This window comes from Syngnathus floridae, chromosome 20, assembly GCF_059516105.1.
Source record: "Syngnathus floridae isolate MCC-2025c chromosome 20, RoL_Sflo_1.0, whole genome shotgun sequence".
NCBI classification, from domain to species: domain Eukaryota; kingdom Metazoa; phylum Chordata; class Actinopteri; order Syngnathiformes; family Syngnathidae; genus Syngnathus; species Syngnathus floridae.
In genome coordinates this window covers 8,524,945-8,585,892 of record NC_142432.1, presented here as the reverse complement: position 1 = coordinate 8,585,892, position 60,948 = coordinate 8,524,945, and the positions used below count along the sequence as shown (strand labels likewise).

At 43.2% G+C, this 60,948-nt stretch overlaps 2 protein-coding genes across 4 annotated transcripts; both read left to right on the top strand.

The window, feature by feature from the left end:
- Positions 1 to 12,757: 12,757 nt before the first annotated feature.
- pi15a (peptidase inhibitor 15a) lies at positions 12,758 to 16,518 on the top strand. The gene is made up of 6 exons (XM_088364113.1): positions 12,758 to 12,906; positions 12,998 to 13,290; positions 13,847 to 13,965; positions 14,276 to 14,408; positions 14,472 to 14,587; positions 15,299 to 16,518. Exons 2-6 carry the CDS (start codon positions 13,039 to 13,041, stop codon positions 15,432 to 15,434), a joined length of 756 nt encoding a protein of 251 aa, XP_088220239.1. The 5' UTR covers positions 12,758 to 12,906; positions 12,998 to 13,038; the 3' UTR covers positions 15,435 to 16,518.
- Positions 16,519 to 23,555: 7,037 nt separating this feature from the next.
- crispld1a (cysteine-rich secretory protein LCCL domain containing 1a) lies at positions 23,556 to 38,079 on the top strand. 3 transcript variants are annotated; one of them, XM_088364016.1, is made up of 16 exons: positions 23,583 to 23,661; positions 24,700 to 24,737; positions 25,078 to 25,466; positions 30,209 to 30,327; positions 30,638 to 30,770; positions 30,846 to 30,961; positions 31,024 to 31,124; positions 31,202 to 31,381; positions 35,991 to 36,051; positions 36,118 to 36,184; positions 36,260 to 36,390; positions 36,489 to 36,532; positions 36,603 to 36,675; positions 36,736 to 36,811; positions 36,880 to 37,013; positions 37,533 to 38,079. In XM_088364016.1, exons 3-16 carry the CDS (start codon positions 25,182 to 25,184, stop codon positions 37,582 to 37,584), a joined length of 1,572 nt encoding a protein of 523 aa, XP_088220142.1. In that variant the 5' UTR covers positions 23,583 to 23,661; positions 24,700 to 24,737; positions 25,078 to 25,181; the 3' UTR covers positions 37,585 to 38,079. The 3 variants fall into 3 exon arrangements, with proteins under 3 accessions (XP_088220143.1, XP_088220142.1, XP_088220141.1); XM_088364017.1 differs by lacking the exon at positions 24,700 to 24,737 and having other exon boundaries at positions 23,556 to 23,661; XM_088364015.1 differs by lacking the exon at positions 23,583 to 23,661 and having other exon boundaries at positions 24,514 to 24,737.
- The last annotated feature ends 22,869 nt before the right edge of the window (positions 38,080 to 60,948 follow it).

The following is a 60,948-nucleotide window of genomic DNA, read 5'->3' as shown; positions in this document are numbered from 1 at the left end:
GTGATGAAATCCTGTGCCACCATACATCCCCACATGTGCTCCTCAAATATTTAACCTGGCCCTAACATAAACAGCGCGCCGACTCAACCTGCTGCGTTACAAATCACGTCGCGGACAAGTCACACAAGGTCGGATTAATTCATTGTTCTAATCAATTTTCCCCATCTTCTCATGGCTGTGATTGGTTCTTATCGATATGCTTGCAGCCCCCCCCCCCCCCCCCCTTTTATTTAGCTCCCAGGGTACAACTCAAAAACAGAGACCGTGACTGGATTATGTGAGCAGGCTAACAGGTGAAACTATATATGGTAGTCCAAGCAGGCACTGGGAAGCAGATTTTGACATAGGCAAGATTGTGCCGCCTCATTGCCAAGTATAATAGTCAGCATAATAAGAAACACTTGTTCCTCAGAGTGAACCATCCGGTCGGCCGCCGAGCAAGGGGGTTAGGGTTAGGTGTTGTATTGTGCAGTCAAAAACAAAACAAAAGTGTGAATATTTATTTTTTTGAGAGAGGCGGGAAATGAATTGAGGCCAAACATCTACACCTTGCGGTTAGTTGCACACAACTGGCATCCATGTACTGTCACGGAACAGGCGACCAAGTGCAGCACGATCCTTTATTGAAAAAAGGGGGAAGGGGAAGTGGAACGTTGGACTTGCGGTCTGGCTGGCGTGGCTGAGCAGCAGAGCACAGCGCGAAGTCGTAGTCAGAGGCAGGCAGGTGGTTGAGGCAGGCAGCTATCAGAAGCGTGGTCAAAGGACGAGCAAGTAGTCGGGGCATGCAGCGATCAAGGCGTGGTCGGTCAGTTTACAGAAGCAGTTGGCAACAGAGATCATTCAGGGGACAAAAAGGCAGTGGTGTCACAGGCAGGGTAAGTAGACGAACTGACAACCACTGGCAGAATACACAGAGGTTAAGTAGGGGACCTAACGAGCTGTAGCAGGTGCTGGCAATTCCTTGATTGGGGCTTGGCTGGAAGTCAGGTGACGCAAGAACGTGACATGTACAGTATTTGACAGTTCATCATCACTTTACCAGAAAAGCAACATAGCAAAGTGGCGGAGAGAAGATGAATTTGCTCTCATTCATTCGTCATCATTGAGTTATCACTAAGTGACAACTTGGCAGTATTAGCGGTGAGTCGATAAGGAATCAAAGTATTTTTTCTTCAGGCTATAGCGGCAGTCAGTCAAATGAACTCGGCGTGTTTTCCCACCTTGCATTACCATGGTATTGAAGGTGAGAAGGCCACATTGGGAGCTTTATGCTTTTGGAGGTTTGGTGTGAGGGCTCCATTTTTGGATGGCAGCACTGTACTAACAAACACTTGCACCGATATGGAACAACTCCCAAAGCCCAAAACTGTACCCGTTGTGTTTGGGTCCCTCATGAGTCAGACTTCTCCGAACATGTTGCACGGCAGCAAAGCTAAATATTTTCTCTGTGGATACAAACGCCTGTGGAGAAATCCAGTGAGATCTTTACGCTTAACAACGTGAATGGAGCTGTGTGAGAAAAGTGTGTCATCCTTGAGGGGCTGAACTTGCCCAGTCCTTAAAAGAAACAGGATTAGGTCAGATGTGAACAAAGACAAATAGTCGACCCATCCATCATTTTTCTTTCTGTCCCTTCATTTACGCCGCCCAGTTTCAGGTAGCAACTCACCAAAGCCAACTAAATCCAATCATTAACTCACGTAAGCAAAATAAAAGTCCGATAGCACTGGAAAAGTATATTATTTTTGTCTCCTCTTATTGAGAGAAGCAAAAGTGAATAACCAACAGGTCAAATGAGGTAAGAGGAAGGATTGTGTGTCAAGCAATTAAATTTGTTTGGCTTTATTTGGCCTCACTTGTGGGTGAGCAGTATTTGGATTTTGGGGCGGTTGATGTATTATGATGGATAATTTTATTACCATTGCACATAATCAAAATGGAGCATTACTGTGCAAATACAAGCGAGGTTTGAATTTCTGTCACGCTCGACCTGCGTATGATGCCTCAAATGTCACTATAGGAAAAATTTAAGAGCAAGAACTCATTTTGGCTGGTGTGAAATATTTTACAATCTTTAACTATGAAAAAAAAAAAAAATCATCAGCTTCTGATGCATCTGTTCCGCATCAAACAATCCTCTGGGGGAAAAAGTGTCCCAAAGCTGTCCCGATGATGCGAAACTAGAACAGTAATGTGACGCAGTAAAATGAAAAAGAACACCGAAGCGAGACGCTCTTTCACGTGCTTTCACGTGCTTCCACGCGCTTCCACGCGCTTCCACGCGCTTCCACGTACAAGCGGTTTCTCCGAAGCGAACGTAAAGCGCTAGTACATCTTGTGCTAATCAAACAAAAACAAATGAAAAGCTCTCAAATCATCACGGCTTCGAATGACTAAAGGCTGATAATGTACAAAGCCTGTAAGGAGAGCGAAGGCAGAAAAGAAGGGAATGTTGTTCCGAGGGCCTTGCTCGTCTGTTCTTTTACGTCACTTTAACGCCACCCACTGCTTTTCCCTCTACGTATGGTTTCCTCGCAGGAATGTGTTTCCTTAGCCTGTTCTTGATGACACGGGTCATCATATTGACACCGCACATGCTGGGAAGAACTGGAGCGACAACCCTGAGGTGGATTGGCTTTAAGTGCTGTTAAGTGAGAATTTAGGATTTCTGCTCAATTTCATGCTTATGTTTTCGATTTATGAACCATAAATTCACAGGTTAGCGAATACTGAATATATGGTGTGAAACAACGACAATATTTCAAGTTACCTGTTTGAGATAATCACATCCAGATTTACCTGGACACATGAATTATTTGGAGAATCTACTCATCGTGAACAGTTGGAATGGAAATGAAGTGAATCGGCGGCTAAAGCAGAACATGCTAGCTCTTGGATTGTCACATAGATGCAACTTAAATGCGTCTGAATGCCAAGTTGAGATATTTATGTCCACTGGAGTTGTGTCTATACACTTTGGTGTCTATCCAAACTTTGCAGCGTGTTTTAGAGATCAACGTTAATGCGTGTAGCACTTGGCCCTGGGAAATAAGTGCTGAATTATTTATTTATACACACACACACACACACACACACACGCACGCACACACGCACACACACGCACACAACTGCTGCCGTGAAATGCTAGCTAACCATTGGCTATCTATCGTGCCAACTGCAAACACAAGGAGCACCTATCTGATAGTCTCATCATCACTAATAATGCTTGATATCAAATCCACATAGACCACACAAGTCAATGTAAAAATAAATGATTAAAAAAACTGAGTTTAAGAGAACAGGGCCTCTTGTAGTGAGACTGACTCGCAGAAATTTTGGTGATGATGCTGCATCAGCACAGACTGACTCCATCTGGAATCACTCTTTTGACTCTGTGGGTCAGAGGTGAAAGAGAGGATGCTGAACCGTGGTCCATCCCATAATAAGAACAGACAGATAGCATGAGGGAATTTGAGTTGACTGGTTTCAAAATCTGCCCTGCGAATGGCTGGCAGTGTGTACGCAATAGTGAGCAATGTCCTAAAAGAAAGAAATACACATGCACCTGTCATTAAACATGCTTGCGTTTGCCTTGTTGCTTCTGGAATCAGTAAGAAAAGAGATTGCGTCATCTTGGCTTGCTGGAGGGGTTACAATGGGAAAGTAACGTAGAACAAAAGACCAAAGCATCAGAGCAGGCTAACTGAAACACCACATTGAAGAAAGCTACATTTTGTGCTGCTACAGATGCCCCATGCACACACAATCACTTTTTAAAACAGCTCAAATATGAGGATATAAAGTGGAGGGATCACAATCGGGAAATGTTCACAGATTCCTTTTGTGGCCCCAGTTTAACATTTCCCTGGCTCATTTGCTCCAAGCTAACAAAAACAGACAGTAAGACGAGAAAATGCCCGGTGCTAATTCCAACCATGTGCCGCCATCTTTCTGCAGCACTTTTTCATATGCGTTTACAAGGACAGGAAATGCGCATGGGCTTAAAGAATGATGCGATACGTGTGCGCTGAGCAGCTGCTACCATTTGTTTTGGCCCCCCCCAGTTTAGTAAGACAGACAAATTTCCTGGTTGATAACAAGCGAGTTCTGTCAGTTTTGGGAAAAGAGATCAGAACAACTTTTTGTAGCTACAATTTGGCTTTTAGGAGCTTTAAAACAGCTGTCGTTTTGCCGATGCAGGATATGACAGAGACTACTTTCAACGCACAATATTTTTTTCTCTCTCAGATTTTTGGGTTTTCAATTTCACAATCATCTGTCTGTCCATTATACAAAGTTCATTTGTTTGCGGACGAGGGTTGCAGACGTGTCTACAGCTGAAATCTCCATTCTCAGGGAAACAAGGATGGGCCTTAAGATCAAATACAGAAGCATGTCACTTCAAAAGTAGCACACGGCAGCGACATACTGAGGAATTAGACATTAATAACGCGCCGTGAATGTCATTGCCATGGAATTTTTACCGATGCGGGCTGCTCCATGTCATTTTATTTATTAAATTAGATGGCAACAACTTTGTCTTCCAAATTGGTGACGCAGCATGTGGCTCATTGCCCAAGGTTATTTTAAATGCTCTGTTTCATCTCTAAACAATTGTGTACGTTAACGATTAAGAGACATTTTATGTTTAGTGGACGTGAGATTAAAATATATATATATATACGTATATTAAATCAAATCTCGGTTTTTGACCACAATCCGTTCCAGAAGGCGGTTCGAGAAGTGAATCAGTTGAATTCCGAATCTATTTTTCCCATTAGAAATAATGGAAATTTTTCTAATCCGTTCCAAGGCAAAAAAAACCCCGCCTTTTTAAAGCATTTTTTAATTTGCGCATTTTTGTCCGATCGCGCAACTGCAGCGCACCGCCGAACGCGCAACCGTAGCGCGCGACCGCGCTACTGCACCGCGCTGGTCGCATTATTGTGACAGAGCCGTCGCTGAAATTTAGAAAATATTTTTAAAGTCCTGATGTACTTTCCAAAATTTAAGTGGACCGCAGTGCGCAGGGAGCTTGATTTGGTCCAATCGCGCAACCGCAGCACGCCGGGCGCTCGCTGTCGCATTGCTTTTAGAACGTCTTTGTGTTTTAGGATGGCTTTACTGCTCCTACTTGCTTTTTTTTGAAGAGGCATGATTAGGTGTTAATACAATCCTCAAAGTAAGGAAAATACAATAACGAACAGAGTCAGTCGGCAACCGGGCCGCGCGTTCGGGTTTTCTCTGGTCCTTTCGGCTCACCTCGCGAGGTTCGACCTCGATGTGATAGACGTTTTTTGCATGATTTGAATGAGGCAAAATAACATGCTTTTTCTCTCGAATTATAATCATTTGTTTCAGATGTACAGTAATTATTTTCTGTTTAAAAATTAAAATTGGTGTTCAAAAAGTCGTTTTTCAAACTTGAGTCTTGAAAAAGAGGGGGTCGACTTATAATCAGGGTCGTCTTATATTCGGGCCAATGCGGTATATATACTAAATACATATTTATATATACACATATGTGTATAATTTATTTATTTATTCATTTATTCATATTATTTATATTTTTTATATATATACATATATATATTTTAAAAAACTGTTGAAACCCGTGGCCAAGAAAAAGTAAGAAATAGACAAAACAAAAAAATATCAACCACTCTACTCAATGGGATGAGCACTTATTTAGGCCACGGGGTAAACGTTTTACTGATACAAGTAGAAGGTTTACTATGGGGAAAGATTTGGCAGGGTGGGATTACAAAACATTCCTGGAGTGATGTCATGTTTTGAATGGTGCTCATTATTGGCCTGGTTCAACTTGATGCTGATGTTTTGCTTTCAGTCGTTTACATTTAAGAAAGATAAACACAATCGCATGAATATGAGGAATAAATTGCATTGGAGTAAATCAGTAACAAAAATATATTTTTTCTTGCATAAATATCCTCTTGCAATAATTTCATTAGAAAACGACTATTTCCTCCCTTGCGTGATCGGGGAATTAAACCTCAGGATGGAACATGGCCTCTTTCTTATTTGCGCCATAAAACTTGGTATGTTTGCATTGAACCAGAAGAGCCTTGCTTGTAAATTCTTACAGGCGATGCCACCTGCTGCAGCGGGTTCCAGACCCACGAAGAAAAAGGGGGCGCATGGCTAAACACGCCAGCTCACCTCCTTTCCAGAACATAAACAAGCGAGCTTTACTCATAAAAGCAAAATTTGTTGATGGTAACAATGTGCTTCGGGTCGTCCCTGTAAAAACCAAGTCGGTTGAGGCCCACTAATTGATTGTTATTGAACAAAATATGAATCTTTGGCCGGTCATGTGTGACGCACTTTGGAGGAGCTGGGAAACGTAAAATCCACTGGCGGGAACAACGAAGACATGCGGCCAAATTGTAACTTCCAGCAATCCGCGGGGACTTGTGCTTCATTGTACCTTTAAATCCATCACTTGCAGACAACATAGAGCCCAATAAGGCTTGAATGGTTCTGATAAGACGTGGCCAAAACAAATAGGCCCGCTGATGTCATAGCAAAGACAGCCTATACAAAGGGAAATGCGAGGATTGCTCTCTCATAGGCATTAACTCTAAACCGTGAAAAAAAAAAGTGATATCCCTAGACAACTTTATATTATCGACCTATTGAGGTCTGCTTGCAGTACTTTTCGTGCCTGGACCTGCCACAGTACTCATGCCAATCATGTCAAGGACCTTTAGTGTATCTTTCGCCGTAATTGGTGGTGAAACAAATTGGCGGTGCCCACACCCACAACGGCGCAAAGTGCCCTTAATGCTCAGGTCTACAAAAATACCAAAACTTAGTCTAGCTCGCCCCTGCGCAGATTTATATTATGCCTCATGTCAAATTTGCGAGTAAGGGAGGTGTGGGTGTGTGTATGCTTGGATGGGGAGGGAGGATGGGGGAGGGCCACGTATCCTCAGAAAAATGTTGCTTAGTTTGGGTTTCTATTTTTGACATGTTACATTCCATTGCTCACCCCCTCCACACATTCACCCATCTATAAGACATTTTGATGCTCCGGCCTTGTAAGATGGTACTGAGGCGGGCTTGTGGTCAAACACAGGCATTTCTCAGAGTTCAGATGTCAGTTGCGAGTGAGACAGACAAACATTACAAAAAAAAACCAAAAAGAGACTGAGACTGCCAAAACTTAAACAACCATTATGGAGTTTTACAAATGCATTTACAGGTTTTTATATATAGGACTGTCTCAGAAAATTTGAATATTGTGATAAAGTTCTTTATTTTCTGTAATGCAATTAAAAAAACAAAAATGTCATACATTCTGGTTTCATTACAAATCAACTGAAATATTGCAAGCCTTTTATTATTTTAATATTGCTGATTATGGTTGACAGCTTAAGAAAACTCAAACATTTTATCTCAAAAAATTTGAATATTTCCTCAGACCAAGTAAAAAAAAAAAAAGATTTATAACAGCAAAACAAAATCAAACATTTGAAAATGTCCATTAATGCACTCAGCACTTTGTTGGGAATCCTTTTGCACGGATTACTGCATCAATGCGGCGTGGCATGGAGGCAATCAGCCTTGAGCTCATTTGCATAGTTGGGTCTGGTGTCTTTCAGCTTCTTCTTCACAACACCCCACAAATTCTCTATGGGTTTCAGGTCTGGGGAATTTGCAGGCCAATCGAGGACAGTAATGCCATGGTCAGTACACCATTTACTGGTGGTTTTGGCACTGTGGGCAGGTGCCAGATTGTTTTGGAAAATGAAATCATAGAGCTTTTCAGCAGACGGAAGCATGTAGTGCTCTAAAATCTCTTGGTACACAGCTGCGTTTACTCTGGACTTGATGAAGCACAGTGGACTAACATCAGCAGCTGACATGGCTCCCCAAACCATCGCTGACTGTGGGAACTTCACACTGGATTTCAAGCAACTTGCATTTTGCTTCTCTCCAGCCTTTCTCCAGACTCTGGCGCCTTGACTTCCAAATGAAATACAAAACTTGCTTTCATCTGAAAAGAGGACTTTGGACCACTCTGGGGCTATCCAGTGCTTCTTTTCCATAGCCCAAGTCAGACGCTTCTTCCGTTGTCTTGATTTCAGAAGTGGCATGACCATGGGAATACGGCTATTGTAGCCCATTTCCCGGACACGTCTGTGAACAGTGGCTTTTGATACCTGGACTCCAGCTTCAGTCCACTGTCTTTGAAGCTTCCCCAAATTCTAGAAGCGACTCTTCTTCACAAGGCTGCGGTCATCTCTCTTGGTTGTGCAGCGTTTCCTGCCACGTTTCCCCCTTCCAACAGACTTTTTGTGGATGTGCTTTGAAACTGCACTCTGTGAACAGCTTGCTCTTTGAGAAATTTCTTTTTGTGTCTTACCCTCCTGATGGAGGGTCTCAATGATGGTCCTCTGGACAGCAGTCAGATCAGCAGTCTTCCCCATACTTGTCATTTAGTTTACTGAACCAAGCTGAGTGTTTTTGAAGGCTCAGGAAACCCTTGCAGGTGTTTCGAGTTAATTAGACCAGTCAAGTAATTAGTTGAATACCCTACTAGTATACTTTTTCATGATATTCTAATATTTTGAGATAGGATATTTGAGTTTTCTGAAGCTGTAAGCCATAATCAGCAATATTAAAATAATAAAAGGCTTGCAATATTTCAGTTGATTTGTAATGAATCCAGAATGTATGACATTTTTGTTTTTTTAATTGTATTACAGAAAATAAAGAACTTTCTCACAATATTCTAATTTTCTAAGACAGTCCTGTATGTCTGTCTTGCAAAAACACTAAAAATTAAAAATCTGGACAAGCAATCACTCCACAGTTGGGACTACTGAAGACTTTTTCCAGTTATGCCTTAACGTGTGGACATTATCACAAGGTGAAAGAACTCCAGTCATTGTTGCCTGAGTGGACGTAAGAAGATTTGAACCTTGCTTAGTTGGCACTTAGAAAGAGCTTTCGCGAGGTGCAGGAATCACGGAGGAATGCTCCAACTCGCAGAAAATGCGTTCAGAGTGCAGTGGTGACATCCGGAGAAGTGTACCATTCACTGTTAGCAAATTATTATGTGGGATTATTTTATGTCCGCTGAGAGCCTATTAGGGCCATATCAAGGAGCTACCTGCCAGAAAACCACGTACAATAACACAACTGATACTATTGTTACTCCCTTTCAACACATTTGGAGCAGTAGCCTGTAGCCTGCCTAGTAAAACAAATGTTAAAAAAAATGTTTACAAACCCAAATAAACTATTAATGCTGATAAAGACTTATCATATATTCCCTACAAGGGATGTGTAGAAATATTGAAAAAAAATTGCGACACCTGGGAGCTTCGAGCAATTTTATTATTTTTTTTTTTTTTAGGGGGGGAGGGCAGTGCCCTTGTGGCCCCCAAAACTAGCGCCGCCCGTGGGGGTTATACAGGGTGATGATTCTGTACTGTTCAGCAATTGGTATTGTCGACAGAATGGGAAAACGTATCATTGATATTGTATAATCACTGCCGTGTATGCAGTCAAAATAGTGCAGGAATTTAATTTTGAATCCAAGCGAAACCCAACGAGGGCACACTTTGATCCGATTTATTGAATTAATCAACTCTGCTTATTTCTCTTTGGACAAGGGTGGAGCAAAGGCTCTCTCCTAAACTTATTGGATGAAGTTGAAACTTTGTAGTCAACAAAGTCTCGAGAGAGCCAATAAAGCATTTTCTATAACTATTGTGATGTTCTACAGACTCATTATTCAGCAGCTTTCGGTGGAAGGCGGCTTCAAGTTAAGTGACCGGACTTGTCGCCAATGTAAACTACTCATGACATGTCATTTTTCCCCCATAGCCAAGAAAAATCAACTCATGAAGACATCCAACCCAACCACCTCTCCAAAATGAACCGTATTCCATTAAAAGAAGAAAAAAAGCACATTAAAATACTATTGAGTCACATTTGTTGTATTTTGTATCCACATGCAGAGCCCTTGTGGCTTTCCCATGTGCTGCTGTTGATGCCAGCAAAGTAGCAATAACTGTGGGTGGAGGGCACAATTTTTTTTGCCAAATATGCGCACTTTGATTGCCGCCGGAATAGATGACTGATGAGATTTACAGTAGTTACTTGAATTCAGCTGTCAAACATGAGTCACATTTTCCCTTCCGCGGGTATTAGTGGGATTTACATCACTTTAGCGTTTTGACTTGCACATTGCCATCAAAACTGGACGTTGAGAGGCCTTCATAACGGGGAGAGCAGATGCATGGGGAAAAAAAAAAGTTTCTCAAAACAAAGCGGTATATGCCCTAATTATCCTGCTGACAATATGATCATAAGCCTAAGTCATCGGGTTCACTTGACGCGTGGGCCAGCAATTGGAAAGGGAGGAACATCATCTGGGGCCTTGAAGAAGTGTGTGTGTGTGTGTGTGTGTGTGTGCATGTGTGGGTGTGCGTGTGTCGGTGTGTGTGCTGTGTGTGTGCGTGTGTGTGCATGGGTGTGTGTGTGTGTGTGTGTGTGTGTGTGTGTGTGTGTGTGTGTGTGTGTGTGTGTGTGTGTGTGTGTGTGTGCGCGTGCGTGGGAGAGAAAGTGTATCTTGAATTTCCATTCATTTCTTTTGTTCCCAGCCTGTGTCTACAATACACATTACATTAATCTAGTAACACGAGTTATAATAGAGATCAGATTGCGGTCAGTGGATGAAAATATTGATAACATGTGTGAGTATTACTCCAAATACTTTACAGATGCAATAATGCAGTGTAACCAAAATACGGACAGAGATTACTCTATAAAAAGGATGTTAAGTATTGATGACGTATAAATTTAACAGTACTGCATGCGTCGTACTGTGAAGTGTCTCTAATATTTTGGCGACCCACAAAGACGCTGGTGACCTTTGAACCCAGTTATATCTTGGCTCGGCTGTCATTCCGAATCAACTTGTACAGACGCAATGTCTGACCGCTGTCGTATTATGTCACTAGTTGTAAGGAATTAACAATAAGATTAATTGAAAATACCATCAGAGCAGGGTTATTATCATTTTTGGATTGGTTGTGAATTACGGTCAGTGGAGTACACAAAGTTATAATCTCAGAGATACAAATCTGCTATGAGCATTGAAGACAGAAGCTTAAATGTAATAAATGCTCTGACCTAAGGAAGTCCAACAGTGTGGCAAGTGGGTGTCACGTCTCGTCCCTAGCCGTGCCACTATGTGTCTGTGTGCTAACCCTAACCCTCCTGTGTGCCCATGATTAGTTTGATTAGTCTCACCTGCCTCTTGTTACCTGCCGTGTATATACTATGTCCTGTCTGCCCCTCACGCCCCGTCGGATCATTGCATGTCTTGTTGTTGTCTTGATGTCTTTTGGTTCCTATTGTCTTAATGTCTTCACGTCCTCACGTCCTTTGTTTCGCGTCCCTGTCGGTTAGTCCTTTGTTATTTCGTTGAGTCATGTCAGTTTGCCGAGTCTACTAGTTTGTTTTGCTGAATAAACCCTGGTCCAAGCTGCATTTGCTCGCCCTGCTCCATCCGATCCGTGACAGTGGGAGCTGAGACACAACTGTATGGAGTAATATTTCTGCACCTGAAAAGTTCATCACTCTTATCGGAACAGAATTATGGAGGGAAAGAGAGCAGAGGAGGAGAAAAAAAAGGAGCTGGAGGGGTGGGGGTGGGGGTCGAACAGGAAATTTCTTCCTGCGTCACGTTGCTTTAATGCGTTTAGCAGCTGCCAATGAAAATGATGACCGACACAAGTGTTATTCCTCGCTCTCGGCATCTTGCCCTGGAAAACCCACCCAACTTTAGCCGCACTACGAACAAGTGTCAGCTACTAAACACTAGTCAAAAAGTACAATGCAATACAATGCAAGTTGCTCCATCCATTTTGGGAAAATGACATCTGCACAATCCATATGGGATCCAACATTAAAAAGTAATACACCAAGCTTTTTATTGACACATATGGGAATAAAGTAGAAATGTGGAAAATTAACAGCATTAATTTTGTACCTATCAGGACTGTGGACTCTGACTCGGACTCGGGGACTCGGACTCGGTCGGACTCGGTCATTTTTGCCGGACTCGGACTCGGTGCTGATTTTGACCTAGTCCACCGAGTCCGACAATAAAAAAAAAATACGTTTAATTTTATTTTCATCATGCTGCTGAGAATGCGCGTAGGAATACTGTCCACAGCCCTGCTTACGATCAATGCGGCCACGTTGAGTTGCACTTAGGCTAATGTTTACATTATGTACCAATGTCAAGGATGATTATGTCACCCAGCTTATATCATTATTTTGATTTTGTTCTAAATTAGCCTTGAATAAAGACTAAGCAGTCACATGAATTAACAGAAAAAATGGACAGCCGGACTCGGACTCGGACACTGACTCGGACTCGGTGGTCAAGAGGCCGGACTCGGTGCAAAAATCCGACCGAGTCCACAGCCCTGGTACCTATACATACATATTCTATTTCTATGCGTTTATTAAAATATTGATTCTAAGGGAGAAAAAAGCTGAACTTTGTATTGAAGAGCTACCTCTGACCTTCTGGTGCAATGCAAATAAAAATAAATAAATAAATAAATAAATAAATAAATAAATAAATAAATAAATAAATAAATAATACGTGTTATTTGATGATTAAAGTCTACGGATGATGCTGCATTTCAGGTGACCGTGAGGAGGGGGGGCGGGGGGAGGTCCTCTCCCTCCTCGTGCACTTCCTGCATTGTCCACTGGCTAGACTATATATAAGCCCGTCGAGATCATCTCCTCCCGAAGACTTCTTATAGTTTGCAAAGCTTCACAAACTACGCGCAAGCACAACTTTAGCTCTTCCTTTCCTTTCCTCTCATTTGGTAGGGCTGCACGAGAAAGGTAAGCCAATCATTTATTGCGCTATTACAATGTAATGAACAACTATATAAACATTGCGCTGAGCCAATTTTTTTATTCACTCTCATTGCAGATCCACCTACGACGCGAAGGATATCTATAGCAAGAGCAAACATGCAGCTTGCTCACTTTCTTGCGTTCATCTTGCTGTGCGTGCATTATGGAGCAAATGCACTGACAGCCACCGTCACCGCTGCGCCCTCCTTCGCTTTGCGCGCGGCCAATTTCAGCAACATACACGCCGGGACTTCTTCTAAAAGCAGGAGGAAGCGTTACATTAGTCAGACCGACATGGTGGCTATTCTTGATTACCATAACAAAGTGAGGGGCAAGGTGTTCCCCCCGGCGTCGAACATGGAATACATGGTGAGTCGGAGATGCTGGAGTTAACTTGCAGGGGGGAAAGATAAATGCCATTTTTTTTAGTATGAGTGACTTGTCACGAACGGACATTTAAACCAAAAAGTAAAATGGGTTGTTGTAATGTAAAATAGCAATTAATATTTAATGCTATGATGACAGTAAATCAGCTTAGATTCAAATTATTTATTCCATGCCATTTTATTTTATTTGATAGTTATCAGTATCTTACGAACAACAACAATTTTTAACAATTGAAAATTGATCTTTTTTTTCTCCAAATATGGTTTCTTACTCTAAAAAGTGCTGCTACTCTCTTGTTGTCATATTCATTATAAAGTCATCATTGGATGAGAGGCTCCATATTGGCCATTTCCCTTCAGCACTGGGAAAGAGAAAAAGGTCTCTCGCAGTTGCACAGCGGCTGCCAGTCGGATCACTTCCCTTATGCAACCGTTTTGATGGATGCCTTCTCTCACATCCGAGTGCTGAACGGCACGGATCTTGTGTTTTTATTTGACCTGACTTGTGTGTAATGCTTTCCATGCGTGTGTGTGTCCAGGTGTGGGATGATACTTTGGCCAAGTCAGCTGAGAGCTGGGCCCACGCCTGCATGTGGGAGCACGGCCCGTCTCATCTCCTTAGGTTTCTGGGTCAGAACCTCTCCGTCAGGACGGGACGGTAGGTGAACTCTGAACCCTTTCACCCTCCCTGAGCGACATCTGCTGCAGCGCTCTCAGCAGGGACGATGCTGCTGTGTGGTCACGGTCGTTGCTTTGCACGCCCCCCCCCCTTTCCTTTTTCTTGCCCTTGAACGGTGACCTGGATGCTGCCGAGGGAATGCTCGTGTGACCCCCTCAAATAAACACAAGCCATGTTTTCAAGCTTGACCCATGTGGCCAGTCTGTCTTGACTTTCCTTGTGCAAGGTCACTCACCAAGGCCAATGTTTGATACCCAAGTGTGAGGTTGTGACGGTCTTCTCCTCACAGGTATCGCTCCATCCTTCAGCTGGTGAAGCCGTGGTACGAGGAGGTCAAAGATTATTCCTTTCCTTACCCCCGCGACTGCAACCCCCGCTGTCCCCTCAGATGCTACGGCCCCATGTGCACCCATTATACCCAGGTAGGAGAAGAAAAAGAAGAACATAAAGAACCTTAAATGACCTTTGCGCTGTCTGTTTTGTAGATGGTTTGGGCCACGTCCAACAAAGTGGGCTGTGCCGTTCACACGTGCCACAATATGAACGTTTGGGGTTCCGTGTGGAAACGGGCGACATATTTAGTCTGCAACTACTCGCCAAAGTAAGTCATGTTGCTACATACCACTTATACCAATGAACTTCTTAACCTGACAGGATTGGAGTCGGGCCGCTCGGTGCCGACTTGTGAAATGCCACCCGTGTCGCTGGGTGGGTAGACTCGGATCATTTCAATACAAGTCTGTGAACAGCTACAAGAGTTCGTGAGAAGAAGAAAAAAATTAAAAGGGGGATGGGGGAATTCCAAGAATTAAAGCCAATTTGGATTTATAGGTGAGGTTATTTAATTGCATTGGTTTGAGATATATGTAAGGCATGCTGCCCAATGATGATCTATCTGTTTGACATGCGAGAGTCGACATTACCTATCTTTTATCACAGATTAACTCTATTAATCACTTAAGTCTGCCTTAGCCTCAGCTGCAATTTGCCTGTTTTACATTGGAAGCGCTACAACAGTATCCAACTGTGATAATGTGGATTTATAGCTGAGAGATTACGCATTCTGAACACAAATGACAGTTTTATTTTTTTAATTTATTGTTTTCACAACAGTACTTAAGTTCTCAATTTGCCCTAAAATGGGAAGAATAAATAGAGCAAAAACACTTTGAAGGATACTGTAAATAATCTAGCTAACCAATCCAAACGAACTGAACCTAACAAAAAACAAAAAATTCCCAATTTCTGCATCTGTATCTATGTTGAGGCCCACTTTTTTTTCAGGCTCTTTTCACAATGTTGCGTCTTGTAGGGGCAACTGGATTGGAGAGGCTCCCTACAAAGTCGGGGTCCCCTGCTCTGCCTGCCCCCCCAGCTATGGCGGTTCGTGCAGCAACAACATGTGTTTCCCTGCTCTGAAGACAAACTACCTGCACTGGTTCAAATAAACAAGGCCAGCCACACTACCACAGAGACACCATCGAAAGGTGGAAGGATTTGCACATGGACCAGTCTAATTTGTATACATGGCTTATCTAAAGACACAGACGCAATTGAAGGCAGCAGACAATTTTAACGATGTGTACATGAACTGTAAATTAATTTCGCTTTACAAGACTTTTTTTTTTTTTGGTACCTGCCTGGATTTATTTTTTGTAATTTATATGGAGATGGGTCCTTAAAACACACACACACATTCACATGCGGTGCTATGTACTTTTGAACAATGTAGCATTCAAGGCCCCTACATGACGATAGCTGCTCATGTGCGCTCGCTATGGTGCTGCTATAAGGGCATCACACCTTCGTGTTGTGTGCTCTTGTTTTTGTCGGAATGTTGGGATGTAACTTCAAACGCCAGCGTGGCAACACCACGTGTCATCATCGGGCGTCTATTTTGGGCCGGTGAGGAATTGGCAAAAGTGCACTTACAAGTTCAAATGTATCTCCCAGTTCAGGAATTTCCAGATTACTTTTCACTCTAATGTTTAGAAACGATGTTTCTAAAGCACAACAAATCTGACCCTTTATCTGTTTAATAATAATTATATGTGTTGTACTGTATATTGGAATATTTAATATCCATTTTGTTTTGATATTGGAAAGATCCACTGTTGTCTTTGTGAAGCAGTTTTGGAGCAAAACACTAAAGTGCACCTTCATTGTTTGTAAATGTCCAAAATATCATTTTTTTGGGGAGGGTTTGTGTACATAATCATGTTATCTTGATTGTCCTTAAAATACAATTAATGTGTAAGTTATTCATTTTTATATTGGGAAATATTTAAATGGTATTCATTTTTTTGTATTGTTTTATGAAAGGATTGTACGTATAGCGAGGTAAGTAACAGTATGCAGTTCGTTAGCTATGAAGCACTAGTACAATATTTTTTTTTCAAATGTAAAGAACACATTTAACTGATCAAGTCAAAAACAAGGGGGTATTGCTGTAACTATAACAAAACAGGAAACATTCCGCACTGACTACAGGCTGTTTATGTAATGAACTGCTCTCTTGCTTTGAAATTGTTAATAAAATGGTTTAAAAATTGATTTAAATGTGTGTTGATTCAAGATTCAAGATTCAAGATTCAAGAGTTTTTTATTCGCCATGTTTGAGCGTGCCAAACAAGGAATTTGACTTCGGTAAATCACAGCCTCTGTTCAACATTTAGGTGACTAACAACAACACTCAGCACATGTGAAGAACGAAAGATATTCTCAAGCATCCCCAGATCTTAAACTCCCAAGAGGGCAAGGGAAAACTCAAAACTCCAGCTATGGGAAATGAGAAACCTTGAGAAAAGTCCACAGATGGGAGGGTCCCTCTTCTAGGATGACCAGGCTGCAATGGATGCAGAGAGGACACATAGTACAAACAGTGTAAACAAAAAAGGTGTGGAAAGCAGGATGTTATTGCACAGTAATGACTCTGAGACTCTAAGAGTGGTGTGAGTTCATCAGAGCGACAGCCTGGGGGAAGAAGCTGTCTCTGTGTCTGCTGGTTTTAGTGTACAGAGCTCTATAACGGCGTCCGGAGGGGAGTAGTTCAAACAGGCTGCAACCTGGGTGCGAAGGGTCTGTTGAGATGTTACTTGCACGTTTCCTGGTCCTGGTCAGGTACAAGTCTTGAATAGATGGGAGGTTGATTCCAATTATCTTTTCTGCAGTCCTTATTGTCCGTTGCAGTCTGTGCTTGTCTTGTTTGGAGGCCGATCCAAACCAGACAGTGATGGAGGTGCAGAGGACAGACTGGATGATGGCAGTGTAGAAGGTCTTCAGCAGCTCCCGCGGCAGGTTGAACTTCTTGAGCTGTCTCAGGAAGTACAGCCTCTGCTGGGCCTTCTTCCGGACAGAGTCTATGTGGCCGGTCCATTTCAGGTCCCGAGAGATTGTGGTTCCCAGGAACTTGAAGGTGTCTGATGAGAGAATAGTATTACTGCGGATAGTGAGGGGTGAAAGTGGTGAAGGGCCTCGCCTGAAGTCCACTGTCATCTCCACGGTCTTGAGCGGGTTCAGGTCCAGGTGGTTTTGGCTGCACCAGTGGACCAGCCGCTCCACCTCCTGTCTGTATGCAGTCTCATCACCGTTCTGGATCAGTCCGATGAGAGTGGTGTCGTCTGCATACTTCAGGAGCTTCACAGAAGAGTCACTTGCGGAGAAATCGTTGGTGTAGAGGGAGAAGAGCAGTGGGGAGAGGACGCACCCCTGAGGGGCTCCAGTGTTGGTAGTCAGAGTGTCAGATGTGATGCTCCCCAGCCTCACACGCTGTCTCCTGTTGGTCAGGAAGCTGGTGATCCACTGACAGGTGGAGGCAGGCACCGCGAGCTGGATGAGCTTCTGTTGGAGGATGTCAGGAGCGATGGTGTTGAACGCCGAGCTGAAGTCCACAAACAGGATCCTGGCGTACTTTCCTGGGGTGTCCAGGTGTTGCAGGATGTAGTGCAGACCCATGTTGACCGCATCATCCACCGACCTGTTTGCCCGGTAGGCAAACTGGAGGGGGTCCAGCAGGGGGCCCGTGACATCCTTCAGGTGGTTCAGCACTAACCTCTCGAAAGATTTCATGACCACAGATGTCAGTGCAACAGGTCTATAGTCATTCAGACCTGTGATGGCGGGCTTCTTGGCCACTGGAACGATGGTGGAGCTCTTGAAGCACGCGGGCACCTCACACAGCTCCAGGGAACGATTGAAGATCCGTGCAAAGGTGGGCGCCAGCTGCTCAGCGCAAACTTTCAAGCAGGAAGGTGACACGCCGTCTGGGCCCGGTGCCTTCCTGATCTTTTGTCTTCGGAACATCTGGCGCACTTCCTCCTCGCGAATCTGGAGTGCGGGCGCGGCCTCTGCAAGAGAGAGAGTCGGTGACCACGGTGATGGAGGTGTGGACAGAGCAGTTGTGGGGGGAGGTGAGTATGTGGATTGTGCTGCAGGAAGTCCCGTTGTGTGGGAAGACCGATCAAACCTGCAGTAGAACCTGTTTAGCTGGTTAGCGAGCCTTGGGCTCTCCACAGGACGGGGGGTTCGTTTCTTGAAGCCCGTGATGCTCTGCAGGCCTTTCCACACTGTTGAGGGATCAGGATTGGCAGAGAGGTGTCTCTCCAGGCTCTCCCCGTAACACCTCCTGGCTTTCCTGACCTCTCGGTTCAGTGTGTTTCTGGTCTGCTTGAACAGGTCCCGGTCGCCGCTCCTGTAGGCCTCCTCCTTGACTTTGCGCAGCCTCCTAAGGTTCGGTGTAAACCAAGGTTTGTCGTTGTTGTACGTGCAGAAGGTCTTACTCTGCACACACAGATCCTCACAAAAACTGATGTATGATGTGACAGTGTCAGTGAGTTCATGCAAGTCTGAATCTGCAGCTTCGAAAACTCTCCAATCGGTGCAGTCAAAGCAGGCTTGGAGGTTCTGCCTTGACTCCACTGTCCACTTCCTGACAGTCCTTACCACAGGCTTAGAAGTTTTTAGTTTCTGTCTGTAGGCAGGGATCAGATGAACTAGACAGTGGTCCGAGAGTCCTAAAGCTGCACGAGCCACAGAGTGGTATGCATCCTTAATTACGGTGTAGCAGTGGTCCAGTGTCTGTGCCCCTCTGGTGGGACACGTTATGTGCTGTCCATACATACATAACAGTAGAAAGGGATTTAAAATGAAAGGCTAGAGGCTTGGTACGCAACAATTCACACTGGACAACTCAATGCTAACATGTTGGAAAAAATGTGCTTAAAAAAAACAAAATTTTAAGATTTTAAATTTCAAGATTACAGTTAAAATATTTATCTACATGTACTGCTCCACTGTTTGTGTTCAAATGTGTCCCCATTATATTGATGCCATTCATTAGCACTCTATAGCATTTCCCATCATTAGCATTAAGCTAGCTGATATACCGGCTACGACGTGGTTTTTTTAAAATACACAAAACTCATTCGCTTTGGTTGTTTAGTTTAACAATAAACTTCAACAGGGAGTGGGAATAAACATTTTTTTAAAAAATTGCTCATTCACAATTCACAAAAAAGAGTCTGGAACGGATTAATTCATGTTCCACTCTTTCCTACAGGGGATTTCAAATTGCGCCCCGAACGAATAGTCCAAAATTCTGCATATGAGGTGGGGGGGCAAAGGGGAAACCCGGCCAGGTTTCAACCAAGCCTCTTGTCTGAGTTTGTCAGTTTGTCCAGTGTAAGCTTTGTGCTCAAAGCAGAGTGAGGAAAGGGAGCAGACTGGAATGTAAGAAGCCGCAAAAAAAAAAAAAAGAATTTCTGTCACCTCTCAGGCACACAAAGCAAGAAAAAAAAATTCTTGAACGCGTCATCATTTTAAGTACACTTGAAGACAATGACAAGGAAAATAATAACTGCCTTGTTTCAATGTGTAAAGATGATTTAATATTTTTTGCAGATGTTTTTGCTTCCCCCCCCTTCTTCATCTGCCCCGTTTGGGACTGCAAGGTATGTCTGGGTCCGTCTAAAACTTGGCCCTGATGTCTGCAGACTATCAAACAAACAAACAAACAAACAAACAAACAAACAAACAAACAAACAAACAAACAAACAAACAAACAAACAAACAAACAAACTGGGCCAAATGATTTATTCATTAGATGAACACGTGTGAGCCCAGGTGGACAAACGACAGATGGGAATGTAATACACAACCGTGCGGGTTGATGCAGCAAAACTTTGCATCATATGAAGGTTTGAATCCATTTCCTGCATTTGAACAATGCCTGCAATCGAGCAAACTGGAGATTTCGAGGAATCGCCTCGTTTGCGTTGGAAAGCTCCTGTGTGTTTGGAGCCAAACAAAAGATGGATGGCTTGGTCATGTAGGCATAATCAGGATTCAATGGGCACACTTACAACGGACTTTTTCTTTTTTGTTTTTAAATACAGCTGTTCAAGCACAATCTAGAGGCCACTCAATTTGCACGGAGTAATAACGTTGACCTTTTCTACTCGACGTGCTCCACAGAAAGCCATCGCATGTTCCGTACTTTACGTCCCAATGTGCGTGCATTCGCATGATGGTGTTGACATATGTGCTCCCCAGAGCTTGATGTCAGCCACTTGGAGCATGTTTCGGTAACCTCCTCCAATGTTGGCACAACCACGTTAAAGCCCTTTTGCGACTGTAAATCTCTCCGAGCAGAGCGGCCAACGGAGGGTGCACCTTTTTTTTGCACTCGCGCTGCTTTTAAAGAAGGATGCCCCTGACTAGCGTAAACAAATTAAATTCTTCACGTACATAAATCACTTGCAGGGTCTCAGGTGTCTATTTTTGTCCGTCAACCTTGTTGGGTTATGACATACCGTCCTAACTTTCAGGAAAGTGTGGGCAAGTGACGCACACATACAAGTAAATGTTTCTAAATCAAAACTCCAGGCCTTACTCTGCCAAGCTTCTGTTCTGCAGTTTTTTTACTTCAATTTGGTCAACAAGTTAATTGAAGCTTTGATGGAAAAAAAATATTAACGCCTCAGTCTTGCTTTTGCAACTTAAAACACGTATATTTCTCACAGCCTCATGTTTTGAAAAACAGTGACACCTAGCGGTGGTCTGAGGTCTACGCAGTTTGACATACTGAATGGCCAACAGCGCTCTCTACTGGTATAATGTAACTACTACAGAATTTTCTATCAAAACCCGTAATGGACTACACACTTTACTAGCTAGGTGATTTGTGAGGACAAGGAGTGCCCATCCATCCATCCATCCATCCATCCATCCATCCATCCATCCATCCATCCATCCATCCATCCATCCATCCATCCATCCATCCATCCATCCATCCATCCATCCATCCATCCATCCATCCATCCATCCATCCATCCATCCATCCATCCATTTTCTGAACCGCTTCCTCCCGACGAGGGTCGCGGGTGTGTTGGAGCCTATCCCAGCCGTCATCGGGCAGTAGGCGTGGGACACCCTGAACTGGTCAATTGCCAGTCAATCGCAGGGCACACAGAGACGAACAACCACTCGCACTCACATCTATGGACAATTTGGAGTGCTCAATCGGCTCACCAAGCATGGTTTTCGGGATGTGGGAGGAAACTGGAGCGCCCGGAGAAAACCGACGCGGGCCCGGGGAGAACATGGAAACTCCACACAGGGAGGTGGAATTGAACCCGCACCCTCCTAACTGTGAGGCGAACGTGCTACCCAGTGCCCCACCGAGCCGCCTACAAAGAGTGCCCAAATAGGATAATGAATAAATACTCCTGCAATTATCCCTCGTCTCTCTGCGTTGGACTATGCAATTACATATTTTCACCACAAGGGGGCAGAGGCAACTAGCCATTCTCACTATGGCATACTGTGTGGATCTGTGATAACCACCCCTGCTGATACTGTCTCATCTGGAAGATGACCTTGATGTCCTTTTTCTCTCATGCTCACCCCGATGCTGTTCGAAAGAGCTCTGACCTCAGTCCAACCTAAAGCATTATTTACAGAGCAGATGCTGGAGCAGATAAGGCATGCCAAACAAAAGTGCTGTTGAAGTTGTTGTGTCTGGCACGGACGATTCTTTCTGCAGGGTTCGTGAGGTTCAAAAGAGGAGGGAGGAAATGTGGGGGATTTAACAATGGTTGCATGCATGAGATTAAAGGTGATCTGTTCATTTGAGCTAATGATGCATCTCGATGGAATTGACAAAAGGTTCCTCATGACAAAAGACAAAACGTGCCTGTTTCCATTATGTTACTGGAATTCGCTCTTGAAGGGGGGGGGGGGGGTGACGACAGGTTGGGCCTTTGGAATTAACAGAGAGCTGGTTTGTGTTTTAATCGCCCCCCCGAGAGAGGTCACCTGTGAACATTTAGGAGAAAATGGACCACTCTCAGTGCCCTGCCCCATCAAGACGGCAAAGCTCTGGTTTGGATTAACATTTCTCGACAAAGTCAGCAATGGGAGGAATTGAAACTAAAAATGTTCTTTCAACCTGAATGCATCCTAGTTAGGAAAGTGAACGACCACACACAAAATAAATTAATAAAATGATAAAGGGTAAAAAATACATTAAAAATCAATGAAGATATCTTTTTTAAAATATACCGTAATTGCCGGACTATAAACCACACCGGATTATAAAACGCACCAGCTAAAATTTAGGGATATTTAATTTTTTTTCTTACTTAAGCCGCACCGGACTATAAGCCGCACGTGCACACGAGTTTTTTACAAAGAAAGACAGTACATAGAAAGCCTTTTTAACGTTTTAATAACTTACTTGAACATGTCTTTCTAAACATTGCCTGTGACAATAGTACCGCAGCAATGCGGAAGTGTGCACGCGAGTTATTAGCGAAGAAAGACTGGAGACAGAAAGTTTTTTTTTAAAGCTTTAATAACATACCTTAACATTTCTTTCCAAACACTGCCTGTGACGCGGCAGTAATACCGCAGCAACACGGAATTAACACAGCAAAGTCACTGAGACGCTGGTTAAAAAAAACATACCAGTAAAAGTAAAAAAAGAGCCGTCTTCATCTTCCTCCTGTGCACTGAAACCATCGAAGTCTTCCTCCTTAGTGTCCGATTGGAATAGCGTTAGATATCCTTCGCCTCACACTTTCTCAGTCTCTCTTTCGTCGTCGGTTTTATGCATTTCTTCGAGTGTGAAGAGGTTCTGTTCATGCTAATCGTATTCATGCACGAAGCGCTAAATTATATTAAACTAGCGAGCGACACGTATTGCTTAAAAGCGGCATCATATGCATTTATTTTATCCTCCATAATGACGGTTTGTGTATAAAAGCTTCCTGTCTTTGTGTGAATGCGGGTGTGTGCGTGATGCGCGAGACGATCTCGTCTTCTTCGGCGCATTATCTCTTCTTCGTCTGTCTCGCTCTTACTTCCTGCTAGAGCGCCCCCTGGAGACCGGAGGCCGTAAAAATCCATAAGTACGCTCCAGAGTAGACACAAGATAATGTCATCAACATCGACTGCCTTTGGCTTAAAAGCGGCATCATATGCATTTCTTTTGTCCCCCATGATGACGGTTTGTGTATAAAGGCTTCCTTTCAGTAATGTCCGTCTTGGTCGCGTGATGCGCGAAATGTAAACACAAACTAGCGCGTCTTCTTCGGCGCATTATCTCTTCTTCTCCTGTCTCGCTCTTGGTTTCTGCTAGAGCGCCCCCTGGAGGCCGGAAGCCGTACAAATCCATAAGTACGCCACGCCGCCGTTTAAGGTTCAAAGTAACCTTCTGAATAAAATGCATTAAACGTTCACATTCATTACAACTTGTTTTTGGTGAGCAAAATGGCAGAAGAATTGAATTTAAATGCTGATTGATTGGGTTTTAATACAATGCAGATTACTTGACTGGTTTCTTTTATATCAAACAAGTTGTTATCAAACAACTTGTTTGATTTAAAAGAAACCAGTGAAGTGATTAAAAAAAGGAAAAACAAGATGAACTTAGTACAATTACAATGCAGATTGTCCAAACAGCGCCACTGCTTTGTGTAATCTCTGAGTGATATGGCAGAGTAAGAGAAAGGGTTTAGAGCACAGGTGTCAAACTCAAGGCCCGGGGGCCAGATGCGGCCCGCCACATCATTCTATGTGGCCTGCGAAGACAACTTGTGCATCAAATTCGTGTGTCATTACTAGAATTGCAAATTGTCTTCACTTTTAATAATAGCTTTTTTTAAAAATATTTGACCAGTTTTTACTCGTCTGATTTGAAAACGAGTTATTTGTCAGTTTGTTTTGTAGCTTTTACTGTATATAATAGTGTTAAGAGTAAAAGTGATCAAGTCATCACAAAAATCACGAAAACAATCTTATATAAGCCGCACCTGACTATAAGCCGCAGGGTCCAAAATTTTGGAAAAAAGTCGCGGCTTAGAGTCCGGAAGTTACAGTAATAAAAATTCAACCACAAAATGTTGCACTTTTCTGTCAGAAATAAATGCTAATATAGGACAAATTGAAGGGAAAGCAAATAGTGCTCTGGTCATTTTGGCAGCGGGCTAGAGGGGGCGGGGCCAGAGGCAGCAGCATGCTAGAGAGCTGCTGAGCGGAGGATAAAATGTTGGTAACCGATGCTTGTAGAGGCTTTGGTGCAAAAAACCTCGAAGAGTTAAAGGTGCAAACTCCAGAAAAGGACAAGCAAATTTTAGAGTCACTGAGCTCTCCACATCATTCCACCTTTGAAGGTGGATTTAGAACTAACTGCTGCAAACTCTTATTTGTTGCCAGGCTTTCATTCAGTGGACTTCAATTGGATCCATTTGAAGGTAAATTGGAATGAAAAACTCCTTTTGTACAAAGCAGCCGCTTTGCTCCTTGTGCATGCTAGTGATTGCTGATGTTTGCTTTGACTCATGACAATCTCTGAAAACAGCATGCAACCTTGAAGGACTTGGCTCAACCTCTTCCACAGTATCATACAGCATTGGATACAATGCTGACATTTAAAAAAAAACATTGTTAACGTGTATTCCAATCATATTGATTAGAGCAGAGGACAGATGGTCCCATTTAAAAGACTTTTATATTGAGCTGGAAGTAAAATGTCTGACATTTCAGAGGATGTCAGATACTATTAATGCAAATTGTTCTTTTTTTTCTTGCCAGGTCCCCGAATCCAATGCGTACGAGTGTATCTCCATCCTAACACCACATCCATCCCACCTTGGCATTTTCTGGGGGTACGCGTCAACATTGAGATTAAAAAAAAAATGAGACACGTGTCATCAAACCGGCCAAGGGGTGTGTCCCGGCTGCCACCACTGCTCCTCCTCCTGTTATCGCTCGCCCAGAGGGCCGTTTCCATGGCAATGCCACACAACTCCACGGGCTGGCAGCAGATTCTGGACAAGTACTTGGACGAGGATGGCAAGTGGTGGGAGGCCAAGCAGAGGGGGAGGAGGGCCATCACTGCCAGTGACGCCCAGCTCATACTGGACCTGCACAACAAGCTCCGAGGTCAGGTATACCCGCAAGCCTCCAACATAGAGTACATGGTGAGTGCTAATTAAGCATGTCTAATTCTGCAAAAAGTAGCTTCGTCACTGTTTTGTGGTGAGGCCAAGGCAATAGAAGTAGTGCTTTGCCACCATCTTGCTGCCAAGGAACACTGTGGAAGTGATTTGAGAGGCTTAATTTAGACACAAGTAGTGCTTTGATGCCTTATTGAAGCATCTATGAGCAATGATAAACCTTTTTGGGGGGATTCTTTTACTCACGGACATTTTTTCCCCTGACACACGTCTACTACCACTATTATTCTCCACAGTCACCACTTTCTTACCATTTCTCTCCATTGCCGTATGAATGCAACGTAATGTTCTATTCTGAAGTGGAAAATCAAAGACTCCCCATTGAACCGACCCCTAGCAGTGGAAAAGCGGCATAAGTGACCCCAGTCTGAACTTGAAGTGTACTTGTGGGGCCGTACAATGTTGGGACTGCCACCAGAGCGGCGGGCACTAGTCTCACTCAACACCGTCATACCCATTAATACCCAAACATGTGACTTTTGTTTTATCAGAGGGAAAAAAAAATCCACCATTATGGCAATAAATGCACAATTTTACTATCACATGTTTAACTATAGCCTCTATAGTCCCCATGTGAATAGGTATACCTGCGTGTGTGTGTGTACTCATGCACAACCTTTAAGATCACTTTTCACCTCGGCTTGTTTTAGCAGCTGTCTCTCCCCGACCGAACGCACACGCACGCACGCACGCACGCACGCACGCACGCACCCCCCCCCCCCCCCCCCCCCCACACACACGGCCATCTGGAACGCTTGCAAAAACACGCTACGCGTGTAGCTGCCGCCCGACCGCCACGCCACCAACAGAATTGGGGCCCGTTAAAAATCAATATAGCGTTCAGAAAGTAATGACTTTTTTAAATGGCTCACTTAAAGATCTACGGAACAAAAGGCAGTATTATTCCACGGTGAAGGAAAATAAACAGTTCCTGCATGGGGCAATTGCTGGACTATGTAATTGTATAATTCAGAGTTTGGATTTGAGGACTGTGTGTGTGTTCGTGTGTGCATGTGTGTGTGTGTGTGAATGAGTTGGGGCTTGGCAGGCCTCATGTGGAGAAATGCTGAGCCAGCAACCAGCAGTGAATGGCTCTTTTCTACTGTCTCCTGTTGCAGTTAGCTGTTTTTTTCTTGCTTTTCTTTGCTATTTTTTTCTTCTTCTCAACATTCAAGGGGGCACCCAGGGGTGAATTATGGGGAGGAGAGCAACAAGAGGACGTGAGGTTGGAGGGAGAGTTAGCAAAGAATAGGTAAACAGAAACAGGTCGAAAGATGATACACAGAGATTTGAGGAATTGGAAGGAGAGAGGCTTTCAAAGATTTCAACGGCAGATGAGAAAGGCTGAAAAATCAAGTGAGGTGAGGAAAATGTTAAAAAACAAAAACAATAAGATTGGGGGAAGGAACAAAATCAAACGACTTGCTGCACTGTTTTGTCAGTAGAGCTCAGGAATCCCCTCCGTGAGTCGCTACCTTACCGTGGTGGAGGGGTTTGCGTGTCCCAATGATCCTAGGAGCCATGGTGTCTGGGGCTTCATGCCCCTGGTAGGGTCACCCATGGCAAAAAGAGGTGAGGGGCCAGACAAAGCACGGCTCAAAAAGCCCCTTATGAAGAAAAACATATATGGACTCAGATTTCTTTCACCCGGACGCGGGTCACCGGGGTCCCCCTCTGGAGCCAGGCCTGGAGGTGGGGCTCGAAGGCGAGCGTCTGGTGGCCGGGCCTTCGCCCATGGGGCCTGGCCGGGCACAGCCCGAAAAGGAAACGTAAGTCCCCCTTTCCATGGGCTCACCCCCTGTGGGAGGGGCCAAAGGGGCCGAGTGCATTGTGAGCTGGGCGGCGGCCAAAGGCAGGGACCTTGGCGGTCCGATCCCTGGCTGCAGAAGATGGCTCTTGGGAAATGGAATGTCACCTCTCTGGCTGGAAAGTAGCCCGCACTGGTGTGCGAGGCAGAAAAGTTCCGACTAGATAAAGCACAGTTTGGGTACCGGTACTAGCCCTCTCGAGAGGGGCTGGACTCTCTTCCACTCTGGAGTTGCCCACGGTGAGAGGCGTCGAGCAGGTGTGGGTATACTTACTTGGGGACTTCAGCATCGCATCTCTGCTTTTTGTAGACGACGTGGTGCTGTTGGCTTCTTCAGGCCATGATCTCCAGCTCTCACTGGAGCGGCTCGCAGCCGAGTGTGAAGTGGTCGGGATGAGGGTCAGCACCTCCAAATCCGATTCCAGGGTCCTCGGTCGGAAAAGGGTGGAATGCCCTCCCCGGATCGGGGATGAGATCCTGCCCCAAGTGGAGAAGTTCAAGTATCTTGAGGTCTTGTTCACGAGTGAGGGGAGGATGGAACACGAGATCGAGAGGCGGATCGGTGCAGCGTCGGCAGTAATGCCGGTCTGTCGTGGTAAAAAGAGAGCTGAGCCAAAAGGCAAAGCTCTCAATTTACCGGTCGATTTACGCTCCTACCCTCAGCTATGGTCACGAGCTATGGGTCGTGACCGAAAGAACGAGATCCCAGATACAAGCGGCTGAAATAAGTTTTCTCCGCAGGATGTCCGGGCTCTGCCTTAGAGATAGGGTGAGAAGCTCGTCATCCGGAAGAGACTCGGAGTAGAGTCGCTATTCCTCCACGTTGAGAGGAGCCAGATGAGGTGGCTCGGGCATCTCATCAGGATGCTTCCTAGACACCTCCCGACAGGGGAGGTGTTCTGGGCATGTCCCACCGGTAGGAGGCCCCGGGGACGACCCAGGACGCGCTGGAGAGACTATGTCTCTCAGCTGGCCTGGGAACGCCTTGGGATCCCCCGGGATGAGCTGGATGAAGTGGCTGAGGAAAGAGAAGTCTGGGAGTCCCTCCTAAAGCTGCTGCCCCCGCAACCCAACCCCGGATAAGCGGAAGATGGATGGATGGACGGAGCTCAGGAATGAAAGCATTTTAGGCATGTTATATCATAAAATTATATAATATATGTATATCATTTTGTGTGTTCTTTGTTTTGGGGCAATGGTGAATGAAAGTCATTTAAAAGTTTGTCAAGTTTGTCAGTCTGTCGTGTTTGTCTCATTTTTTTGATGCCTGGTAAATTAAGCCCGCTGGCTAAGCGTACCTAAAGTCATTTTAAAAATAGGTCCCTGTAGAGTTTCTAAAATAAAAAAATAAAATAAAAAAAAAAGGGAAAATTCTGCCAACATGAAAAATCTTATTTCCTTTTTTGGCCTGTGTTGTTGGAATGCTGTCACCTCTCAGAAAAGCTCACAGTGCCACTCTTCTGGAAGACTTCATGTGGCTCCATTTTACTCTGCCAGCTCGCACGCCCATGCATGCAGATGCAAAGACAAACATCTCTCACGCACAAACACACACACATCCGTCTGTCAGGCCATCCATCAGTTCTGGTTTCAAACCCGGCTGACCATTTGTGGCGATCACCTCAGAGTCTCTACAATAACATCAATTCACCCCCCCACACACAATTCACCCACCACACACACATATCCCCCCCGCCTCCCCTTCTCGCTCTCTACTTTGCCATCTCGCTCTCCCTTGCCCCCGTGGCTTCGTTCCCATTCTGTCATTATACAACACGGGAGGGTAGAAAAATGATTTCACTTGATAACCAAAATGTTCATGTAACAACTTCACAAACTCAATATGCAACATTTTCACATTACATTCTCACAGTAACAACATTCCTAGTAAATCACAATGTCCCACCACAAAGTAAATGCCATGTCACGTTTCGCAATGGTTAGAACTGGACATGCACATTTAATTACGGAACAGGAAACTCAAATGCGCAAAGAAAGTAGAGTCCATACCCTTTTAGAATGTGACCAGATGGGTTCTGCAAATCACGTTTTAGGTGAAATAAACAACACTGGCACGTGTTTGCAGCCAAGGCCATTTTGGTGGACAAATGATCTTCATAAGTGTCAGCGATAGTGCAGAGCTATACGTCAGTGTTTCAACGCGGACGCTATAAAATGCCGGGGGGAGGGGCTCTCATGAGTGTTTGTTTTTATTGAGCTACATGGCTTGCAGACTTCCTGTTTGGAGGTGCAGTCAAAGTTTCTGGAGAGCACCCCAAGTGGGTGACCCCGAGTGGGTGACAGATGGAGGCAGAGGAGCAGGTGTTAAAAGTTGTAGAGAGTCTTGGATGAGATTAGTTTTAAAATTCCATGGCCCCATGTGTGAAATGTGGGGACATGGCCGCTTGGGTTCCCAATCTCAACTCTCATGCACACAGACGTAAAAAGTAATTGACTCTTCCAGGAACCGTTTAAGAGACTGAAGGTGAGAGTGAAGGTGTGTCATTAAAATCCGGCACATGGTGTCCTTCAGAGAAAATGTTCAACATCTGGCGTGAGTGTAACATTTTGCATGTCGGGTATATAGGTCAGCGTGTGTGTGTGTGTGTGTGTGTGTGTGTGTGTGTGTGTGTGTGTGTGGGAGGGGGGGGGGGCACTTTTAACATTCCCAGAAAAAAGAAGAAATTGCAACAGGAGTCACCTCAGAGTTAAATTTTCAATTTTCAGAGTCAAATCTTGACCACAAACATATGGTGGGTATTACCTAAATGTATTTTTTTTGCATATTATGAGAGACAAGGCAGCTGAGTAGTAATGAATAATTCCAACATATCATTAATGAAAAAAATAAAAATAAAAAAATAAAAACATTTTATGTGATCTGGCCTACCTCCTTCAGGAATGGGACACCCAGCTGGAGCGTACGGCGGAGGAGTGGGCCGAGACGTGTCTGTGGGAGCATGGTCCCGCAGGCTTGCTGCCACAGATTGGACAGAATCTTGGCGCCCACTGGGGGAGGTAAATACAAAAAATGTCGTCAATATGCAATCAAAGCAGTCAAGAAATAAATTAATAACCAAATAAAGATGACTGCATGTGATGGTTTCTAATAGAAAAACAGGCAGCCGGGTTTTAATTGGATAGGGAGGATGTTTCCGGCAATGTGTACTCAAGGGTGGCGAAGCAAAAAAAACTAAAAATCCCACGACAGCGAATGAACCGTTTTGTGTCAAAAGGCACTACAAGGAAAACCGGCATTAAATATAAATAGCCACCATTGAATATGACAATTGGAATGTTAAATCTTATCCGGTCTGATTCCCTGCAGGTATCGCCCCCCCACCTTCCACGTTCAAGCCTGGTATGATGAAGTGAAAGACTTCTCTTTTCCTTACCCCCAGGAGTGTAACCCTTACTGCCCATTCCATTGCTCTGGTCCCGTTTGCACGCATTATACACAGGTATAGCTAAAAACATATTTTCAGGATATTGCCTTTTTTTTTTTTTCAAAGATTAAATCCACATTTTATTTACAGTTGGTGTGGGCCACCAGCAGTCGCATTGGCTGCGCGGTCAACTTGTGCCACAACATGAACGTGTGGGGACAGATTTGGGCCAAGGCTGTGTACCTTGTGTGCAACTATTCGCCAAAGTAAGTTGTTAGTGTTTTTTAATTCTGGCAAGCAGTTTCAAACGGTTCTGTGATCCAAATAGGGGGAACTGGTGGGGCCATGCACCTTACAAACACGGGGTGCCTTGTTCCGCTTGTCCTCCTAGCTATGGAGGCGGCTGCAAGGACAACCTTTGTTATAAAGGTGTGTGTGTGTCGCAATATCAGTCAGTCCCAAGGAGAAGTGTTTGCTGTATTGATGATTTCTTATTTTATTCAAAGGTCACGATAGCTACTTCCCTCCAGAGGAAACCGAGGAAAACAACTTTATCGAGCCAGAGGCTACACAGAGTATCCGGTCCCGGGTTTCAAAACCCGAGACTGCCGGTGTTCCCGCTCCCGCCACCAAGCCCCCCACTGTTAACCCGCCAAAGAATGAAGTGGTCAACACGCAGCAGATGTGTAAGATGCCATATGACTGTTGATTCTGGATTTTGTTTCATTGAAAAAAAAAAAAAATGCTTGGGAGGTGGCTCTTCGTATTGTTATGAAATGAGGTCAAAACCAAACGGCTGCTTGATTAGTGCTGAGCCAGCAATAATAACTTACAAGCACAAATTAAGCTTTGGGCAGAAAGGTTATGCTTGTAATTAATCCTAAAGAGCCTTGATGTTCTTGAGCCTTTCATCTGTAATCTTCCTGACTCATCCCAACAGTCGTATCATTACAGATGGTGAGTAACTATTTCGGCTTGATTCTTCCAAGTGCCTGTGCGCACTGGTGTGTCGTGAGAGATGTTCAGCTGTGCCGTGGGAAATTGTCCAACATTAATTACGGAGCACATTGTAAACAGGATTGCCAAACCACTGGTCAGTTAGCGCAAGGCCTGGTCAGCCATCCAATCGTGCGTGCGTAGCAAATCAGAGAATCTTGAGATTTCATGTTGTGGCATCAGCACATACTCAGTTTGTGTGTGTTGCTGTGTGCTTTTACTAACAGTGACACTATGACGGCTGTGGTGCGTTTTCGGTCCAATGGAAATCAGAGCATGTAGTTCAATGGGAGAACCTCGATTGTTCATTTTTCACCAACATAAAATATGCAGTCAAGTCGAGACACCTAGACTGTGATAGCCACTCAGCCGCTGTCAGAACAGCAGAGCGTCTTTAAAAGTGACTTTGTTCGTAATGGCACAATATTTATAGAGCTAGTCTAAAACAGTAAACAAAGTCATAGTGATTCTTTTGGATTTTGATCACAATCACTTTCAATAGTTTATTCCTTACACTGTCTAAAACAAACCTGGGCAAATTACAGCCCGCGGGCCACATCCGGCCCTTTGTGCGTCCCTGTCCGGCCCGCATGAGGCCAATCGTAATTAAAAAAAATAATAATAAAAAATAGTGTCGTGCGTACAATACAACTGTTTCGCTTTTATTTTGAAAGGCGTCGCGCTTCCGTGTAGCGTACGTGTATGTGAGCTGTGCGTGAAGGTGAACAGTGCGAAGTAATGCTGCCCGAGAAACGTGTGCTGACCCTCAGAAAAGAAAAGTTGACAAGGAGCGCCGTGTTTTCAACAAGACATGGACTGCCAAGTATTTCTTTACAGAAATGAAAGGTAAAGCCATGTGCCTGATTTGTGGTACACAGGTCGCTGTGTTTAAAGAATAGAATTTGAGTCGCCACTACACCACCAAGCATGAGAAAAAATACTTCTTCCACTTCCAATCCCTTAGACCATTATCCGTTGGGGCACCGCTGAGGATTTGACAGTCAGTTTTCTCCATTCCTCTCTGTTCTCCGCTGTTCTCAATAGCTCGTATGTTTTTAGGCCTGTCCAATCCTTTATGTTGTCCTCCCATCTCTTTTTCTGTCTCCCTCTCTTTCTGCCTCCGTTCACTGTGCCTTGCAGGATCGCCTTGGCAAGTCCTGTTGATCTTGTGACATGGCCGTACCATTCCAGTTTCCGTCGTTAGTAGGTCGACGTATGGTCTGATTGCACTCTTTACACATGATTTTACCTCTTCGTTTGTGATGTGGTCTTTGTAAGATATTCCAAAGAGTCTTCTGTAGCATCGCATTTCCAGTGCCTTGATTCGCTTTTCAGAGTCTGCTGTTAGGGTCCGGGATTCACAAGCATATAGAAAGATTTATTTACTAGGGAGCGCATTAGTCTGATCTTCGAGCTGGTAGAGATATTTTTGTTGTTCCAGATGGTCTTCAGCTTGGTCATTGCATTTGTTGTTTGGGCAATACTGGCAAGTATTTCGGGTTTAGATCCTTCATCTGAGACCACAGCACCTAGGTATTTAAAGTTGTTGACTACCTCTAGGGTCTGGTTGTTAATCTTGATGTCTCCAGTGAATCCGTTGGGGTTGTTGGTCATTAGTTTTGTTTTTTCTGCACTTATCTCCATGCCATAGTCTGTGGCTGTCTCTTCTAATCGGTGGATCAAGTCGACTAGTTCTTGTTCGTCGCCGGCAAGACCATCAATATCATCTGCAAAGCGGAGATTGGTGATCTTTCTGCCTCCAATGCTCACTGAGCCTTCATGTTGTTCAAGGGCCTCTGTCATTATTCTTTCAAGGAAGATGTTGAAGAGCATGGGGGATAGCAAGCAACCTTGACGCACTCCTATTGTTGTCCTAAACCACTCTCCTATGTTGTTTTGTAGGTATACCGCGCTTGTGGCTGTCTTGTATAAGTTCTCAATGACTGCAATTATATTCTCATTGATGTTATAGAGTTTCATGGTTGCCCAAAGCGCTTCATGCCACACGCGATCGAATGCCTTCTTAAAGTCGATGAATACGTGGTAAAGATCCTGTTGGTGTTGCTGGTACTTTTCGCACAGTATCCGAAGATTGAATATTTGTTCTGTGGTGCTGCGACCTGGTCTGAATCCAGCCTGTTCTTCTGCTATTATCTTTTCGGCTTGGGGCATTAGTCTTCTTAATATAACTTTTAGCATTACCTTACTGGGATGGCTGATGAGGCTGATAGTGCGGTAGTTTTGGCAGAGCTGGGCGTTGCCTTTTTTGAGAAGGGTGATAATAAGTGATTGTGTCCATGATGTTGGCCACTCGCCTGTTGTCCAGATTTTGTTGCAGATAAGTAAAAGTGCATCTATGATCGGGTCACCCCCCGCCTTGATCAGTTCCGCTGTGATGTTATCCACCCCTGGTGATGTTCCTGGTTTTAGTGACTGTACTGCTGTAACTATTTCTTCTCGCAGTATAGGGTCCTTGTGATTGTTTGTTGCTGCAGGGGCAGTAAGGACTTTTGGGTTGCCTTTTATTTTATGTGTGTATAGTTCGGAGCAGTATTCTGTCCATCTCTTTCTCACTTGTGCTTCTTCGGTTAAGCAATTCCCTTTGGAGTCTTGTATTATTGTGGTCCTTGATTGCTTTGTGGAGGTGAGGTCTTTGATTGTCTGGAAGGCCTTTTTACTGTTGTTTTTGAGTAGGCTGTCTTCAATATCTTTGCACTGGTCTCCAATCCACGCTTCTCTAGCTTGGTTTATTTCTTTTTTAACTCGTAGGTTGGTCTTTCTGTATTGTGTCACACGGTTTGGCACGCTTGCTGAAGCGAGTGACCGGGGTATGGCGCTTGGAGCCACGTGTGAGAGATTAGGAGATGGAGGAGAACCAGTGAGCCTGACAATCCCAAGGGAATCAGCAGTCAGTCATCAAAGGTACTATCTCACTCCAGAGCCCCCTATACCCTATGTATAAAAAATACATCTGTCTGATAAACAAGGCGCATCAGAGGCTGATGCATTGCTAGCAAAACTGCAAGCCCAACAAGGACTTTTTATCAAACTTCACACACAGAGATGGAGCGGCTTTGTCATTTGAGGAAAAGTTAAAGAAGTTAAGAATAATTTGTACTGATTAATAATTGTTTTTTTATTTGACCTTTACACCACAATTTCACATAGCTTAATATAAATATAAACAGAATAATTGTATTCTTCTAATTACCAGTACCAACTATTTAAAATAAATAATTTTGTGCATTTTACAATGGAAGAAAATTGAGCAGGTTTAAGTTATCGTAGGTGTGGCCCTCTGACACAACTCAGGTTTTTCATGTGGCCCCTTGTAAAAATTAATTGCCCACCCCTGGTCTAAATTTCATTTACAAAAGAAATACAATTTAAAGAATATTTAGTATTTATTTTTATTCAATTATTCTACTCTCCATACATATATAGGAATAGAACTTTACGTCTTTTGTTGTAATTGTAAATGAAAAAACTGTCACTTTCATTTACAAAAGAAATACAATTTAAAGAATATTTAGTATTTCTTTTTATTCAATTATTCCACTCTCCATACATATATAGGAATAGAACTTTACGTCTTTTGTTGTAATTCAACTGATTTCAATATAGAAGCTGTCACGTGTGGGTGCTGCCGGCCGCTCGGCCACACCCCCCTATCACCGTGATCACCGACACCTGGCGCTGGCTCATCCGGAAGTCTATGTTAGGGTGACCAGCGCAACTCCAGTTGTCAGCTTGTCTTGTCGTGTCCTTGTCCGCATCAGAGCAGAGAGAAAAAGAAAGAAGAGAAAAGAGAAAGAAGAGAAAAGAGAAAGAAGAGTCCTGTCATCCAGCCACCCACGCTCAGCGAATACAGCCTCGCCCGTCCACCGCTCCAAGACTCCATCGATCCCCTCCCCTTTCACAATAAAGTCTAGTCGCTCTGTACATGGCTGTACTGTCCGATCCTAACAGAAGCTGGTGTAACACTTAACAGATTTTTGTTGGTCGTGTGCCTCGAGATTTTTTCCAATGAAAAGATGTGCCGTGAATGAAAAAGATTTGGGAAACACTGCTTTAGGCGAGCCCAAAAGGGTAAAGAGAGAATTGCTGTGGCTTCCTCTCGACAACCCAAATGGAGGCCAAGCAGGCTCACATACAAAACACGGTCAAGACTAAGTCCAGTGTACATGTTTCTTCTTATAAGCATTATGAAAAAAAAAAAAAAAAAGTAAATAAATAAATAAATAAATATATATATATATATATATATATATATATATATATATTTATTTTTTTTTGCAGCCCAGCTCGTGACTTGTGACACCAAGCTTCGAGATCAGTGTAAAGGAACTACGTGTAATAGGTAAGGATAAAACTATTTCTGCCCAAGTTAATGCCGAGACATCATTTTTTTTTCCACCCCAAATAGATATGAATGCCCCGCAGGATGTTTAGATTCTACAGGGAAGGTGGTTGGGACAGTTTACTATGAAATGGTGAGTCCCCATCCAGTTGTCCCATGTTTTCAAGCTACTGACTAACATTCACGTCTTGTCATCTAATTTCTGCAGCAATCTAGCGTGTGCCGGGCCGGTCTACACGCTGGTGTCATCGATAATGACGGAGGATGGATGGATGTAACGAGACAGGGAAGAAAGGACTTTTTCATTAAGTCCTATAAGAATGGAGTCCAGTCACTGGGGTAAGACTTCCAATTCAAATTGTTGAAAAAGTCTTGGTAACAAAAACAAAAAAAAATACAGAAAGTCAATGTAATGTGATGTTTCTTTTTCTGGACAGGAAATACCAGAGTGCTAATTCATTCATGGTATCCAGAGTAGCAGGTATGCTACTAGCTTACATGTTGCTAGCTATGCTTTCTTATTGCTCAATTTTTGCCACGTTGCTTTGCAGTTAAAGCGATCACATGTGAAACCACAGTGGCACAACTGTGTCCTTACCAAAGGCCTTCAAAACATTGCCCACGGTATGATCCGCCATATCTTTTTGCCATTAATAAGCATGTCACAGGTTGTTCCCTTGCTAGGTTATACTGCCCAAGGAACTGTTTAGAGGTGAACCCGCACATATCCAGAGTAATCGGTACCAGGATATACTCTGATGTGAGTATTTTGATCATGCACGCCGGAGTATAAGAGAACCAAATCATTTGTGTGTCTTGTTCCCGTAGAAATCCAGTATTTGCCGTGCGGCTGTCCACGCTGGGGTGATCAGGAACAACGCGGGCGGATACATCGACGTCATGCTGGCGGACAAACGGAAAGTCTATATCGCCTCTAACCAAAATGGCGTTGTCTCCGAAAGGTATTTAAAGTTTATGTTGATTATGGCGGCGCCATATGGACAAAAGCGGTAGTGTTTAATTCATGCTAGGTGGTGTTTTAGCGTAACACAAAAAAATTGTAGTGCTAGCAAAGTCGTCAATGTAGTGACTTGAATTTAATTAAAAAGGCTTGCTCGGAGATTGAAAGGGTCGTTTGCATATTGGGGTGGAAACTAAATGCTCTCAGGTAAAGTGAGCACTTTCTTTCGCCCTGCTGCTCGCCTTTGTGAATTTAATCTTTTCAAGATACAGGCAGCTCATAACCGCTCATATTGTTCCTATGGGAGAGCAATAAGCATGCCTTCTTGCTTAGAATAATTCATTTCTTGGCAATTACAGTAGAGGTGAGGGGGAAAAAAGTGAAGAGAAGTACCTAGTTTATCAAAGGAGGGAAATGGCAAAATTCAGACATGTGCTGCTTCCTATATGTCATCAGCGTCGTTATGTGGCGACGTAAAATGCCGGAAGCTGACTCTTCCCTTTGTCTTTTTTTCATCCAGTCTTCAGAATCCTCCCGGCGGGAAGGCGTTCCGGGTATTCGCCGTCATTTGAGTGACTAACTCCGCCCGCCATCAATAACATGCGACATGCCCAAACGGAGAGCTCACTCTAGCTTGTGAATAAGGCGCTAATCAAAGCCTGAAATGTTTTCTTGCCTTTGCTATACTGGCAGGGTATTAGAGGTTGTCGCCATGACAACGTAAACAAACACTTGACACATATATGAGGAGAAGCTGTGTGCACACAGCAGCCACAGGATTTGGTCAGCTTTTGTGGGAAATTATTTTAAAGTGTAAAGATATGAATGGATGAATGGTTTGCTCAATTTGTTTAATGTTTGTTTTATTTTTTATGGCTTTTTAACAACTATCTGTAGGTTGAGTTTATTTTTTATGAAACAATTCACCAATATATAATTAAATAAAAATGTATGATATATCATTTTAGTGGCACTTATATAATTTTACTTGTCCGCCACATTTTTACTGGTGATCTTTAAAAAAGGTTTGTGCTAGATGTGGTATTTTGTTAAAAATGTGCGAGGGGAAAAAAAATGTAATTTTATTTTTATATGGTCATGCTATTGATTTCTTCAGTATGGTGTATAAAGAATGCTGCTTTATGTTATATATATATATATATATATATATATATATATATATATATATATATATATATATATATATATATATATATATATATATATATATATATATATATATATATATATATATATATATATATATATATATATAGCACAGAGGCACTGATCCTGGCTGCACAAGAACAGGCCTTGAGCACCAGAGCAATAGAGGCCCAAATCTACCACACCAGACAAGACCCCAGGTGTAGATTGTGCAAAGAAGGTCCTGAGACAATCCAGCACATAACTGCAAGGTGTAAGATGCTGGCAGGTAAAGCATACATGGAGCGCCATAACCAAGTAGCTGGAATAGTGTACAGGAACATCTGTGCAGAGTATGGACTGGAAGTCCCAAGATCCAAGTGGGAAACACCTCCAAAGGTGGTAGAGAATGACCAAGCCAAGATCCTCTGGGACTTCCAGATCCAGACAGACAGAATGGTAATGGCGAACCAACCGGACATTGTGGTGGTGGACAAAGAGCAGAGGAAAGCCGTTGTGGTTGACATAGCCATCCCAAAGGATGGTAACATTAGGAAAAAGGAACATGAGAAACTTGAGAAATATCAAGGGCTCAGAGAAGAGCTGGAGAAGACCTGGAGAGTTAAGACTTCAGTGGTACCTGTGGTCATTGGAGCACTAGGGGCAGTAACCCCCAAACTGGAGGAGTGGCTCAAACAGATCCCAGGAAAAACATCTGACATCTCAGTCCAGAAAAGTGCAGTACTAGGAACAGCAAAGATACTGCGTAGAACCCTCAAGCTCCCAGGCCTCTGGTAGAGGACCCGAGCTTGAAGGGAAAAAGATACCACCCACGGGGGGTGAGGAAAAAGTTTTTTTTTAAGTTTTATATATATATATATATATATATATATATATATATATATATATATATATATATATATATATATATATATATACACCGTATTTTCCGGACTATAAGTCGCTCCGGAGTATAAGTCGCACCAGCCATAAAATGCCCCAAAAAGTGAAAAAAAAACATATATAAGTCGCTCCGGAGTATAAGTCGCATTTTGGGGGCAATTTATTCGACAAAATCCCACACCAAAAACAGTCATGAACGAGCAACAACAGGCTAAACGATAGCAACAACAGGCTAAACGATAGGTATGCTAACGTGACAAACACAAACAAAGAGCTGAGAACGGGCCTGACGTAACATATAGAGTGATTAAGGACAACTATTACATAAATAACATGTTTATAAAACCATCAGTGTCACTCCAATTCATTAAATAGCAACAACAGGCTAAACGATAGGTATGCTAACGTGACAAACTCAAACAAAGAGCTGAGAACGGGCCTGACGTAACATATAGAGTGATTAAGGACAACTATTACATGAATAACATGTTTATAAAACCATCGGTGTCACTCCAATTCATTAAATAGCAACAACAGGCTAAACGATAGGTATGCTAACGTGACAAACTCAAACAAAGAGCTGAGAACGGGCCTGACGTAACATATAGAGTGATTAAGGACAACTATTACATGAATAACATGTTTATAAAACCATCGGTGTGACTTCAATTCATTAAATCCATCGATCGTTCTTTGTCAACAATGGGTGCGCACGGCTGAGGGCGCTTGCATTTCAAAATATTCCACAGGCTCATATAACGATAGATAAACTATATTTCAAATAACTATAATACAAGCCAATAATATTATCAAACCATCCGTGCATTTTAATTCCATTAAATCCATCGATCAAATTCCTCGTCCTTTGTCAACATCGCCGCGCGTGCGCCCTGACGTCAGCCTCGTCTTTATTCCACAGATCTACTACATAACTATATTGTAGCGTTAACAAAGTACAAGGATAGACGTGGGTTTGGTAAACGGCTCTTTATTAAACAAAACAAACTTCCAAGCGTGTGGCGGCGTGGACTTCCAGACAGACCGGGCGTGCGTAATGGCCATGTCCGAGCCCCGCGCACCGTTCGCGGACAACCACTCGGCCGAGCGCCGGCCCCCGACTCAGTAGAGTAGGACCGGGCGTGCGTAAAAGCCATAATAGTTTTTCAAACCTTCTATGTCACTCCAAATCCTTAATTCCTTCAAACTCTTTGTCCTCCGTGTCACTTAGAAATGATCACCGCTAATGATGCCGGTGTTGCCCTTGTGTGGGCACGTTTGTATGTAAACAACCGCCGCGCCGCGCTACTGACGTCACTTGAAATAGTAATCCATTGGTACATCACGGTTCTCCAAACTTTCTTTCTGCTGCTCGATTACTGTTTTCAGCTGCATATTTTACAACTTGAAGTTTGTAACCTGCAAAATATGAGTTTCTTTATGGTGCCATTTTTCTTAAGCCCACCCAGTTGATGAGTCACGGCCAACGGTGAAATTTAGAGCGTCCTCATCCAGTTTCGTCTGAAAATATAATTTTTTTTGGTTGTTTTATCAAAGTCAAAGTCTGCTTTATCGTTGATTTTTTTTTTTTTATATACTATGACACGCAAAGAGATTGAAATTACGTTTCCACTATCCCTTGGTGAGATAGTACACATATGCATACAAGCAACACAAAAAAAAAAACAAGAAAGCACAAACAATGAAGAAATAAGAGTGTTGAATAAATGATAAATAAACAAATAATAATAAATAATAATAATAAATATAATAGGAGCAAAAATGGAGCAAGTGTACATACAGTGGACTGGACTTGGATATGGTGCTTTAAAGTGTTAATTGCTTTATTTGATGTTTTCTCTATTTTTTATGTTTTGAATATGTTCAAGATAAAGATATAAAAGCATGTGAAGTGATCAACTATACTAAAAATAACATGGGAAGTGGTCAACTATACTTGTAAGTGATGTCTTAATGATCAAGTAAAAATTTGTGAAAAAAAAACATATATAAGTCGCTCCTGAGTATAAGTCGCCCCCCCACCCAAACTATGAAAAAAAACGCGACTTATAGTCCGGAAATTACGGTATATGTATATATATATATATATATATATATATATATATATATATATATATATATATATATATATATATATATATATATATATATATATATATATATATACACTATATTATACTATATATACATACAGCGCTGGGCCCTTCAAGAGCGGAAAGTCTCCATTCAGAAAAGGCAAAGTCCAAGGTTGTTAGATCAGTTTTATATTCAGTAGCACATTGTGGGCTGGGATTGATGGGCGATGAGTCTTCGGGGTGGGGCAAGTTCGAAGGAGAGTCTGCTTCCATGGGAGTGGTGCTGGTTATGGGCGATTCGGTGTGTTGGTGGGGGGCTGTTGGTGTGTGTGTGTGGAGGGGGCTGTTGTCTTCCATCCCGTCTCTCGGCCTTGGCGATCATCTTTGACCGAGTTCTCGGGTGGCTCCTTCTGGCACCCACTGGTTTTATCTCCACGTGACCTTCCTGTGAACATTCTTCTCCAATCTTGGACATACACTGTCGTACCGCATTCAACCGTATCTTTGCTTTGTTAGGCAAACTATTTCCCTCTGTGCAGAGCGTTCAGTAGTAATCAAAAACTGGCGTCTAGCATTAGTCAAAACATAAGATACAATCAAGTACTGAACGGTCAAGACGACTCTGGCCGTGTCCATGATTCAGAGAAAAAACATCAGGCATGCATTCCACAGTTCCTTAAGGGTCATTAAGGTATTTAGGCAATATATCAAAAGTCATTTGTTATTTCAAAGTCCTCAGAAATATATATATCAGATCATAAAGTTATAAAAACCTTTCTCATCACCACTTATCAAAAATGTCTAGTTATGTCTTCTTTATTGATTTGGTGTGTAGGTATAATTATATGCTTCAAATGTTTCTTTTATTTATTTAATATGTGAATATACTTGTCTGCTTATGTACTTTATTCAATGAGGTTTGAGCATATCTGTTTTTGTAGCTAGGCAGGACTTTTTGTATTTCGACCTCATTCCTTCAATACTATACTATATATATATATATATATATATATATATATATATATATATATATATATATATATCTTAAAAAGCACTTTTCCTGCTGGCAGGAACTATAGTCAACCTTCCGACTGTTTTATTCAAAACCTAAACATGTTTGACATTATTTTTGTCCAAATATTTTATCGCCGCCCATCCAAAAAGTTATTTTGCCGTCAAATCCGTAACACTGATTATGTAGCACTTTGTCCTATGCAGTATATTGCCTACCTCAGGTTATTGGAACTTTACAATAGAATATTACAACTCTTCATTTATTGAGCTTGATTATGAATATATTTTATGGTTTTAGATGATGACGTTTGTATATTCGCCATTAGAATTTGGAATGTAGATAAGTGGAATGTGACAAGTGGCTTGCAAATAAAGCCAAAAAATATTAAGGCACATGACCTGGAGAAGCTTGTCGAGAACCTGACCCTAAGAACTCATTAGTGTGAAGGCGAAGGCCTTCATACTTATGTTATTCTACACCATTTACTTTATTAGTGTGAAGGCAAAGGCTTTCATACTTAAGTTATTCTACACCATTTACTTTATTCGTGTGAAGGCAAAGGCTTTCACACTTATGTTATTCTACACCATTTACTTTATTATTAGTGTGAAGGTGAAGACCTTCACACTATTGTTATTCCTGTCCTTTATTAGTGTGAAGGTGAAGACCTTCACACTATTGTTATTCCTGTCCTTTATTATTGTGTGAAGGCGAAGGCTTTCACACTTTTGTTATTCGACAATTTTATTCCCCCCACCTTTTTGACGCTTAAAGGGCATGTAAAGACACTATGGGGTCCCAAAATGTATTTGATAAAGATGGACTTCTATTTTTGGAAACTGTTGTTAATTTTGGAATAAAATTGCGAATTGAGGAGTAATCAATGAAAAATCAACGATTTGTACGCGATCGTTGAAGTTCATCCCGGAAATTGCCGAAGTGACTGTGACGTAGATTATAGGAGGCCGAGCACTGCCGAGTTACTTAGCCCATGTAAGCATAATGTTGGATACAGAAGTGGAAGCGATGTCGTTTTTGTTTTGTTTTATTTACAGTGAAGCGATGTTGTCTGACGAATCTCCCTCAGATGATTCTTCACCTTCTGCCGAAAATGAAGAAGAGTATGATTTCTTTCTTGGGGTACAAGGCTACTCATTTGAACCAGTGAGAAGTACGCCAGCGACTGAAGCATCGCAAAACGAAGGCGCGGAAGGTACAACCGGATCGGGAGAAAATCAATGGCTATATACTGATACTGTTTTGGGTGTCCAAGTTAATAAATTCTAAGAAAGTTGCAAAGAAAATTTCTTTTAATAATATATTCGGCAACATATTTTTTTATAGGGTAGAAAACAGTAGGAAAATTAATTTTTAGGACTGGGAAAACCCATGAATGATTATTACTTCGGTATGCTAATTCTTATTTTCCCTTTGCACACAGTATGTTACTACCGAAGTTACACCTATAGTTATAAGCCTAAACTTTTTTATTTTTCAAATAACATAAAGGTAACATTTTATTATTATTATTATTTTCATACCCCAAGAATCTCCCTTTTGGCAATTGCACGGCTCTGTCTTGGCACTTTCGAGGGGGGGGTGAATTTGGGGGGGCTCCGTTGTCTCTATCAGATGAGATTAGATTTAGATTAGATTACGCTTATATGTGAAGTATTGGCGACAAAACACCAGGAAATTGTATGGATCTTCGCGCCATCAATCGGTAAACAATGGGGGGAGTCCTATCATGTGATCCAGAATGGCGCGGTTCATGACAAGGGAAGGAAAGACCGAGAAATTGACTGCGTTTGGCTCACGAATGCAACTTTATTTCAAATGCTATAATATTATTTGGATACAGGTGAATATAATCGAACATTCTGAGTGGTTTTTAAAACATGCTAAAGGTGCCTTTACATACACCAGTGGTCGGCAAATAGGGGCCCGCGGGCCAATTTTCTGTCTGGCCCGCGAGATATTAACGTCAGTTAATATGATGTATTAAAAAATAATAATATTTTTTTTTTCAACCCCATATTTTCTTAAAAGAAAAAAACAATCCCATCAAATTCGAAACATTTATTGAGGTATGATCGTCCTTAGTGCCAACAACAGGTGGAACATCCTGTTTCAGTTATCCATGACGCACAGGTCGGAACGGTATTGACACGCGAGTGCACGTAATCTTATGCAAAAAAAAACCCCCAAAGTGTCCTGTCTCCCCCCTCTAGTGGGCAAGGTAAAAAATAGTCTATATTTCGTTAGATTAACAACATAACAAGGTCTGTTCAAATGTGAAATGGCCCACTTAAAATAAAACACAAAGAAAGATGTGAACGTGAAAGCCCAAATGAAAGAAAAGATGAATGCACATTGGCCGCGTGGGGGAAGGATTTGCGCTGCTCCTGAATAAAGACAGAAAAAGAGAAATTCAAATAAGATCAAACAATATATAACTGTCATTTTTGTTTAACTATTTAAAAAGGCCAGTAGGCTACTCACTTAATGGGAAAAGTGGCTCCTCCCTTTGGTCATAATTTTGTGGGTGTCGGGCGACAGGGATGTCATTTTTATCCTCAAGCAGTTCTCCAAGCTTGCATTGGTCAGACGGTTCCTCTCGTGTGTTTTGATTGCATTCATTGACGAAAAGCTTGACTCACACATGTAGGTAGATGGAAACATCGTCAGCACATAAAGGGCAAGTTTCTTGATACCCATGTACTCTTCTGAGCATCCGATCCAGAAATCCTCCACGGAATGCGCACTAAAGGCATCACGGACAAGGGAGCTTGACTGGAAATCGATTAGCTCCAACTGTAGCGTTGCCTCGTCCAATGAGCTCATGGTTGTTTTGGCCAGTGAGGAGAATTCCTCGCTTCGCGTGGACAATGGGTCACGGACAAAGCCAACAATTCCCCTTGGGACACAGTAGTCTTGGAACCTCGACTGAAAGTTGTCCCGTAGCTTGTCAAGGAATTCAGTCATAATTCCTGTCACTCGCCGCCCTCCCTGTGATTTTAATGTTGCAAAGTGCAAGAGCCTTCCACTTGCTGGATCAGACTGGAAGAACTCTAGCTTCCTTGTAAACGAATCCATCTTCTCGATCAGGTCCACAATGGCTTTCCCTCTCCCTTGTAGTTGCACGTTCAGCTGGTTAAGATGGTCAAAAATATCAGTTAAAAACGCAATGTTTGAGATGGACATTTCCCCTTCTAGAAAGGCCAAGTGGCCGTCTGAAGCACGCATCTTGCTCATTCACAGGAAGGTTTTCACTTGCTCTAGTAGCGCACAGAAGCGCTCCATGCCTTTCCTTTATTTAATCCGCGCACGTCATTGTGAAGTAGCAGATCCTCGTAGCAGGCCTCTGACTCAGCAACAAGTTGGTGAAAAAGACGGTGCTGAGTGCTTGATGCACCCCGGACGAAATTAATGACTCGCATCACTTTATCCATGACACTCTTCAGCTCGCCACTGAGTCTGGCGCACAGGACACTCAGGTGAATTAGGCAATGTAGTGCGTGCATCTGTGGTGCTATTTCCTTCAATCGGGCCACCAGACCTCTGTGGCAACCAACCAACCATGGCAGGTGCACCATCTGTCACGATGAGGTTTATTTTCTCAAATGGTATTGCATAGTGTTTAAATAATTCCTCCACTTTGGCAAATATAACATCCCCAGTGGTGTTTCCTTCTAATGGAATTAGAGCCAACAACTCCTCCCTGAACTCCTTCCCATCAATATACCGCATGTAGATGCACATCTGACTGATATCAGTGTTGTCTGTACTCTCGTCAATGGCAACGGAAAAGTAATTGGCCTGACTCAGGCCACTCATAATTGAGCCGCGCACATTGTCAGATAGGCTCTCTATGCGTCGGGAAGTTGACCTCGCTGAGAGCGGCATTTGTTTCACAGAGGCAATCATCAGTAACCAGCTCCTCCAAATCAGCCACCACCACTTCCTTAAAAACCTCTGGGTGCGTAAATGGTTTGTTGTGACAGGTAAGAACCCATGCTGCTATAAGGGATGCACTTGTAACCCTCTGCTGCTCGGTGAGTGACCTGACAGGTATTTTGTTGCTGTGTGCATATCCGGGCTCCAATGCATTAATTTTATTCGTTCTGTCAAATGGCATGGTGGTACAAGATGGTGTAAAATTGGGTATTGAATTTGGCCCAGGCACATTGGCTATCCCAAAACATGTAGTAGTTCCAAAATTTCACCAGGAGATGGTGTTAAAGCTTGACATAGGGGTGACCTAATGGAAACTAACAAATCTAATAAATTAAATTGTTAGCCATTGGGAGGACACGGCCTGTTCAAACACGTAGCAACGCACAGTTTTGGAATATGAGTTTGCTATGCCATAATTTTAAGATGTAACAGCTTGAGCAATATCAATATATATGTTTAAGTTCGAAGAACCCATTATTATGGTTTAGTATGAGTATGTATTAAGATTGATTTTTATTAGACAAGATATATGTTATTAATGTTGCAATGTTTTGTCCAACCTGTATTTAACATTGGTGTGCCATCCATACCTGAATGTATTAAGTTGAGAGGAGACATAAAGGGCTAATAGTGAAAGAACGAGCAAAACAAGAAACAGCTGCATCCGGTGGCAGACTATAGTCATGCGCAGTGGTTGCTGCTTTAAGCAAGGTTGCCAAGACAACCAATGGTTTCCGGCTGGCCTGCACAGGGATCAGCTAAGGAACATTCTCGAAGCTTCCAGAAACTTCCAGAAAGGCCACCTCATGTGCCGGTGAGGTAATTCCGATGAGGTAATGCCAGAAGCCTATAAATATGTTGCCCGGACACAGAGTGGGGTGCTTCTTTCTAGTCAGGGCGATGGCCGGGACGCTGCCCGGAGTAAAAGAATGCCGTTTAGACGAAGATGGATTTTTCATTCTTTTTGAGATTGAACCAAAATCTACTAAGATGAATTTCCAGAGTCTTTGAATTGGACTTTGTCAAATTTTAAGCTTCGAGGCAGGCAGAGGAGACAGCCGCTCCGGGCAGAAAGGGGAAGACGCCAATTTTATTTTTTTGGCTATGCTCCTCACGGCAGGACCTTTCCTCTTTTTTAAACAGAATTCGAATTTTGGAACAAAGGAGAGCCGATCACTCGACTTGTTCAACCAAATAGGATTTTTGACCTTTAGTCTCCTCTTTTGTTCTGAGTGGGTGAGTCTTGTTGTTTTTTTCGACTTATAATTCTTTTTCTTGCTTATTCATTAAATTTTTTCTTAATCCTTAATTTGGTTATCGATTATTTCGTATTAACTATTTTGAGCATGGTTTTATAGGCAGTAATTACAACTATAAATGTCTTTATTTCCCTATCATAGTCATTCTTTAAATCCGTTCAATTCTTTTTAAAGTGAAGACAGCTTTAATCCTTAACATCAGGAATTGTCAGATCTGGTTCGAAGTAGTTATCCTGAGCTCAGCTAGGGTGAGGGCGCTCTAGTAAATTAACGAATCCTTGAGGTCTTAACAAAGACATCTAAAATTATCCGTAACATAACAAAAGCATCAAACAACAGAAGGGAGCCATCATTATGGCACGATTATCCTGACGACTTGCCTCGAATTGAGTTACTCGGCACGCGTATCGTTTGACTTGAGAGGGATTGGCATCATAAAGAGATGGGATTGATTCTTTTAGAATTAATTTAACTCGGGTGGTCAGAGACGGACGAGTCCCTTCACCCCGGGCTTGTCGAACCCTTTAATGGGAAGCCGGTCACTTTGATAAAAAGTGCACGTTTGACAGTTCGCACATATGTCCCAGGAGGATAAGCTGTTTTGAACTGGCGATGTTTTGTCTCATGGTGTCTTCTGATGTTATACTCTTTGCAAACGGCAACAGCCTCGTTGCAAATGAGACACATAGGCTTCGCATTAATAAATGCAGGCAGGATAAATGCATACCTCTGCTTCCATTCTTCTTTGTAGGTCCTGCATTCTGAATCAATTTTTCTTATCAAGGCTTTCGACAACATTTTGCATCGATAACTAGCATAGCAGTGTTCAGCTATCATTCACACGTGATCCAAAAGAATATTTGTATGAGTACGGCAGGTTGAGACGGACACGCAGCAGGCGGCATAAAAACAGCGAACATAAGCAAATAAACGTTTATATTGGAATTAAATTTTCAATTTCAATTTTGAAATTTACGCCAAATTCTCCCAAATTTCATTTTTCACTCATAATGTCTAAATTTTTTAACCGGTTCAACCCGTTCCAAATTTTAACTGTTCATCTTTTGCCTACCTATTCAATAAATTCACACCTACCAAAAATTCCACATTTTCAATTTTGAAATTCACACCAAATTTTCCAAAATCTCGGTTTTCCCTTCTAATTTCTACATTTTTCAATCAATTCAACCCGTTCCAACTTTAAACATCATTCTGCAGCATTCCCCAAGTAGTTCTAAAACATCTTCGCCTTCACACGCAATTTCTACAGGAATAGTTCTATTTTATTCTCCTCACTTTTTCGACGCGCTACTCGTTCCACATAATTCATTCGATTCACTCCGTTCCACTTTTGGCGTATTCCACATATTCACAACATGGGCGCTTGCATTTTTCTCATTCTGAAAATGTTCCATTTTAGCAAAATTTGCAAACTTACGACAATTTTTTCCCCATTTATTCTTAATGGCACATTCAACATTTCATGTTTACGTCGTTCCAGTTTGAAATTCATTCAGCACAAAATTTGAAATTTTAGTTCCTTGTCAAAGACAAGAGAGCAATCAGAATTATAGCAGCCGTAATTTTAACTCCATGACTGCAACTGCGCTATCTGAGTTACTGTCGCCGGCAACCGCCATGTTTCCCGCATACAGCGGCTCTATTGATAATCTTACAAATGAATTCAATGCGACCTTATTAAAAGCCATCGACTCTGTGGCGCCGCTACGTCTGAAAACTCGCCGTAGATGGCCAACTCCGTGGTTCACAGATGAAACACGTACGCTTAAGCAATTATGTAGAAAGCATGAGTGCAGATGGCGTTTAACCAAACTTGAGGTTTTCCATCAGGCATGGAAGGACAGCCTCCTGAAATATAAAGATGCGCTTATCTTAGCAAAAACTCGTTATTTTTCGCAAGTCATTAATCTCAATAAAAACAATCCTAAATACCTATTTGATACAGTGGCAAAGCTAACTCTACGCCAGCTGACCCCCGATAGCTCCTTCCACTCAGCTGACGAGTTTATGAATTTTTTTGCTCAAAAGATTGAGTCCATTAGGGACGAGAACAAGAATACCATTCCAATCACTAGCGCTGGGGATCATGCAATAACCCTCTCAAATTTTAAAAGCGTGTCTCTTGAAATGCTTACACAATTGGTTAGTGCGGCTAAACAAACAACATGTTTACTCGACCCGCTTCCAGCCAAACTACTTAAAGAATTAGTTCCAACTTTAGGACCGTCAGTCTTAAATATAATCAATCTGTCTGTTTCCTCTGGGATAGTGCCAACAGCCTTTAAAACCGCTATTATTAAACCGTTACTTAAGCAAGCAAATCTTGATCCGGACTGTCTCAGTAATTATAGGCCAGTTTTAAACCTCTCATTCATAGCAAAACTTCTTGAAAAAGTGGTAGCGCAGCAGCTTATTGATTACATGGTCGCTAATAATCGATATGACTCTTTTCAGTCAGGTTTTAGAGCTAATCATTCCACAGAGACAGCACTTGCTAAAGTGACTAATGATCTCCTCATAGTTATGGATTCAAATACGTCACCTGTATTGTTACTACTCGATCTTAGTGCTGCCTTTGACACTGTAGACTTCGATATTTTATTAGGGCGTCTTAAAAGTTGTGTTGGTATCTCAGGGTCAGCACTAAGCTGGTTCTATTCCTATCTATCATACAGGACGCACTGAGTGGTCCATGGCAGTACGTCCTCTGAGCTCTATAATGTTACGTGTGGTGTCCCACAGGGATCGGTATTCGGACCGATTTTATTTAATATTTAGATGATTCCGCTTGGGGACATAATACGTAAATATAATATTGGTTTTCAATGCTACCCGGATGACACCCAATTATATATGCCGTTATCGATGACAGATCCGCGGGACTGTTGTAATCTCGAGGCGTGCCTTGCGGAGATCAAGCAATGGATGTCTCTCAACTTCCTTCGTCTTAACCCAGATAAAACTGAGATGTTGATAATTGGTCCTACTCGTTATCAACACTTATTTAAGGAAACCGCTATAACTATAGATAACCGTACTATAACTCAGAGTGATACTGTAACTAATCTCGGGGTAATATTTGACCAAACACTCTCCTTTCAAAAACACATTAAGAATATAACCAGGATTGCGTTTTTTCACCTTCGTAATATTGCTAAGATTCGTCCGATCCTCTCGACCGGGGATGCGGAAACTATTATACATGCGATCGTCACGTCGCGCCTGGGCTACTGTAATGTATTATTCTCTAGTCTTCCTAAGTCCCTCATCAAAAGTCTACAGTTAGTACAAAATGCTGCTGCGAGGCTGCTTTCACGGACAAGAAAATTTGATCACATTACCCCAATATTAGCCAACTTACATTGGCTCCCGGTCCATTTAAGATGTGACTTCAAGGTTCTTCTACTAACCTATAAATCACTGCATGGCTTAGCGCCTTCATATCTCGTCGACCTAGTCGTTCCTTATGTTCCGTCTCGTAACCTTCGTTCGCAAAACACTAGTCTTTTAGTTACACAGAGGGCCAAGAAAATGTCTGCAGATTCTAGAGCATTCTCTATTCGGGCTCCAGAGCTTTGGAATGCCCTACCAATGGATATTAGAACTACTACCTCAGTAGAAACATTTAAGACACGTTTAAAGACACATTTCTATGAGATGGCCTTTAACTAACTTGTAGTGGCCGATTCGGCCGGAGTTTGTTTTGTTCTCTCTGCCCACCCCCTCCCTGGCTGGTTAGGTGGCGCAAAAGCTGATAGCGGCTAGCTGGATTCTTGGGGACCAATTCAAGATGAGAAAACTGCAGCTCAACCTCCTTGAAGACACTGCCAGGACAATCGAGGGCACCTCCGACATCCATTTTTTCATTGATTTTCATATCATGTATTACTTGTGCCCTCTCTGCATCCATTACAACCTGGTGATCCTGAAAGTGGGATCCTTCCATCTGTGGTCCCTTCTCAAGGTTTCTCATTTTCCCCTGGCAGGGTTTTTTTGAGTTTTTCCTTGCCCTTTTGGGAGCTTAAGATCAGGGGATGCTTTGAGAATAATTGTCAATTTTTGTCTATGTGAAGCCCTTTGAGACTGTTTGTGATTTAGGGCTATACAAATAAACTTGACTTGACATTCACATCACATTCGAAAGATTCTCGACAATCCCAAAATTGCCAAATTCAAAAATTTCACGTTTTCACGTTTAAAATTTTCGCAAAACTTCACAAAATTTTCATTTTCACCTCTAATTTCTACATTTTTCAACCGATTCAACCCATTCCAACTTTTAACTGTTCATCATTTGCCTACCTATTCCACAACTTCCCACTTTCCAAAAATTCAAAATTTTCTCATTTGAAATTCACGCCAAATTCTCCAAAATTTCCTTTTTCCCTTCTAATTTCTACATTTTTCCACCAATTCAACCGTTCCAACTTCAACTGTTCATCTTTTGCCTACCTATTCCACAACAGTCAGCACATTCAAATCACATTCAGAAAGATTCTCGACATTCCCAAAATTCCATCGATTCATCCATCCATCCATCTTCTTCCGCTTATCCGGGGTCGGGTCGCGGGGGCAACAGCTTTAGGAGGGACTCCCAGACTTCCCTCTCCCCAGCCACTTCATCCAGCTCATCCCGGGGGATCCCAAGGCGTTCCCAGGCCAGCTGAAAGACATAGTCTCTCCAGCGTGTCCTGGGTCGTCCCCGGGGTCTCCCACCGGTGGGACATGCCCAGAACACCTCCCCTGTCGGGAGGCGTCCAGGAAGCATCCTGATGAGATGCCCGAGCCACCTCATCTGGTTCCTCTCAACGTGGAGGAGTAGTGACTCTACTCCGAGTCTCTCCCGGATGACCGAGCTTCTCACCCTATCTCTAAGGGAGAGCCCGGACATCCTGCGGAAAAAAACTCATTTCAGCCGCTTGTATCCAGGATCTCGTTCTTTCGGTCACGACCCATAGCTCGTGACCATAGGTGAGGGTAGGAGTGTAAATCGACCGGTAAATTGAGAGCTTTGCCTTTTGGCTCAGCTCTCTCTTTACCACAGACCGCCTGTCGATCTTGTGCTCCATCCTCCCCTCACTCGTGAACAAGACCCCAAGATACTTGAACCCCTCCACTTGGGGCAGGATCTCATCCCCGATCCGTAGAAGGCATTCCACCCTTTTCCCACTGAGGACCATGGAATCGGATTTGGAGGTGCTGACCCTCATCCCGACCGCTTCACACTCGGCTGCGAACCGCTCCAGTGAGAGCTGGAGATCACGGCCTGAAGAAGCCAACAACACCACGTCGTCTGCAAAAAGCAGAGACGCGATGCTGGGGTCCCTCAATGCCTCGGATGCGCTTAGAAATTCTGTCCATAAAAAATATGAACACAATCGGTGACAAAGGGCAGCCTTGGCGGAGTCCAACCCTCACTGGGAACGAATCCGACTTACTGCCAGAAATGCGGACCAAACTCTGGCATCGGTGTTACAGGGACCAAACTGCCCGTATCAGTTGGCTCTGCACCCCGTACTTCCGAAACCCCCTCCACAGACCCTCCCGAGGAACACGGTCGAAGGCCTTCTCCAAGTTCACAAAACACATGTGGACTGGTTGGGCGAACTCCCATGCACCCTCGAGGATCCGGCTGAGGGTGTAGAGCTGGTCCACTGTTCCACGGCCAGGACGAAAGCCACACTGCTCCTCCTGAATCCGAGGTTCGACCTCCCGACAGACCCTCCTCTCCAGCACCCCTAAATAGACCTTACCAGGGAGGCTGAGGAGTATGATTCCCCTGTAATTGGAACACACGCTCCGGTCCCCCTTCTTAAAGAGGTGAACCACCACCCCAGTCTGCCAATCCAGAGGCACTGTCCACGCAATGTTGTAGAGGCGTGTTGTTAGAGATTTGCTCACTCCAACTTATTTTGCAAGAACCACACGGGAGACAAGCAAGTCCTTTTAGACACCTGCAGGTGGAGAGTTCACTCGCTCAAGGAATGAGGTCTGAAGCCTCCTTCCTGCAAGTGGATATTTATTAAGAGAAACAGAGTGGGGGTATGGGTAGGCTGGCTAGAAAGCCCTTGTCCTCTAGTCTAAACATGTCAGGGGATGTTTTACGACCTTGTGATAAGGAGGACAAGGTAAGGTATTTATTACCTGTTGCATTCCAACATAATCCTATGATAAAGATAACCTGGAAAACCCTAACATCTCCCTCCTGTTTTATCATATGATTATGCTACCCCAAACAACAAAGACAAGTAAGAAAAAAACACATATATATGTATAATGAAGAAAGAAGAATAGGAAAAATAAAAAACAACAAACAATGATAGCAACACTTTCCAGTGAAGATGAGGCATTACCTTAATACCCCAGATCAAACTTATTGTGTAAGCGAAAAACCTGCTGGCCAGATGTTATTAGCAGGAAAATTCTTACACGGTCCCTTTGCCTTAGGTGACCAGAATGCTATCAATAAAAAATAAAAATAAAAACAAAGAAACAGTACATCAGCGTATCCATTACTTGCGAAGCATATTTGATGGTCAAATCAACAAGTTTCCGTAATACATGCTCAACAGAACAGCATCTACGCAATCCACGTCTCATTATCGTTATCACATCTGTCACGTCTAAGAAGTTGTATATGTGCTCGTGTTTTCGTCAGCTGATGATGTTCTAGTCTGTAGGTGAGGTCTGTCACACACACTGGCGCACACACTCGTGTCCAGTTGGCAGGCAGCATCGGACATCTCTTGTGACCACAAAACCATGATCCATACTGAACAGGCACGTGCACTCATAGGATGCAGGTGAGGCAGTGCTTCTGAACTTCTGGATGAAGTAGGTCCCGTCCGATGGTGCAGCCATGTCGGTAGTAGAGCCCTTACACCTTGAAAACGGCTCTCTCATCCTGGCACACAGCGGTGATGTCCAAAGCTCCCATCCAGTTTCCTCCTGGAGAGCAGTCGTCGTTAATGCATTTGTGGGTCCTGCAACCTTGGATGCAACATGTGTAATTCACTCCAGCTGGTCTCTCCGTGTAGGCCACTTGTGGTATTGTTCATCCTCTAACAGTCCCATTGAGATTTGCCCAGAAGTGTTCATCTCAGGCACCGTGTTTCGCTTCAGTGACATTCATTGCTCTGGCCTCCAAGCGACCTCGTGTGGAGGAAGAGGGGAGTTTCGAACACACATAACACCCCTCCCGTCGTGGCTGGCCCAGTTCCTTCTTTTGATGACCTCGATGTAGACCCAGTCTCCTGGATTGATGGGGTTGTCGACCTGTGAGGAGGAAAGATCAAGCGGCAGTAAATTTGTCTTTAACACAGTTTGAGCGTCCTGATCATATAATCTGCCAAGGACTGCTCTTCATCTGTTGTTTGCAACTCTCGTAGTCAATTGTCGTGCCCATTTAACTCGCAAAAAGGAGTGTTTGCGGGAAGAGTTTGAACACCTCCTAATGATTCCCTTTAACCAAAAACTATTTATGACAGGGGCGTTCCCATTTATTGCCTCCTGGTTTAAAAGAGATTGTCATACCCATGCCTTCTTTCTCCTCACACGCTCGCACCCACACAGGGTGTGCACACACACACACACACACACACACACACACACACACACACACACACACACACACACACACACACACACACACACACACATCTGCACGCACACATACACAAAACGGCATACAAAGTTCAGACGAACGACAACAGACTGTCACAATTTTACAGAGATTACGCACAAACACAGAACACACAAACAAAGGGATTCTAATCCATCTCTCATGTAGCTTCTTTTGATAGAATCTCCTATCGGTAACTGTATAGCAGACATTTTAGCATATAATCCCATACTCTGCTCTCTCGCTTCTACTTTTTCATGTCGGTGCAGTCGCAGGTGGCCCCTATTGCAGTCATTGTCTTGTTAACTGTCGCCTTGTGACTCCTATACATGATTGTGTGAATGTCAAAAATTGAACGTACCTAACTTTCTGACCATCCAACCTCCACTGTGGTACAAAAAACCTTACTATTGTATTGAGTAGGCACATTGAGCAACCTAGCTCCCTCCTGACTGCCAAATGTCCTGTTCTAAAATTTATATAACTCGACCTCTACGTCTTAAGCTTGATGAGCCAAAATATCAGATCTTGCTCTTGTTTCCTACCGTTTTAGCCTATTTGTTTTATCCAAATCCGTTCAATCTCTGATTATAATGCTTTTCTCTGTAGCCCTACGTATTTTTCAAATTTTTATTTATTTATTTATCAAATCTCCTCAGTTCTGTCAAACTCAGTGCACAATGAACCTCCTTTCCACCTTGAACCAAGCTTCACCAAATTTGGTAACGCCGTAGCAAGGAGTGCGATTTGGTTGTCGGACACTCCAAGTCCATATCTTTTTGCCGCACTTCACCTTCTCAAGTTGGTGTTCTTTTGTTGTTGCTTCAGAGCGACCCCATCCATCACTCTTGAATGAGTCCATTGTTCAAATGAGTCAATTTTCATCATTGTGAGTTCCTCCGCTTTTCACTGTCTTTTCTCGTCCCCGAGGATGTTGTCTGTCCTCCGGAGTGTACTTGTCCCCCTCCAAGTACAACAGCAGTCTTTTCTTGTCCTTCGCCAAAGGTCAAAGGTGCTTCAGAGCCAGGCACCATTTTGTGGTTGTTCACGGCTGCAGGCGAAGTCTCGGATTGGGTTTCAGGGACCCTGACACTGAGAATGACAGACTGGGACGTCAAACTTGTAAGACTATCTCCAAATGTGGCTGCTTCCATGAATTTGCTGGTAACATTTGTTTACCAAACTTCAAATTCTCCTAATAACAGCGGTCTACCGCCCTGTGGCACTGATGCCCATCATCATGAAGTGCTTTGAGCGGCTGGTCTTGGAGCACATCAAGTCCGTTCTCCCCCCCCACCATTGACCCTTTCCAGTTTGCGTACCGTGCCAAGCGGTCCTCTGAGGATGCCATCTGCTCTGCCCTCCACTCGGCCCTCACCCACCTGGAGAGAAAGGACTCATATGTGAGGTTGCTGTTTGTGGACTTCAGCTCTGCCTTCAACACCATTGTGCCGCAGCGACTCATCTCCAAACTCGACGAGCTGGGCCTCAGTACCTCCCTCTGCAACTGGATACTGGACTTCCTCTGTCAGAGGCCTCAGGTGGTGCGTGTTGGCGACAAAATCTCCGCCAGCATCACGCTGAGCACGGGGGCCCCCCAGGGCTGCGTGCTCAGTCCATTGCTCTTCACCCTGCTGACGCATGACTGCACTGCGACCTACAGCGACAACCGCATAGTGAAGTTTGCTGACGACACGACTCTGGTGGGTCTCATCACGAAGGGCGACGAGACTCGGTACAGGTCGGAAGTTGACCTTCTGACCACGTGGTGCAGGGACAACAACCTCCTGCTGAATGTCGGTAAGACCAAGGAAATCATTGTTGACTTCCGGAAGGGTCACAAAACACACCTGCCGCTGATCATCGACGGTGCTGTGGTGGAGAGGGTGAGCTGCACCAAGTTCCTGGGGGTGCACATCAGTGAGGACCTCTCCTGGTCCGCGAACACCTCGTCACTGGCAAAGAAAGCTCAGCGCCGCCTGTAATTCCTGCGGAAGCTCAGGCGTGCATGTGCTCCTCAGGCAGTCCTGTCTACATTCTACCGTGGCACCATTGAGAGCGTCCTCACCAGTTGCATCGCTGTCTGGGGTGGTAACTGCACTGAACAGAACTTGAAGGCCCTGCAGCGCATAGTGAATACGGCTGGTAAGATTATTGGTGCTTCGCTTCCCTCCCTGAAGGACATTTACACCTCCCATCTCACCCGCAAGGCAACCTCGATTGCCGGAGATGTGAGTCACCCGGCTCACTCTTTGTTTGACCTTCTGCCCTCTGGGAAGAGGTACAGGAGCCTGCGCTCCCGCACCACCAGACTCGCCGACAGCTTCTTTCCCCAGGCTGTTAGGGCCCTGAACTCGCTACCCCCTTCTGCGTAGCGTGCGGCACTGTTGCGCTATTTTCGGGAATGTCTGCTGTACGCGCACTTGCTCTTTTTTGTTTTTTTCTTTTTGTGCTCCTCTTAATTATTTATTTATTTATTTATTGTTGTGTTATTTATTCATTATTTATTCAGCACGCTTTTGTTATACTTGTTTACTGTCTGTTGTGAGCCATGTCTTGTCACCGTGGGATAGGGGGGAACGAAATTTCGGTTTCTTTGTGTGTCTTTGGCATGTGGAGAAATTGACAATAAAGCTGACTTTGACTTTGACTCGTTTTTATATCGTAAATCCTGCAACTCATCCTATTTTTGAGCTACATTTTATCTATAGTTCCAATTTAATCAGACAGTATGTTGTCTTCAGTATCATTATTGAAAATCAACTCATCGAGGTCTGCTTTCCACATCAAGCCCTGATCTGTATGTCTTGACCTCTCACATGTTATTGTCATGCTTGCTCAAAAATGTGACTTAGAGTATGGTGCTGTGAATTCTCAATCTCCCCAATGAAATTGGATCCCACCTCGTAGTTCTTATCGTTCTCATGTTCCTGTTAGCCTGCAATTGTCCAAATCAAAAATGTTTTCTTTTAACTGTCTTTCTTTTGAACCTCTAAATCTCTCGTGTTGCTAACCTATCTACACCAGAACAAAAAATTTACCACAGTATAACACCAAATGTATTCGAAAATTCATTGTCATAAAGTGTTGTATTATTACTATCTTCCACTATCTGTCCAACTCACTCCCTCCTTTTGAGGCTTGGCAACGCCCATGCCACACACCTTGACAAACTTTTTGGGAGAATGCGTTCTTTACTACATACGATTCCATCATCATTTAATTTGACTTTCTTTCCAAAACGCTTCTCAATTTCCCAGTTCACACATCTTCTGCATGTGTTACTGGTTCTCCAGTTTTTTTTTCTCTAGTTAATTATCAATCCAAAAGCTACGTGTTTCTTTCTAACATTCAACCTGCTCAAAATCACTCTTTCATCAAAGTCGCTCTACTAATTTTCCATAGTAGTCGCCAACGACTTCAACCATTCAACCTTTCATTCAGGCAATCATTCATCAATGCTCATCATATGCATCTCACACAGTCTCCAAAAAGGAGTCATACTATCACATTGGTCCCAATTCATCCAAGCTCACCACACAACATTCATATATCATTTTCAACTCAGGTTTCCTGGTAGAACAATCCACCAGTCCAAAAAAAACTTAACTAAAACAAACAACTGGCAAATTAATCAGAATTTTTTTCTTTGTTTTTAAATTTGAAGAACTCAATCTCTCAGTTTTAGCTTGCATTTAGAATTTTGTATAATCTTATAACACAACCAATCAATTATTTCTATTAAATGTAGCATTGCAAAATCTTAAATTCACAATTTAGCTCCTTCCAATTCCTGAAAGCATGTTCTGTCGTTTTTTTTTTCTTCGAATTTCTCATGTGGGCTCGACACTTAACATGCACTAGTGTGGATTAGTTTCTGCTCGCAAACAGACTTCCCTCTTTTCCTCTCATTTTTATCTGTCAAATTGTTTCTGTTCTGCGGTGTAAATTGAATAGACAACAGTCTAGCAAATTTCTTTATACTAAAAGTTCAGCCAATCTTCATCAATTTAACACATACGCACACACATGCACAGCTCTCGCGTGCGGAAGGTAGGTCTCAGCAACAATGATTCGTCACAGGCTGGCCATTTCCTGTGGTCGATCATGAGCTGGTCCCTCCCATGCACACGAGGACAGCACATTCTAGTTTTATTTATTTATCTTCTAGAAGCAAGTTGCATTTCTTTACCACTTGATTTGCATATTTTAACTTTAGTGTAATACAAATTGATCTCTAGTCATTTGTAATTTGCCACCTTATTATTATTATTATTATTATTATTATTATTATTATTATTATTATTATTATTATTAAACTCCTCTTGCCCCTCGCTTGAGCCGCGGCTTGAGCTGCGGCCTTGCACCCGCTCACAGGGGCCTTATTGTCTCCTGGTCTGACAAACACTTGTGACCTCATCAGTTTTCATCTTTCTAGCTTTTGTCTCTTGAATTCGTTCTCATCTCTTTGTGAAGATTTCAACCACACTCTAGCACTTCTACCACTTCTTCCACATTTCAAATTTCCTTGTATTCCATACATTTTCTTCCACTTCAGCATCTATTGCATACAATTAAGAAATCTACTTGCCATGAACCTCTCATCTCAAAGAAGAGCAGAGCAAGAGATTTACCGTTCTTATTTCCCATCTTAATTTTAGTAGTTTAAGGTTTTACAATTTTTTTCAAAATTTTTTTCTTTGAGGATCCTCAATGCAGGTTTAAATTGACCTTTCAACAAATTACTAGCCTGTATTAATGCTGCGGCCTTGCACCCGCTCACAGGGGCCTTATTGTCTCCTGGTCTGACAAACACTTGTGACCTCATCAGTTTTCATCTTTCTAGCTTTTGTCTCTTGAATTCGTTCTCATCTCTTTGTGAAGATTTCAACCACACTCTAGCACTTCTACCACTTCTTCCACATTTCAAATTTCCTTGTATTCCATACATTTTCTTCCACTTCAGCATCTATTGCATACAATTAAGAAATCTACTTGCCATGAACCTCTCATCTCAAAGAAGAGCAGAGCAAGAGATTTACCGTTCTTATTTCCCATCTTAATTTTAGTAGTTTAAGGTTTTACAATTTTTTTCAAAATTTTTTTCTTTGAGGATCCTCAATGCAGGTTTAAATTGACCTTTCAACAAATTACTAGCCTGTATTAATGCCGTGGATCAATGCTAGAACTGCTATTTAGTCAATTTATCCTACCAGTCACACACTCAATCACACAAGTTATCCCTGCCTACGCGAAGTCCTCCTTTTAAAAAAAGGAGCTGCTTCATCCAGTGAGGGGACTCTACAACACCCCCCACCTTCCCTGGGAACTAAAGACAACAGTCCTTGTCCCCAGCCCTGCCAACGCGAAGTCCTCCTTTTTTAAAAAAAAGGAGCTGCTTCATCCAGTGAGGGGACTCTACAACACCCCCCACCTTCCCTGGGAACTAAAGACAACAGTCCTTGTCCCCAGCCCTGCCAACGCGAAGTTGTACTCTTTAGAACAGTGGTCGTCAAGTAATGATCCACGGAGGTACTGAGATTTTAAAACAGTTTGAGAACCACTGCTCCAAAAGAGACACCTCATCCAGAGGGGGACTCTACAACACCCCCTCCTTCCACAAAACTTACTTTTTCCTGTGCACTTCTACCTTTTTACGCGTTTCACAAACAACAACACAATCACACAACTTCAGGCCTTTAACTTACTTGTCCCCTGGTTCGTTGCACTGCCGGGTCCCGTCAATCCACCTCTGTCAGACGAAGGCAGACCTAAGATGCTGGTCCAGCGAAGAATTCTCTTCCCAGGACTTTCTTCTCCAGGTCCTCCTAATGGACGCTGGCTTGTCGACAATGCAGCACGTCCTCCTTCGTCAGCCAGATAGCGGGTATGAGGGATCCCGGGTTTCGGCACCAAAATGT

Bases quoted from the DNA above. Each gene is read 5' to 3' on its own strand.
- crispld1a (XM_088364015.1), top strand. From the start codon at position 24,530: ATGTTGGTAACCGATGCTTGTAGAGGCTTTGGTGCAAAAAACCTCGAA. The intron at 30,962-31,023 runs GTAAGTTGTTAG...TGATCCAAATAG, and splicing joins GTGTGCAACTATTCGCCAAA to GGGGAACTGGTGGGGCCATG. The intron at 36,812-36,879 runs GTGAGTATTTTG...TTGTTCCCGTAG, and splicing joins GTACCAGGATATACTCTGAT to AAATCCAGTATTTGCCGTGC.
- pi15a (XM_088364113.1), top strand. From the start codon at position 13,039: ATGCAGCTTGCTCACTTTCTTGCGTTCATCTTGCTGTGCGTGCATTAT. The intron at 13,291-13,846 runs GTGAGTCGGAGA...GTGTGTGTCCAG, and splicing joins CGTCGAACATGGAATACATG to GTGTGGGATGATACTTTGGC. The intron at 13,966-14,275 runs GTAGGTGAACTC...TTCTCCTCACAG, and splicing joins CTCTCCGTCAGGACGGGACG to GTATCGCTCCATCCTTCAGC.